The sequence below is a fragment of the Camellia sinensis genome, chromosome 5 (assembly GCF_055761805.1).
Source record: "Camellia sinensis isolate YWXY chromosome 5, ASM5576180v1, whole genome shotgun sequence".
In the NCBI taxonomy this organism is placed as follows: domain Eukaryota; kingdom Viridiplantae; phylum Streptophyta; class Magnoliopsida; order Ericales; family Theaceae; genus Camellia; species Camellia sinensis.
In genome coordinates this window covers 70195693-70267781 of record NC_138965.1, presented here as the reverse complement: position 1 = coordinate 70267781, position 72089 = coordinate 70195693, and the positions used below count along the sequence as shown (strand labels likewise).

Genomic DNA, 72089 nt, shown 5'->3' with positions numbered 1-72089 from the left:
TGAACATGTAATACTCGTCGAATATTTTATGTTTATAAAAAATCATATTGATCGGATATCGATAATTCTTTGATTGGAACACATTTTTTTGTCAATGATAAATATTATTTTTAAAATAAATTATTAACAAATTATGGCATAAAAGTGGGATTGGGTTGTTGGAATTTTTTTGTTTTTGAATAAAAGTGGGATATGATGATAATGATGGAGGTGCTCTGAGAGTGGAAAAAAATATTGTTTGAAAAATAAGAAAAAATTTTAATGATAGATTTTGCAAATTATTATTAGTATTGAAAAAGTATTTAAAAAGTGTATTAAAATAATTTAAAATATTTTAAAATATGTAAAACAAATTATTAAAATTATAAATATTTTGACAGAGGTTTGTTGACAGCCATAACAATAATATGAGAAAAAAAAAGTCAAAATAAGAAAGAGATGAAAAGTCTTGAAATTTAGGGCCATTTGGGAACATGCCAAAAAAGTTAAAAATCAGCATTTGATTCATTTTGAATTATATCATTTCTCACATAAAAAAATTTAAAAAATCAAAAAAATAAGTTTTTAATTATCTTCCCAAACACGCCTCTTAATGGAATGAATGAAATTGATAGTAAATGAGTGAGGGATAAGGATAATATGTAGTCGCCAATTAGATGGCGCCACATGGAAGCACAAGATTTCTTTACAGATAGGTTTGGTCCAAGTAAATCAATTTTAAAGAAGTAAAATGTTTGGGTGCACTAATTAAGTATTATTAATTTATTTTTAATGATATGAGATGGACCATATAAAGGGGTAGACTCACACTCTTTTTTTTATCTATCTCTATTCTCTATTCTCTCTCTCTTACACGCGCGCGCGACATTAGGATAGATTAAGAGTGCTATATTGGTAGGATATAACACGGTTATTTAAAAAAAAATGATATACAAACCAATTTTGTAGACTTGTTTTTTAGATTTAATAATGCATAAATGATATAATTAGTTGATAATTAGAAAAAAATATTAGAGATTGTAACGCCCTCAAAATGATAGATAAAACCCATCTCATTAGACATGCATTGATATAAAATAAGCTAACCATTTCTATTTATCAGAGTAATTCTACAACTGTATTACATGTTAACAACAAAAGCAAATGCCCTAAGGGCTTACAGCTTTCCAAGTTAACACTTGGTTACAAAAAGAAGAGTACTAACTCAATACATATTAAGCCCTTGGCTTGAATTTACATGTAATATATCAAAATAAATAAAAGAAGAGTCTTCAACTCTCATCAACATCCAAGCTATGTCCTTGGAGGTGGCATACTACCTGTACCTGAAAATAATGTCCCATAAAGGGTGAGCCAACGCCCAGTAGAGATATGCTAAACATAGTATGAGCAATAACTAAGACATTAGCAATTGATAAATGTTCAGTTTCCATAAACCAATTCATAACTCAGTCTCATTTCATTTCAGTTTCCATTTCTTATCAATTTCACAATTCACATCAACGGCTCAGAACCTGGCCAATCCTTTATATGAGACAATGACTCATATTAAACATTTCCCATTTTTCAATAGATGAACATATTAGTTGTATCAACATTTCAACAGATAAGCATACAAGCTGTATCCACATTTCAACAGATATGCATATTAGCTATATCAACACTTCCAATGACAAGCATATGAGCTGTATCAACACTTCCAATGACAAGCATATGAGTTGTATCAACACATTATCTGACAAGCATATGAGCTGTATCAGTGGAGTCCATCCCCTATCTCCTCCGAAACAACATCCGGTTTAGAGGTCCATCCCCTATCTTCCCCTAAACCGTGGAGTACATCCCCTATCTCCTCCCAAACAACATCCGGTTTAGAGGTCCATCCCCTATCTTTCCCTAAACCGTGGAGTACATCCCCTATCTCCTCCCACACACACAATGTATATACATAAAGGTCATATACACAATCAATCAATACATAACGTTAATGTATTCTATCAACCGTCATACTCTATGACATAACCAATTGATTAGTTTTAGTTTGCCTAATCATCATACATTGTCTACAACAATCAAAACTACCCTCCACCGGTAGCCCAAGCAATTATTTCTAAACAGATAATAAAAGCTTCAACAGATAAAAATATCAATGTTTTCAAAAGTGAGCGATTTATAAATCCAACTCCATCATTTCACAACATAATGAGCCAATTTCATTATTTCCAACTCAATTCCGTAAGTCCACAAATTTCCCCAAATTAATTATACTAATTAATTTATTCAACCAAATTAGGGTTTTCTACCCCATTTCTCAATATTGACCCAATGGTCTAAATATCAACAACCAACATCAATAACACCATTTGAAATCCAAAATACATATTATGAGCCCAAAATCACAAAACCCTCTTTAACACATTTTGAAACCCTAAGTTCCAAAATTTCCCAAATTCAATACTTTATCAAAACAACTAAAAATCTAGGTCAAAGACCATAAGAGTGAGTAGGAACCCCAACCTCAAAGATGAGACCCAAAGATGAAGATGGTGAAAACGAAGTTGCTCCAAACCACGAGTTCCTCAGATCAAAAGATAGCCCTCGATAATCAACAACCTTTTTGTAAAGACCAAAGTTGAGGAAAACACCCTAGCTAGATCAATATCTAGAGAGAAGGTAAGGTTTTAGAGAGAGAGGCTCTCAAATGGCCTTTTCGGAACAGTAAGAGAGAGAAAGGGTGAGAAAAAGTGATTTAAAACTACCCCACAGTCAACTGATATACGACATTCCCGCTCGAGCGGAAAACACAACGCTCGAGCGTCAAGAACAAAAACTAGGTCCGCTCGAGCGCAAAAAGGCCCGCTCGAGCGCCAAGACACAAGAATAAAGTAAATCCACTCGAGCGCGAAGACCAGTCCGCTCGAGCGTAGATTTCCCCCTCCCAGAACTTACACCCAAAGGTACTACCCGCTCGAGCGTGAAAAACACACCTGCAGAAGTTTTGCAGGGACACGAAAAATTGGGAGTGTGCAATCTCCGCTCGAGCGTAAGAAGACCCGCTCGAGCGGACCTCCTAAAATCTGGGCAACAAAGAATTGAAACCAAAGCCAAACCAACTTGTAACAACTCTGCCCAATACATCTTAAAACTCAATCAAGTGGAATTAAAGGATGACAACAAGGTGTACCACTACCAACATCACGGAACCGAGTCCGGAATACAACAAAATAGTAAAGGGACAACCGGGATCGCTATAGAGATGTTGCCTTTAATATCATAATTGATTGTCATATTATTAAACTTGAAAAGAGAATTTAATTTTTGATGTTGAATAATAATATTTTAATTTTAATGTTATTATTTAGAAGAATTCCATATCTTTTTTTGTATGTTACATTAGAGTGTTATATCAATGAGTTTTTTTTAGTGTTATGTTTGAATGTTATGTTTGGATAAAGTAAACTAACGAGTTTTTTTGCGTATTAAATTAGAGTGAGTGTTATATTAGAGTGTTACGTTTGGAAAAGTACACTAAGAATTTTTTTTGGATTATAGTTTGAAATTATATATTTGCCCAAAGCTTACTAAAGAGTTTTTGTACTCCTTTTGAAATATTTAAAGAATCCCACATCCTTTTCGAATATTTGAAGAATCCCATATTTTAAGTCATTTTTGTACTCATTTTGAAATATTTTCCAAATAAAAAAGATTATCATATAAAAATTCATCTCAAATTTGATTCACATACATTGTGTACCTTACCTTTCTAGCACAAAAGAAAAAAAAAAAAGAGAAGAAAATATATTAGAAATAAGGGCATAACTGTAAATTTAATTTTTAAATAATATATTAAAAGGAAAATTACACTAACAGTCCTTATAGTTTGGGGCTTGTGTCACTTTAGTCCCTGACTTTTCAATTGTGACACATTTGACTATGAATTTTGAATCTTATTCCAAATAAGGACAATTAACATACCATTGCTTAATTTCAAGGGCAAAATCGTTAATTTGATAAAATATAAACTAATTTGACAAAAATAAATGTAAAAAAAAAAATTAAAATTTTTAAAAATTATTTCTACCCACCAAAAATAAAATTATGTAAAATTGAAAAAAATTAATAAAAATTACATGATTAATTTTTAAAAATTAATTTTACATGATCATCATCCAAATACGTAATAAAAATTAATTTTCTAAAAAAAGAAATAAATTGCTAAAAGATTTATCAATTTTATATAATTTTATCTTTAGTAGGTAGAAATAATTTTTAAAATTTTAAAATTAATTTTTTACCATTTATTTTTGTCAAATTAATTTGTATTTTATCAAATTGACAATTTTGCCCTTGAAAAATCCAATAGTATATTCAATTGTCCTTATTTGGAACAATATTCAAAATTCAGGGTCAATTGTGTTACAATTGAAAAGTAAGTAACCAAAATGACACAAACCCCAAACTATAGGGACCGTTAGTATAATTCACCCTATATTAAATATACCGTTTCAAAATCAATGGAACTAATTGGTCTATAAAAAAATCTTTAGGATTAAATGAATCACCATTTCTCAATATGGAATTTATAGGTAAATTTTCCTATATTTTGTCCCCTCAACTATAGTTTTCTATTAATTTATCCTCCTGGATTAAAAATTACAACATTAACTCATTTTCTATATAGTTGCCATTTGGCAATTGACTTTTTTAGTTTGTTTTTTGACTTTTTAGTTATTTTAGTTCAAGTTAAAAAGTTTGTTTGGACTGATTTTTTGATTTTTGTGAGAAAAAAATGAAATAATTATGATTTAGATGTAACATTTTATTTTATTGACTTTTTAACTTATTTTATCTTTTTGTGTCTAAGGCCTCGTTTGGGAAGGCTATTTTAGTATTTTTTTGGTTTTTGAGCTAAAATATGAGATAAAAAAACTAGTATGTTTGGAATACTTTTTAATCTTTTACAAAAAGATATGCAAAAAGTAGAGAGAAAAGGGAATCTTTAACTTTTTGATATAGATTATAGGTTTTTTGATTTTTTTTAGTAACTTTTTGACTTTTAGATTAAAATAAGCATGTTCCAAACGAGACATAATTTAACCAAAAAGCCTATTGCCAAACGAAACTTAATTGTTTTTTAATTTAGACTTTAATAATGAAAATGCCCTTTTAAAAGCCTATTGTCAAATAAAACTTAGTTGTTTTTTTTTTTTGTTAATTTAGTCTGTTGTAACTATCACTATATCTATCCTATTTGGTCAAACCATATTAAATTTGGTGTCTTTTAATGGTAATATTGTTCTGGCTCTATTTTTTTATTTTTGCCCTTTATTTATTTTTGGATAAATTATATCGATAGTCCTTACATTTTGTCCTTTTATGTTATTTTGGTCTTTGCCATTTAAGTTAGCTCAATTTTGACCATTAATGTAAGAACCCACATTTTTCATCTTGATCATGTTCATGAGCATTTGTATGATTGTGACTTGTTTAGCTTGCATGTGTGTGTTGCGATTGTTTCGTTGAGTTAATGTGATCCATGTCTTGATTTGGTACCTTTGTGATTTGTCTAAGTGTTATGTGCTTGTCTGAGTTATGTTTAGCCGACGTTGTTCCTATGCCGAGGTCATCCTTAGTCTGGCATTAGTATCTTGGAACCCCTTGTTGACCTCCGTCATTGCCTTGAACACATTAGCCAAGATGTTACCCTGCACCCCAGTGAACTCGTCCTGGAGTGGTATGACCTAGACCGAGGTGTGGCGCATCTAGGCCAAGATGTGGCACAGCTTAGTCAAGCGTTGTCCTTCCTAGCCGAGGTCATTGTCACCATAGTCGCCGAAGTCTTTTGTTAGCCGATGTCACCCCCTTGCCGGCGTGCCATTCCGTATAGCATGTTAGAAACGCCTTGTTGTTAGCCGATGTCATGGTCTGTCAGAAAGCCCATACCGCTTTGCTTGTTGAACACCCTTCCACCATGCTTTGTCTGGCCTGTCAGCCACCTTTTCAGGATGAACCCAACCAGTCGCCGCCACGTGTCTCAGCAGAGGGTTAACCCCAGAACCGGGTATAGAAAACTATCATTTGGTGTCATAACCTTGTCTTGTAGAGAGAGAAGCTCTAGGAAGAAGAAAGAGTTTTAGAGTGAGGAAGTAGATCTTCAAGCTTGATTTCTAGAGATCCAACCGTTAGATCCGCGTTCTAAGGACTTGGGCTTGTCTCGACCCCGACGTGTGGAGAAACGATGTGAGTGGTATTTTTAATAAAGCTATGTTACACTTGTTTTGATAAATCTTGTTTTGCCTTGTTTTGAAAAGTACTCGATCTAGCATGAATGACTATCCCTATTTTGTATATCAAATGCTATCTTGTTTTGATGACTCGTCTTGACAGTCCTTAGTGCTAGAGGACTCTAAACTTTCGCAGCACAGCTTGTCTTGACAGTCCTTAGTGCTAGAGGACTCTAAACTTTCGCAGCACAGCTTGTCTTGACAGTCCTTAGTGCTAGAGGACTCTAAACTTTCGCAGCACAGCTTGTCTTGACAGTCCTTAGTGCTAGAGGACTCTAAACTTTCGCAGCACAGCTTGTCTTGACAGTCCTTAGTGCTAGAGGACTCTAAACTTTCGCAGCACAGCTTGTCTTGACAGTCCTTAGTGCTAGAGGACTCTAAACTTTCGCAGCACAGCTTGTCTTGACAGTCCTTAGTGCTAGAGGACTCTAAACTTTCGCAGCACAGCTTGTCTTGACAGTCCTTAGTGCTAGAGGACTCTAAACTTTCGCAGCACAGCTTGTCTTGACAGTCCTTAGTGCTAGAGGACTCTAAACTTTCGCAGCACAGCTTGTCTTGACAGTCCTTAGTGCTGGAGGACTCTAAACTTTCGCAGCACAGCTTGTCTTGAAGCTCTTGTCTTGATATGTCATCACCCCTTGAAGTAGGTAGATGTTATTAACATCCAAGGAACTTGAAAGCCGGCAAATGAACTTGATTTCCCTCTTGATCGAAAAGTATGCTATGTATAGTTTTGAAAGAAATCTTGGATATCAATCATGCAAAACCTTTATTTCTAGTATCATTCACTGAGTATCCAAGCTCACCCTCTCTATATATATGTAGGTGATGAACAAGAAGGCATTGAGGCCTAGACGTGATTGCCGATGTGTTTTGGGTGCCTTGCCGACATGTTTTGGATTTGCGTTTTGCATCGTCTTGAAGATTATGCTTCTCGGCTTATGTTTTCTTTGTTTGTTTTGGCATATGTCGGCTTGAGAAGCCTTTTGGTCAGGATGTATTTTGTGTTCCATTTTGTTGTATCTAAAATTGTAAGACTTGTAAAGATGTTTGATGTATGGCATTCCATTGGACTTATGCACGGCTCTCATGGACTACTCAGTTTATATATGTATATTTTGCTTCCGCAACTTGTAAGCCCCATATTCTATACTCTGATTGTGTGTGATTTTTGTAAGACGGCCTTCGGTAACCTCGGGTTACTGGCCATCACGGCACCAAACTACTAGGGGCGGTTTGGGGGCGTGACAGATTGGTATCAGAGCCCAAGATCCTTGTAGTACGTTAATCACACACCTTGAGTTCTAGAGAGCCTAGGATTTCCCTTAGAAGAAAGTTAAGATTGCATCATATTGCTTGCTACTTGACTATGTGTGCATCGTTTTGGCTTAGACACTCGTTACTTGCATATGTGTTAATTTGTTTAGTTGTTTTAAAGTCTCATCTTGCATTCCCCCCTAGCATCATGAGGAGAGGTAGACCCCCGGTTGGCCGAGATCGATCGGAAGACAGGTTGGAGAGATTGGAAAGGTTAGTCGAAGGCTTGGTTCGTGAGCAGAGGCAATCTAGGCCGCAGGATACTGGTACCACTTCTATGCAAGCCGAACAGACGAATGGCCGATATGCAGCTCCACCCCCTCCGGTGCCACAAGTGCCTCCGCAGCAGGCTTTGTATGGGAACGACACGATAACTCTAATCAGAGAGTTCAAGAAGATGAAACCGCCGAGATTTCAGGGAGGCATAGAACCAATGAAAGCCGAGGCATGGGTTTTAGAGATGGAGAAGTTGTTTGAAGTTTTCCCCAGTACAGACGCTCAGAAGGTATCTCTGGCAGCATTCACGTTAGACGACGATGCTCGTAGGTGGTGGATGATGGTCCGAGAAAGCAATCCGGGTTTGACTTGGGCAAAATTTTTGGAGTTGTTCTACAACAAGCATTTCCCCCTCAGCGTCCGAGACCGAAAGACCACGGAGTTTCAGAATCTGGCCCAAGGGAACAAGACGGTCGCAGAATACGATCGTGCCTTTACTGAACTAGCGAGATATGCGCCTCATATGGTTGATGACGAGTATCGAAAGGCGAGGAAGTTCGAAAGTGGGTTGCGTGGGCCGATACAAGATCGGGTCAATATGCTCAATATGCCGACGTACGCCGGAGTACTGGACAAGGCCATCCTGGCTGAAGCTAATTTAAACCGATACCAGAGTTCAAGTGAGGGTCAGAGGAAGAGACAGAATTATGATAGTCGCCGAGTTCCGTTCAATGCCAAGAAGAGAATGAGCACAGACAGTTTCAGCAACTCAAATCAGGAGGGTAACGCCAAGCCGATGTGCGCGAGTTGTGGAAAGCAACATTTCGGGGTTTGTCGTTGGGCAACAGGAGCTTGTTATGAGTGCGGCGAGATAGGCCATCGCGTGAAGGACTGCCCGAAAGCAAGGACCGATGATGGGAAGAGGACTGGAAGCACCTCGGGCTCTGCACAGAAGAATAACATCGGGGGAGTACAGGCGAGGCAGGGCAGAGTTTTCGCATTGTTGCCAGGAGACGCCCAGAATGCTGAAACAGTGGTGTCAGGTACCCTCTCAATTTGTTCTCAAGATGCATACGTACTGATTGATTCGGGTTCTACGCATTCATTTGTGTCCACTATATTCGCCGAGAAGTTGGATAGAGAATTAGAACCCCTTGATTATGTATTATCTGTGTCCACCCCATCTGGGAGGAATATGATTGTTACATCCATTTATAGGGCGTGTATTGCTATGATTGAGAGTGTAGAATTGTTAGTTGATTTGATGCCATTAAACATAACTCACTTCGATGTTATATTGGGAATGGACTGGTTAGCGGCGAATCATGCATCCATTAATTGTGTTACTAAGAACGTCACATTGAAGACCCCAAGTCAAGCCGAGGTCATTTTCCAGGGTAAAGGAGTTGTACCCCCACCTTACTTAATCTCATCCATGAAGGCCTACAAGTTGATCCAAAAAGGATGTAAGGGTTACTTATGCAGTATACTAAGTGATCTGAATGGAAATGTTGAGTTAGCCGACATACCCGTTGTGGAGGAATTCTCCGACGTCTTTCCGACTGAGTTGCCTGGCCACCTTGTCGATAGAGAAATAGAGTTTACGGTGGACGTCTTGCCAGGAACACAACCTATCTCCAAAACACCCTACAGAATGGCTCCAGCTGAACTTAGAGAACTGAAATCGCAATTACAAGAATTGTTGGATAAGGGATTCGTCAGGCCGAGCACTTCACCGTGGGGAGCACCCGTTTTATTTGTTAAGAAAAAGGACGGCACACTTCGTCTTTGCATTGACTACAGAGAACTTAATAAGGTGACCATCAAGAACAAGTACCCATTGCCTAGAATCGACGATTTGCTTGATCAACTACGAGGAGCACGAGTCTTTTCCAAGATTGACCTTAGGTCGGGCTATCACCAGTTGAGGGTTAAAGCTGAGGACATTGAGAAAACTGCTTTTCGGACAAGATATGGCCACTACGAATTCTTGGTAATGCCCTTCGGAGTAACCAATGCCCCAGCAGCATTCATGGACCTGATGAACAGAGTCTTTAAGCCGTACCTAGATGAATTCGTCATTATTTTTATCGACGACATATTGATTTATTCCGGGAGTGCGAGCGAGCACGAGAATCATCTGAGACTTGCCCTACAGACCTTGAGAGATAAGAAGTTGTACGCCAAGTTAAGTAAATGCGAGTTTTGGCTTCCCAGCATTTCATTTCTAGGACATGTGATTAATGAAGACGGTATATCAGTTGACCCCAGTAAGATTGAAGCCGTTGTGAATTGGCCGACGCCGACCAACGTGTCCGAGGTTCGTAGTTTCCTGGGTTTGGCAGGTTATTACAGAAAGTTTGTGAAGGACTTCTCGAGGATTGCAGTGCCATTGACACAACTAACCAAGAAGGGAGCAGCTTATGAATGGACCAATGAAAGGGAATCAGCTTTCCAGGAATTGAAGACGAGGTTAGTCACAGCACCAGTTCTAGTACTACCATCAGCTAATGAGGAATTTCAGATTTACAGTGATGCTTCACATAAAGGTTTGGGTTGCGTGTTAATGCAAGAGGGTAAAGTCATAGCGTACGCGTCTCGTCAATTGAAGCCCAATGAAAAGAATTATCCTACCCATGACCTGGAGTTAGCTGCCGTGGTTTTTGCTCTGAAGATCTGGCGTCATTACCTGTACGGAACATCTTGCCAAGTTTTCACCGACCACAAGAGTCTGAAGTACTTGTTCACTCAGAAAGAGTTAAATATGAGGCAGAGAAGATGGCTCGAGCTACTGAAAGATTATGACATGCAGATTCAGTACCACCCAGGTAAGGCAAATTCCGTAGCCGACGCATTGAGCAGGAAGTTAGTTGGAAGTTTGGCGTGCCTGACAACGGTTTCGGTGGAACCAACCATTATTGAGGAAGCGAAGACCAGACAGAGGGAGGATAAATTCCTCGAGAAGGTAATTGATGAATTCGTCACCAAGCCGAGGCCGGGATACACTATGGAGAATCAAGTGCTTAAGTTTGAAGGAAGATTGTGCGTGGCCGACGTACCAGAGTTAAAAAGGAAGATTTTGCAAGAGGCCCATAGTTCCAAGTTTGCCATTCATCCAGGGAGCACCAAGATGTATCGGGACGTAAAGCGGACCTTTTGGTGGCCAAACATGAAAAGGGAGATAGCCGAGTTTGTATCTCAGTGTCTGAGTTGTCAGCGAGTGAAAGCAGAACACCAGAGACCAGCAGGACTTCTTCAACCCTTGTCAATTCCTGAGTGGAAATGGGAGCACATCTCCATGGATTTCGTAGTGGGTTTGCCGAGGACGCAAAGAAGTATGGATTCCATTTGGGTTATAGTCGACAGGCTTACTAAGTCAGCTCACTTCTTGCCTGTCAAGACCACATTCAATGCCGACCGACTTGCCGAATTGTACGTGAATGAGATCGTTAGACTTCATGGTGTGCCGATGTCCATTGTGTCAGACCGAGATCCGAAGTTCGTTTCTAGATTTTGGCAGAGTCTACAAGGAGCCTTGGGAACAGAGTTGAGATTTAGCACAGCCTTTCACCCCCAGACCGACGGGCAGACAGAAAGAATGATTCAGACACTCGAAGACATGCTCAGATTGTGCGTGCTAGATTTTCAAGGAAGCTGGGAATCGCATTTGCCATTAGTGGAGTTCGCGTACAACAACAGTTATCAAGCCAGCATAGGCATGGCGCCGTATGAAGCTTTGTATGGAAGGGAGTGCAGATCGCCGATATGTTGGACTGAAGTGGGAGACGAAGCTCTAATTGGCCCCGAATTGGTTCGGATGACAACGGAAAAGATCAAACTCATTCAGCAGAGGATTAAGACTGCACAGAGTCGACAGAAGTGCTATGCCGACCGAAGAAGGAGGGAGTTAGAATTTGAAATTGGGGATCATGTATTTTTGAAGGTCTCGCCGATGACAGGAGTTACGAGATTTGGGAAAAAGGGCAAACTTGCACCCCGATACGTTGGGCCATTTGAAATTCTTGAGAGGATTAACACCGTTGCTTACAGGCTTGCTTTGCCACCAGATTTGAGTCGAGTCCACAGTGTGTTCCATGTTTCGATGCTGAGAAAATATATCCGAGACCCACTGCATGTAATAGATCACTCCGGGGTTGTAGTTAATGAAGACTTGGGCTACGAAGAGAAACCGATGAGGATTATTGACAGACAAGTGAGACAGTTGAGAAACAAGTCGATATCGATGGTAAAGATCGAATGGGAGAAGCATTATGGCAGGGAGGCCACGTGGGAAAAGGAAGAGGAAATGAAAATCTGTTACCCGGAGTTATTCGTAGGTCAAGGTAACTTAAGTTTGGGGACCAAACTTCCTTAAGGAGGGTAGACTGTAAGAACCCACATTTTTCATCTTGATCATGTTCATGAGCATTTGTATGATTGTGACTTGTTTAGCTTGCATGTGTGTGTTGCGATTGTTTCGTTGAGTTAATGTGATCCATGTCTTGATTTGGTACCTTTGTGATTTGTCTAAGTGTTATGTGCTTGTCTGAGTTATGTTTAGCCGACGTTGTTCCTATGCCGAGGTCATCCTTAGTCTGGCATTAGTATCTTGGAACCCCTTGTTGACCTCCGTCATTGCCTTGAACACATTAGCCAAGATGTTACCCTGCACCCCAGTGAACTCGTCCTGGAGTGGTATGACCTAGACCGAGGTGTGGCGCATCTAGGCCAAGATGTGGCACAGCTTAGTCAAGCGTTGTCCTTCCTAGCCGAGGTCATTGTCACCATAGTCGCCGAAGTCTTTTGTTAGCCGATGTCACCCCCTTGCCGGCGTGCCATTCCGTATAGCGTGTTAGAAACGCCTTGTTGTTAGCCGATGTCATGGTCTGTCAGAAAGCCCATACCGCTTTGCTTGTTGAACACCCTTCCACCATGCTTTGTCTGGCCTGTCAGCCACCTTTTCAGGATGAACCCAACCAGTCGCCGCCACGTGTCTCAGCAGAGGGTTAACCCCAGAACCGGGTATAGAAAACTATCATTTGGTGTCATAACCTTGTCTTGTAGAGAGAGAAGCTCTAGGAAGAAGAAAGAGTTTTAGAGTGAGGAAGTAGATCTTCAAGCTTGATTTCTAGAGATCCAACCGTTAGATCCGCGTTCTAAGGACTTGGGCTTGTCTCGACCCCGACGTGTGGAGAAACGATGTGAGTGGTATTTTTAATAAAGCTATGTTACACTTGTTTTGATAAATCTTGTTTTGCCTTGTTTTGAAAAGTACTCGATCTAGCATGAATGACTATCCCTATTTTGTATATCAAATGCTATCTTGTTTTGATGACTCGTCTTGACAGTCCTTAGTGCTAGAGGACTCTAAACTTTCGCAGCACAGCTTGTCTTGACAGTCCTTAGTGCTAGAGGACTCTAAACTTTCGCAGCACAGCTTGTCTTGACAGTCCTTAGTGCTAGAGGACTCTAAACTTTCGCAGCACAGCTTGTCTTGACAGTCCTTAGTGCTAGAGGACTCTAAACTTTCGCAGCACAGCTTGTCTTGACAGTCCTTAGTGCTAGAGGACTCTAAACTTTCGCAGCACAGCTTGTCTTGACAGTCCTTAGTGCTAGAGGACTCTAAACTTTCGCAGCACAGCTTGTCTTGACAGTCCTTAGTGCTAGAGGACTCTAAACTTTCGCAGCACAGCTTGTCATGACAGTCCTTAGTGCTAGAGGACTCTAAACTTTCGCAGCACAGCTTGTCTTGACAGTCCTTAGTGCTAGAGGACTCTAAACTTTCGCAGCACAGCTTGTCTTGACAGTCCTTAGTGCTAGAGGACTCTAAACTTTCGCAGCACAGCTTGTCTTGACAGTCCTTAGTGCTGGAGGACTCTAAACTTTCGCAGCACAGCTTGTCTTGAAGCTCTTGTCTTGATATGTCATCACCCCTTGAAGTAGGTAGATGTTATTAACATCCAAGGAACTTGAAAGCCGGCAAATGAACTTGATTTCCCTCTTGATCGAAAAGTATGCTATGTATAGTTTTGAAAGAAATCTTGGATATCAATCATGCAAAACCTTTATTTCTAGTATCATTCACTGAGTATCCAAGCTCACCCTCTCTATATATATGTAGGTGATGAACAAGAAGGCATTGAGGCCTAGACGTGATTGCCGATGTGTTTTGGGTGCCTTGCCGACATGTTTTGGATTTGCGTTTTGCATCGTCTTGAAGATTATGCTTCTCGGCTTATGTTTTCTTTGTTTGTTTTGGCATATGTCGGCTTGAGAAGCCTTTTGGTCAGGATGTATTTTGTGTTCCATTTTGTTGTATCTAAAATTGTAAGACTTGTAAAGATGTTTGATGTATGGCATTCCATTGGACTTATGCACGGCTCTCATGGACTACTCAGTTTATATATGTATATTTTGCTTCCGCAACTTGTAAGCCCCATATTCTATACTCTGATTGTGTGTGATTTTTGTAAGACGGCCTTCGGTAACCTCGGGTTACTGGCCATCACGGCACCAAACTACTAGGGGCGGTTTGGGGGCGTGACAATTAATCTTAAATGTTATATCAATTCGATCTAGTTAATAATGTTAATTAGAATTTTTGAAAAAAAATAGTTACAAATTAGTTGAAGATAACTTGTTAAGTTTAAGAAATTACAATTTTGTTTATAAAAACATAGTTACATATGATTTATGAGTGAATTTTTCATTAAAAAAATTAAAAAAGCTTGCTTTAGCCCTCCCTCTCTGCAAGTGTCAATGAAAAGCTTGCTCGAGGCTTTTCATATGACCCATCAGGTCGTTGCATTAGCCATAGCTCTTTCCTTATACCCATATCTTCCAAGTCTAACCGTGCCTTGTTTGTGTCCTTGTTCTTTCCATCAATGCCTAACATAGTTCCGAAAACATTTTCACTAAATTTTTTCTCCATATGCATGACATCAATGTTGTGTCAAAGTTTTCGCTTCTTCTAATAGGGTAGCTCATACAAGATGCTTACCTTTGTCCAATTAGGGGCTTGACGTGGCCTTTTCTATTACTTGGATGCTTTCCATATATGACACTTGTTATGTTGTCCAATTGGTCTTATATTTTTTCCACCGACAACTCCAAAGATCTCTTCCGTTTCTCAATCTTACCATTGTAAGCCCTACTTTTTCGCCTTTCTGGGTGGTCCTCAGGCAAGTAACATTGATGGTTAGTGTACCCCGTCTTACTTCTCAAAGATTCAAAATATGGTTCATCATTGCAAGTGTAACAAGAATAATGACCCTTTGTTCTCCACCCAGATATGTCACCAAATGTAGGCCAATAGTGTATTGTCCATAACAAAGCTGCATGCATTCGAAAAGTCTCATTGGTGAAGGCATCGTAAGTTAGTGCACCATTTGTCCATAACTCATTCAAGTCATCCACCAATGGTCGCATGTAGATGTCAATGTCAATCTCTGTTTGGGATTCTCCAGGAATAAGTAATGACATCAAACAAAATGGATCCTTCATAACCAACCAAGGTGGGAAGTTGTATGGAATGAGTATGACGGGCCACAAACTGTAAGAGTTGTTCATGTTCCCAAAAGGGTTAAACCCATTAACGGCCAACCCTAGCCTCACATTTTGAGGCGCCAAGGCAAACTCGAGATGTTGTGCATCGAATTCCTTCCACTCATCACTGTCAGTGGGATGCCTCAATATCTCGTCGTCCACTCATTTGTCTTTGTACCATCTTATGTCCTTAGCCCTCTTCCTTGACATGTACAATCTTTTCAACTTTGGTGTCAAAGAAAAGTATTGCAATACTTTATGGGGGATCTTTTTACCCCTTCCACGATTGATCTTGTATCTAGATGTCTTACAAGTCAGACATTTATCTAGTGTTGCATTCTCCTTCCAAAATAATACACAATCATTTATGCAAGCATCAATGAGCTCATATGACAAGCCCAAGTCATGTAGTATTTTCTTAGCTTCATAAGTTGACTTTGGAACCAAATTTTCTTTCGGTAAAAGTCTACTTAAAAACTTTAGCATCATGTCAACTGACTTATTGCTCCAATGATTTGTTACTTCATATTAAGCACCTCGATCACAAACTTCAACAAAGTATAATTTGTACAATTTGGAAACATTTCAAGCTTGGCATCAGCCAACAACTGATCAAAAGTTCTCACTTCCTCCCATTGGATTGTATCAGTCGATTCCCATCTTATTCGATCTTCCACTAAGGCTTCAATACCACCTAAAATTTCATCACCATCAAGTCGCATCTCAACATCATGATAAGCCTCGTTTGAAACAATGGGTTCCCCGTGCTGGTGCCATATAGTGTAAAATTTCCACATTTTGAAGATTTTGTCTATAAACATTCACACACTTTATACATAGACACAAAATATTACCATTCTGGTCTAAAATCTCCACTGCAAATTGAAAAAATAACTTGACCCCATCATTATATGGTTTACTCATCCTTCCATCAGCCGTCCTACCTAGGGCAATCCAACTTTTATCCATGTCTGATCACAAATGAAATATTAGAAACAATATAGTATAATGTAGACTTGTGTATTTATGAACTAATTAAATTGAAAAATTCAATAAGAGCTTCACCAAATATATGTCCAGATCTTTAATAAAGATTCTTATACAAGTTCTAAGGTTATATGCAAGCAAGGAATAAAAACTAACAAAAATGGTATAGCGATCCCGGGTTTACCCTTGTTGTACAGTGATCCGGACATGTGTCCGTGGATGTTGGATGTTGTTTATTATCTTGTTTACATCCTTTCTTACTTTGTATTTGAGTTATAGGATGTGTTGAGCGGGTTTGTTACAGGTTGGTTGAGTTTAGAAACCAAAACTTGTTGCCCAGATTTTTGGCCTGTACGCTCGAGCGGAGGTGTTGGCGCTCGAGCGTAGATTACATCCATCCAGTATCTTGTTGTGCAATGTTGTGAGCTCGAGCGTAGGGTTGGGAGCTCGAGCGGAGGCCTGGTTCTGCAAAAGTGCTGGGTGAGTGCATTCTGCGCTCGAGCGGGAGGTTGGCCGCTCGAGCGGAAGTCTGTGAGTGGCCGCTCGAGCGGGGTGTTTTACGCTCGAGCGGAAGACTGGGTTTAAATCCCGAAATTGTGACTTTTCAAATCACTTTTTCATTTTCTCTTCTCTCTCTTACTTTTCCAAAATCACCATTGTTGAGCCTCTCACTCTAGACTCTACCTTCTCTCTAGGTTTTGATCTAGTAGGAGTGATTTACTCACCTTTGGCCTTTACAAAAAGGTTGTTGATCGTCGAGGGCTTCATTTTAATCTGAAAATCTCGGGTTTTGGAGCACGTTGGGTTTTGTCGTCTTCTCCTTTGGGACTTCGAAATTGAGGTAGGGATATCCTACTCCTCTCTATGGGTTTTGTCTTTAAATTTTGGTATTTTGAGATGTTGGGCTTGGTTTGGTAATTTTGTGAAAGTTTGGGGCTTTTGTGTAATTTTACAAAAGTTGGGGTTTTATTCATAATAAACCTAGATGCATGTTTGGCATAGAAAAATAGAATGATTGTTGAATCATTGATGAAAATGGGACCTAAGGGTTGAAATGGTAATTATGGAAAATGGCCTAATTACATTGTTTAATTAATTGGGATAATTAATTGGTGAGAAATGAGGAAAAGAAATGTTGATTGAATATCCATTTGTGCATTTATTTTCTGTTTTAGAAATAACTGCTTTGGGCTATCGGTGGAGGATAGTCGAGATTGTTGTAGACAATGCATGATGATTAGGTAAACGGAAACTAATCAATGGAATGTGTCATGGAACTTGACGGTTGATAGAATACATTAATTGTGTGTATTGTGTGATTGTATATAGAACCAATGTGTTTATATACGTTATGTGTAGAGGAGGAGATAGGGGATGTACTCCGCGGTTTAGGGGAAGATAGGGGATGTACCTCTAAACCGGATAGGTATTGGGAGGAGATAGGGGATGAACTCCGTAGACAGAGCTCATATGCTTGTCTAGAGAAGTGAAGATAGAGCTCATATGCTTATCTTTGTGAAGTGAAGTGTGGATACAGCTTGTATGCTTATCTGTGGATATTGTTGATATACATATCTGTTGAGAATGTGGATATAGCTTTTATGCTTATCTGAATGTGAGATATAGTTTTTATACATATCTGTGGAAATGATGATAGAGCTAGCATGCTTATCTGTTGAAAAAGGGAAAATGAAAAGTAATTGGGACTTGTAAGTCATTGACATAAATATGTAATTTATGTGATTGTATCAGTGTTGACCAACTATCAATTGCTAATGTTTTAGTCATTGTCCATGGTTGGTTTAGTGTATTTTTACTGGGCTGTGGCTCACCCTATATGGGAATATCATTTTCAGGTGCAGGAAGCATGCCACCTCCAAGGACATAGCTGGGAGGCTAGTGGCGGACATAGTTTTGTCGTTTTACTGTTGATGTATTACATGTAATTTCAAGCCAAGGGCTTAATGTGTAAACGAGTTAGAACTCTTTGTTGTAACCAAGTGTTAACTTGGAAAGCTGTAAGCCCGTAGGGCATTTTGTTATGAGGTTAACATGTAATACTTATGTCTTGGAATTCTAATGAATGAAAGGAATGCAGTTAGTTTAAATGTAAATGCATGTCTTACCTGATGGGTTTATTGTTATTATTTTGAGGGCGTTACAAATGGTCATTAATAATTTTAACACATTTTTACCAAAAAAGATCATTAAAAATCAACAAAAATCACATGTCTACACATTTTTATTGCAATTTCAATGAGAGCCAAGCAGGATCTATATAGAACTTCAAACGGAACATAATTCAAGTATTTGGGTTTTGAGGAACATAGTTACCCAACTACTCTCCATCCAATTTGCAGATAAATTGACAAAATACCATTGGAAAAAAAAAAAGAAAGGAGAACAACATTATAGGTTTAAATATTAGGTCCTATTTAAAGTGTAATACACAAAAATAAAACAAGGTCACTGCCACATTGATTCATTTTGTTCTTGATTTCTGTCTCTAGCTAATTTCCTTCTGTAGTTAAAATTCTTCTAAGTGTAACTTCCTCCATCAGCTCAGTGTTATATAAGAAACTGATTCAATCACTACTTCACAGAACCATACAATATCTTAAAAAACAATAAAAGAATAAGAATTGTACAAGAAGTACATAAAAGGTAAAAAAAATGTTTATGTAAAAAAAATGAAACCAAACACGTAGCAACATTACCATTTTTTCATAAAATAGTTAAACTGCTCTATAAATTTGTTGTCAATCACCCCTACATCATCAACCAGAAGAGAATTTACATGCACCCACTTGTCTTCTTTAGGATTCACTTGTAAGTCGTAACTTAAACTATTTTAAGGCCTTAATATTTGTAATGCCCTAAAAAAAATACATAAAACCCATCATTTTTTACATGCAATAATATAAGAGAAATCAACACCTTTCTATTCATCAGAGTAGTTCTTACAACAATATTACATGTTAACAACAAAAGCAAATGCCCTACGGGCTTACAGCTTTCCAAGTCAACACTTGGTTACAAAAAGAAGAGTATTAACTCTATACAAAATAAGCCCTTGGCTTGATATACATGTAATACCAACAAAATAATCAAAGAAAAGAGTCTTGAACTCCCATAACCATCCAGGATATGTCCTTGGAGGTGGCATGCTACCTGTACCTGAAAATAATGTCCCATATAGGGTGAGCCAACGCCTAGTAGAGATATGCTAAACACAATATGAACAGTAACTAAGACATTAACAATTGATAAATGTTTGACTCACATAAACCAATTCATATACCACTTTCATTACATGACCACAGTGTCCATATTTCATTTCATTTTCCATTTCCTATCAAATTCACAATTCACAACAACAGCTCAGAACCTGGCCAACAATTTACATGAGGTAGTGACTCATATTAAACATTTCCCATTTCATAATAGATAAGCATACTAGCTATATCAACACTTCCATAGATAAGCATATGAGTTGTATCAACACATTAACTAATAAGCATATGAACTGTATCAACGGAGTCCATCCCCTATCTCCTCCCAAACAACATCCGGTTTAGAGGTCCATCCCCTATCTTTCCCTAAACCGTGGAGTACATTCCCTATCTCCTTCCACACACACAACGTATATACACATAGGTCATATACATAATCAATCAATACATACAGTTAATGTATTCTGTCAACTGTCATACTCTATGACACATCCAATTGATTAGTTTTAGTTTGCCTAATCATCATGCATTGTCTACAACAATCATAGCTACCCTCCACCGGTAGCCCAAGGCAATTATTTCTAAACAGATAATAAAAGCACCAACAGATAAAATATCCATATTTCCAAAAGTGAGCGATTAATAAATCCAACTTCACTAATCCATCTCATAATGAGCCAATTTCATTATATTCAACTCAATTCCATATTTTCTCAACAAATGTCATTAATTACATTAGTGACCCAAATATACCCAAACATGGCATAATTCCCCTTATTCTCAATGTTGACTCCAAGAGTCCATATATTACCAACAACATCAATATACTCATTTTAAAACCCAAATGCATATTTATGGTCCAAAATAAACAAAACCCTCTTTTCAAAATTATACATTTGAAACCCTAGTTTCCAAAGCCCAACACCATTTATACAAAATACTCAATATCTAGGTCAAAACCCATAAGAGTGAGTACGAATCCCTACCTCAAATTCGGAGCTCAAAGGGAGAAGATGAAGAAATCCAAAGTGCTCCAAAACCCAAACTTTTCAGATCAAAACGAAGCCCTCGACGATCAACACAACTTTTACAAAGGCCGAAGGAAAGGGAAGCACTCTAACTAGATCAAACCCTAGAGAGAAGGGAGTTTCTAGAGAGAGAGACTCTCAAAATCGGTTTTGGGAAAGTAAGAGAGAGAGAGTGAATGTAAAAAGTGATTTAAAAAAAAACCTAACTGTCTTTTGACATACGACATTCCTACTCGAGCGGAGAATAGAACGCTCGAGCGTCAAGCACAAAAATCTGAACACGCTCAAGTGCAAGGAGACCCGCTCGAGCGCCAAGAAACAAAAATAAAGTACATCCGCTCGAGCGCGAAAACCAGTCCGCTCAAGCGTAGATTTCTCCCTCCTAGAACTTTCATAGACTAAGCACTACCCGCTCGAGCGCTAACATACCCGCTCGAGCGCTACTGCTTGAGCGTAAATAAACCTGCTTGAGCGTGAAAAACATGCTTGCAGAAGTTTTGCAGAGCACAAAAATACTGGGAGTGTGCAATCTTCGTTCGAGCGCTAGACGACCCGCTTGAGCAGAACGACCAAAAACCTGGCAACAAGATTTCAAACCAAGGCTCAACCCACCTGCTCGAAACATGCCCAACATATCCTAAAACCCAAACAAATGGAATCAAAGAACGACAATAAGATAGATACAACTACCAACTCCACGGAACTAAAGTTCGGAATACAACAGATACAGAAACGGAAAACCGGGATTGCTATAATATTTAATTACCAACTTGAAAGAATATGGAGAACATATTATGTAGATAACGTTGAACAATTAAATTTACCCTTATCACCCAATTTCCTATAATTATAAATAATAATAATAGTAATAATAATAAACACAAAAAAAGGGTAGAAATTTGCAGCACACTAACAGTTGTTCATAAACTTCAATATAAACAACATAATGAAGAGCATGCTTAGGAGCATAGAGATCAAAAAATTCAATTGGTTCACTTATGGTTCATATGTAATTTTCTTTCTCAAACCATCTCCTCAACTGGATCCGTTACAGGAATAGCAGCCATAATCAACAAAATGATACTTTCAGTTTAAATTGTTCATTATTTTAGGTGATAAAATTGATCCAATACAATATATATATATATATATATATATTGATAATGGCCACAACGTACATATACATAGACATTCTCAATCAAAATCGTACTAGTAAAGTGTGCTACAAATACATTTAAAATATTCTATTTTCATAGCAGATGAAAGTGTGCAATCAATTTGAAACTATATTTCCATCATGTGAGCTAAACAACACCAAAAGTGACATGGACCCAGTCCCCACAAAGTCAACAATAAGAAGCAAAGTTAAGTCAAGAGATCCCTTTCAACCTTAGCTTCTCATAGACATGAAAAATTACAAATATGACATGTAGTTTTAGATTGCTATTTCCAATTTCACGCTATCATTCATCATGTAGTTCAACTGTTATTAATATTTATAAAAAAATAAAGATTCCATTAAACTAAAATGTGGGATCAAAATGATCAAAAACAGCACCCAAACCAACCATACATAAATACAATAGAAATCCTTATCTACCAAATTAACCCTTTTTCGGATCCAAATTTGCCATCAGTTAGACTGTCACAATAGAAATCCTTGTCTATGGCCACTTTGTTTATTTTGGTAAAAAATATTTTTTACTAATGAGTGAAGACCCCCCAGAAGAAGGTTTTTCAATACAATAGATTAGGGCTTTCAATACATACACAATGAGGGACCAAATATACATGCAAATACATATATAATCAATGGATTAGGGCTTTGAAACTAATGAGAGAGAAAGGAAAAAGAGGGAAAAATGTATGAAACCACTAAAATCAAACCCATTTAGGACATCAAATCCACAAAACTTTACAAATCAAACCACTTCAACCAAACCCATTTTTCGAAATCAACACCAAATTAAATTGAAGAAATCATAACAACCCTAGAGCACGATTGAGAAAGGGGGAAATAGAGAAAGGGGAATAGAGAGAGAGAGAGATTGACCAAGGTAGACAGAGCGAAAAACAGACTGCGAGTGAGAGAATACCTATAAGGATGTGGCGATGGTGATCTGCGGGCAGTGGTGGTGGGGGTGGCGAGCGGCGTTGGTGGTGTGCACTGAGGTGAGGTGATGTAGGGTAAGGTTTGGTGGTCAAATCTGTGTATGAGAAGAAGAACTGATATATTTAAAGTGCCAATATATTCATTTCCCCCTGAAACCTTTAGCAACTAAACCATTTATTTGGTGACAAAATTATTTCCTCACCAAAAGATAAAATTATTGGTCACAAAAATAGTTTTCTCACTAAATGATATTAAAATATTAAAAATTATTGGTGACGATAATATATTCGTCATTAATAATTTTATAATTGGTGACCAATTTTTTCCTTACCAAAAGTTTGAAAATTTTGGCACCATCCAAAAAATTAGCGAGAAAATCTTCGGTGACAAAAAAATATAAATAATAACGAAAAATAATTTCGTCACTTAATTTTTTTATTATGTATGCAAATTGGTAATGAAATTTTATTTTTGTTTCTAAAAATGGTACATTTGGAGATGAAATGTTAATTTCTTTACTAAAAGGTACGTCTTTCGTGACAAAATTTATTTTCGTCATTAGTTTTCGTCTCCAAAGATACTTTTTGTTGTAGTGACGCCCACGGCGTAGCTCATGTCATAAAATTCAGATATAACAAAGAATGGAAGTTGGTTTTCAAGTAACATCAAGTCATTGCAGATCTGTATACCCTTCTACGATACTTTGACTTCATCACCTACATGTGATTGTTGATGTTCATCCTTAACAACATCAAGCTCAAACCTACCACGAAGAAACTCAATAACAAAGCAAGCATCATATAGCATCATTTTCACAAATTCATCACTATCAAGGTGGTCAACTAGATTGGCATAATACTTTCGAGCTTTTCCTTTTAATTTCTTCATAGAGTCTAAATAATCCTTCTTATGCAGATTGTTGTTACGTTGAAGGAGCAATTCCAAATAATGCTCTTTGCGTTTTTCCATAGCAAGTAGTTTTGGGTTGACCACGGTGGTAAGGCCCCATTGAAATTAGGATAGGTGTGTATGCCTTTTCATTTGCATTACGCAATCCTTCATGCACCCTAAAGATACAAGCTGCTTCATCGACCAAAGCTTTTGTTTTTTCCATGTCGATGGTATGTTGTTCCATATTATTATCTATTAAATTCAAAGGAAAACATGAAATCACCTACCTAAAACATTTATTTATTATTATTATTTGCATATGTAGATTTTACATAGTGATTTCCATTGTATACAAAAATTTAATACATGTAGAAATTTATATTTATTAATTAGAAGTTTAAAAAAAAGAGAGTCTATTTTTATTATGGATAAATTGCAAATACACCTCTGAGATTTATTTAAATACGGATTGTCTCAAGTGGTTTTAAAAATTAGATCACGCCCCTTTAAGTTGCTAATTGGATAACAAATGACTTAGTTTATTAATAAATCATCAAGTCAATTAACAGTTTTTACCAATGTCAGAAATATATTTTAATTAACAATTTAGATAATTTTATAGTTTTCAAGAAGAGTTGTTAGAAATAGTTTTTTAATCTTTTACTAGTATCACTTTGTTTGGTTTTGATTTTTTAAAAACTGTTTTTTAAGTTTTCAATTTGTATTTTTTTATTGATTTTTTAACGTTTCAATCAATTTTTTTACTATTTAGATACACTTAAAAAGTATAAAATTTGTGTAAAAATCTTTCAAAAATTCATTAAATATAAAAAAATATATATATTCCGTACATTTTCGCATTTTTTTTTTCATATTCGATGATTTTTTTTTATAAAAAAAAGTGCACAAATTATATATTTTTTAAGTGTATCTAAATTAAGTAGATGTAAAAAGCTAAAAAAATTGATTAAAATGTTTAAAAAAATTCAATGGAAGCAAAAAAATATGGATTGAAAACTTAAAAAACTATCTTTAAAAAATCAAAACCAAAAATCTATTTCATAATTAAATAATATAAAAATTAAAATTAATATTTTGTAAAGATTTAGGCTGAACCGGCCGAATCAAGATAAAATTTTTTATCTCAAGCCTAACTCGAAAATTAAATAAGTTCAAAACATTAACTCAACTAAACTTAACTTTATAGCTTAAACAAAAAAATAGTTAGACCGGACTAACGTTTGTTTTGAAAATGGGCTAAAATAATAAAAAAATCAATATTTTTTTTTTCATGTCCTTTCATTAACTTTAATTTTTCAATTTGTATTTTTTTATTGATTTTTTAACATTTCAATCAATTTTTTTACTATTTAGACACACTTAAAAAGTATAAAATTTGTGTAAAAATCTTTCAAAAATTCATTAAATATAAATATATATATATATATATATTCCGTACATTTTCGTATTTTTTTTCTTCATATTCAATGATTTTTTTTTTTATAAAAAAGTGCACAAATTATATATTTTTTAAGTGTATCTAGATTAATTAGATTTAAAAAGCTAAAAAAATTGATTAAAATGTTTAAAAAAATTCAATGGAAGCAAAAAAATATGGATTGAAAACTTAAAAAACTATCTTTAAAAAATCAAAACCAAAAATCTATTTCATAATTAAATAATATAAAAATTAAAATTAATATTTTGTAAAGATTTAGGCTGAACCGGCCGAATCAAGATAAAATTTTTTATCTCAAGCCTAGCTCGAAAATTAAATAAGTTCAAAATATTAACTCAACTAAATTTAACTTTATAGCTTAAACAAAAAAATAGTTAGACCGGACTAACGTTTGTTTTGAAAATGGGCTAAAATAATAAAAAAGTCAAATTTTTTTTTTTCATGTCCTTTCATTAACTTTAATTTTTCAATTTGTATTTTTTTATTGATTTTTTAACATTTCAATCAATTTTTTTACTATTTAGATACACTTAAAAAGTATAAAATTTGTGTAAAAATCTTTCAAAAATTCATTAAATATAAATATATATATATATATTCCGTACATTTTCGTATTTTTTTTTCATATTCAATGATTTTTTTTACAAAAAAAAAAATTGCACAAATTATATATTTTTTAAGTGTATCTAGATTAATTAGATGTAAAAAGCTAAAAAAATTGATTAAAATGTTTAAAAAACTTCAATGGAAGCAAAAAAAATATGGATTGAAAACTTAAAAAACTATCTTTAAAAAATCAAAACCAAAAATCTATTTCATAATTAAATAATATAAAATTAAAATCAATATTTTGTAAAGATTTAGGCTGAACCGGCCGAATCAAGATAAAATTTTTTATCTCAAGCCTAACTCGAAAATTAAATAAGTTCAAAATATTAACTCAACTAAACTTAACTTTATAGTTTAAACAAAAAAATAGTTAGACCGGACTAACGTTTGTTTTGAAAATGGGCTAAAATAATAAAAAAGTCAATTTTTTTTTTTTCATGTCCTTTCATTAACTTTAATTTTTCAATTTGTATTTTTTTATTGATTTTTTAACATTTCAATCAATTTTTTTACTATTTAGTTACACTTAAAAAGTATAAAATTTGTGTAAAAATCTTTCAAAAATTCATTAAATATAAAAATGTATATATATTCCGTACATTTTCGTATTTTTTTTTTCATATTCAATGATTTTTTTTTTTATAAAAAAAGTGCACAAATTATATATTTTTTAAGTGTGTCTAGATTAATTAGATGTAAAAAGCTAAAACAATTGATTAAAATGTTTTAAAAAATTCAATGGAAGCAAAAAAATATGGATTGAAAACTTAAAAAACTATCTTTAAAAAATCAAAACCAAAAATCTATTTCATAATTAAATAATATAAAAATTAAAATTAATATTTTGTAAAGATTTAGGCTGAATCAGCCGAATGAAGATAAAATTTTTTATCTCAAGCCTAACTCGAAAATTAAATAAGTTCAAAATATTAACTCAACTAAACTTAACTTTCTAGCTTAAACAAAAAAATAGTTAGACCGGACTAACGTTTGTTTTGAAAATGGGCTAAAATAATAAAAAAGTCAATTTTTTTTTTCATGTCCTTTCATTAAAAAAAAAAAATCAATTTTTAAAATAACCTTAACACTGTATTTGGTTCATGAAGTTGGAGAGAGATTTAGAAAATAAAAGAAAAAAATAGGTAAAATATGAATGAAATAAAATTACATTTCACCTAAATTTTAAGCTCATTTTCCTTTTCTTTTCGAATTCCTTCCCGAAATCCATGAACCAAAGGAAATGAAAATGCAATATCACTTTTTGTTTGGTTGGAGGATTTGATGAGAGAAATGAAAAAAGAAATAAAAATACATTCTCACTTTTTGTTTGGTTATAATAAAAATATATGGAAAAAGAAAATGAGAGCAAAATGCAATCCTACTTTTTGGATTTACTTAGACTATTTTCTTTCTCTATTTCCCAATTTAACCAACCATAGCTTGAAATTTGAATCTTATCAATTGTTTCTTCTTCTTATTTATTTATTTATCTTTATCTTTTCCTTTTTATTTTCATTATCAAATCTTTCAACCAAACACAAAATAAATATATTGGACACCCATCGAGACCAATAGCCATCCTACCTACCCTGGTCGAAACCCACCCCAGCCCAGACATGGATAGTGACTTTCATTTATTTTTATGATTTTCTTTTTTCTTATATCTATCAATATAAAAACTCTTCGGTTGAAATGGTGTGTTTTTATTTTACCAAAATTATTCTCAACAAATTATTATATTCTTTTCAAAAATTATATATCATATACGCTTTATAATTAAAGAATAAAATGATATGACTCTATACTTTTTAAGATATAATTAAAAAAAAAAATCATAACCAAATACTATATGAGACATAAGCAAACATATCAAAATAATATCATAACTAAAGAAAAAAATAATATAACTAAGAATATATATGGTAAGAAGTGTGTATTGTAGAATTCTTCTACATATATAATTACATGTAGCACCCTCAAAATAATAACATTAAACCCATCAAATAAGACATTCATTGACATATGAAATAACCACATTCTTCTATTCATCAGAGTTTCATTACAAAAGTATTACATGTTAACAACAAAAGCAAAATGCCCTACGGGCTTACAGCTTTCCAAGTTAACACTTGGTTACAACAAAAGAGTACTAACTCACTTACACATTAAGCCCTTGGCTTGAATTTACATGTAATACATCAAAAATAAAACGACAAAAGTATGTCCGCCTCTAGCCTCCCAAGCTATGTCCTTGGAGGTGGCATGCTACCTGTACCTGAAAATGATACTCCCATATAGGGTGAGCCACAGCCCAGTAGAAATACACTAAACTAACCATGAACAATGATTAAAAGATTAGCAATTGATAGATGGCCAACACTGATACATTCACATAAATCACATATTTATGTCATACGACTTATGAGTCCAAGTTACTTTTCATTTTCCCTTTTTCAACAGATAAGCATGTTAGCTCTATCATCATTTCAACAGATATGTATAAAAACTATATCCCACATTCACAGATAAGCATATAAGCTATATCCACATTCTCAACAGATATGTATAACGACAATATCCCACATTCACAGATAAGCATATAAGCTGTATCCACACTCCACAAAGATAAGCATATGAGCTCTATCTTCACTTCTCTAGACAAGCATATGAGCTGTATCTACGGAGTTCATCCCCTATCTTCTCCCAACACTATCCGGTTTAGAGGTACATCCCCTATCTTCCCCTAAACCGCGGAGTACATCCCCCATCTCCTCCTCTACACATAACGTATACAAACACATTGGTTCTATATACTATCACTCAATACATACAGTTAATGTATTCTATCAACCGTCAAATTCCATGACACATTCCATTGATTAGTTTTCGTTTGCCTAATCATCATGCATTGTCTACAACAATCACGACTATCCTCCACCGATAGCCCAAGCAGTTATCTCTATACAGAAAATAAATGCACAATAGATATTCAATCAACATTTCAATTCGGTGAGTGATAAATAATTCAACTACACCCCTTTAACCCCATACATTCCCAATCTCGACAATTCCATTTCATTTCCTCATTTCTCACAATTAATTATCCCAATTAATCAGATAATGTAATTAGGTCATTTTTCATAATTACCATTTCAACCCTTAGGTCCCATTTTCATCAATGATTCAACATTAATTCCATTTCTCTATACCAAACATGCATCTAGGTTTATTATAAATAAAACCCCAACCTTTGTAAAATAACACAAAAGCCCCAAATTTTCACAAGATTTCCAAACCAACCCCAACGTCTCAAAATACCAAAATTTAAAGACAAAATCCATAGAGAGGAGTAGGATATCCCTACCTCAAATTCGGAGCTCCAAGGGAGAAGATGACAAAACCCAACGTGCTCCAAATCCCGAAATTTTCAGATTAAAATGTAGCCCTCGACGATCAACAACTTTTTTGTAAAGGCCAAAGATGAGCAAATCACTCCTACTAGATCAAAACCTAGAGAGAAGGTAGAGTTCTAGAGTGAGAGGCTCAACAATGGTGTTTTTGGAAAAGTAGGAGAGAGAAGAGAAAGTGAAAAAGTGATTTGAAAGGTCCAAACACGGAACTTAAACCCAGTCGCCCCGCTCGAGCGTCAAACACCCTGCTCGAGCGTCAGTCACAGACTCCCGCTCGAGCGTCAACAATCCCGCTCGAGCGGCGGATACACACTCCCAGAACTTTTACAGAACCAGGTCTCCGCTCGAGCTTCCAACTCCCCGCTCGAGCGGTAATCACACAACCCCGCTTGAGCGGTCAACTCCACGCTCGAGCGTCCAACCCTGCACAGGAAATACTGGATGGGTGCAATTCCCGCTCGAGCACCAGAACCCCCGCTCGAGCGGACAGGTCAAAATCTGGGCAGCTAGTTTTGGTTTCTAAACTCAACCAACCTGTAACAAACCTGTCCAACACATCCTACAACTCAAATACGAAGTAAAAAAAATGATGTAAACAAGATAATAATCAACTACCAACATCCACGGACACATGTCTGGATCACTGTACAATAAGGGTAAATCTGGGATAGCTATAAATTACAAAACAATAATAATAAAAATATATAGAACCAAAAATTAACTATAAATACCTGACAATGTTGGTTGGATGACAGCGAAGATGATGTGGAGATAATATTATTGAAATCAAATTGGACCAACTACTATTGACTGATAAAAAGGAGTAGATCTTTTATTAAGGGCTGGTTTGGCATGTTTTAAAAAAGTTAAAAAGTTAAAAAGTCATTATCCTATTTAAGTCACATCATCTTATTTAAATCACATCATCTCTCTAACACATCACTTCAAACTCAACCCAAACCCAACCCATATTTCATAAAAAGTCAAAAAGTATATTTATTTAGATCATCCCCAACAATCCCTAAATCTGAAGCAATAAAATAATGATTGAGACCCCATCCTCACAAGATCTTTATAAGACTTTCATAAATCTAGATTATTTATGATGTTGACCCCACATATATATAAATGGACCCCATACATATATAGAGGACCAAAATCACTTTAAAGGTTTGGGGGCCATCCCAAAGGGGATCCCAAACATTTCCCCAAGTAATAATACTGTTTCTTTGCAACTAAAAAATATGAATGATGACTAGTTAAATAGACCTTTCAAATTCTTTACTTACTAAAGAGATTGAGGGAAGTTCCATAATCAAAGTAAATAATAAATTTTGAAAGTTAAAGATGCTTTAAATCAGGTCACAAGTAATATATCGATTATGTTTCTTGGAAATTACTTCAAAGTGTCTTTTAACTTTTCAAAATTTATTACTTGCTTTTCTTGTTGGACTTATCTTTTTATTCTAGACTTCCTATAAGTTATTTTTAAGTCATATTTGAATGACAAAAGTTTTTAGGGGAATGAGAATCTCATTGCTAGTAATGGAATTACTAGTGATAAAATCCATGTATCAAAGTTATTTAGGCATTGAACCAAAAGAAAACAAAAAAAGTCATTTAAGCATTTGGTTTTATTAGGAATCTGAAAGTGATATAATTTTAAATGTTGTGGTCCAAATTATTACTTTTTTACACTTAAATAGTTAAAAAAAAATATGATATATTTATTATTAAAGTCAGAGAAGACTAACTAAGGCACTTTGTTGTCTATATGTATGAGTATGAGGTTATAGGTATTGTATACAAAAGGGTGTCTTCAAAGCAATATAATTACTTTAAGGGAGAAATGAAGGGATTTAGTTGAAAAAAGCAAAAGAGAAAGAAGGGGGCAATTTGAATTTATTTCCTAACTTTTTGAGTAACAATAGAAAATTTCAAATTTTGAGGAGGGGCAGCTACCTTTTGTGTAGATCCGCCACTAAATTCACTGGAGAAGCTATAATTCTAATAGAATGGATAGAGAAAGTAAAAATCATAGTTTATTTTAATAGAATTTCTATTAGTAACATAGAAACCGAACGTAGAAAGAAATCACAAACACTCTTATGATAACTCATTTAATAGTTAAGTTTATGGGTTAAATTAATAATCACTACACTTATTTTGAAGACACATTCACTCTAACTTAGATTAACACAAACATAGAAACTGTCTACATATGCAGATGTAAAATCTTTTGTTGAAATAAAAATAGTGGATGATATGGTGGTGGCCTAAGAAAACAACACCAAATCAATATTATAACGAGGGAAAAATAATAAACGTAATTAGGGAAATGACAGTCTGTATGATAGTGAGAATGAGGAGAAAAGCGGCTGCAATAGTGGCAACAATGACCCATATATTTGTAAAGTAATCACACTTCAATGAAGGTACTACTTTGTTCCACCATCTCTTGCAATGAGCATTCACTTTGTTGCACTGTTCAACATAGTAGAATTGCTTCGAAACTATTCTTCCTTTACTAGATTGTTCAACAAAAGTACTACCTCTTCGTCATCACCAAGCTAGTTGTCAAGAACTTCATGGCGTCGAAGTTGGCTCACGTCTTCTTTGGTGCTGATAAGTTGATCCATAAAAGATGTATAATCGGTGAAATATTTGGGTTTGTCTTGTGAGGAATGTTGTTCATAGGCAAAGATGTTACAGAAGAATGTTTTTGTCGAATCAGAGAATTTAAACTTTGGTATTTTAAAATGACCATGTTTGAAGCATATATCAAACATGCTGAGGTCGGGCTCCTCTTTAGCCTCGAACTTGACACCTGCGTCCATGAGCTCTATCACACACATGGGATTTTAAAGCAAGTTATTCTCTGATTCTTGTTTTGGCAATCACTTGACTTATCTTTGGAGGAGGGAAGACAAATATTATGCACCAAGTCAAGGAAATGCTCGCTTTGAGATACACTTTCATAATCAATTCTGGAAATGTCAATCATTTTTAACTTTTTATTGAGAGGCAACAAAGCCAGCTTCTTGAGGGTGAGGGTGGGGATGAGGGTGCGGGTGTGTAGACACCCCATTTTTGACCATCCTCAAGACTTGGACATCGTCGTTTGAACACTCGATGATCATCTATGTTTGTGTTTGTTTTGAGTTCTCGAAGGACTCGGCTGCACGCCTTGCCTCAAGATCTCTTAACTTGACTGCTTAGTGCTTGGTTTTGAACCAAGGACTTGTGTTTTGTGCTTCTGAGGGCGGAAAGAAGCTTTTTAGCCATCCCTGAAACCCACCGACTGTGGCATGAGACCACCGGCCATGTGTTTTTGCCATCGGCCAAATATTTGGCCGATCGGCCCCTTTGATGGTCGACCGGCCTTTGTGTTGGTCAATCGGCCATATTTTCTGGCCAGGACTTCTTTTTTGTCCTTTTTGGGCATTATGCATGCCAGCTTTGCCAGCTGGAGTGCACAAACTTGTCCTGTGTATGGAGGATTTGCACCCTTTTGCTCTAGCTTTTTGAGGAAGCTTGGACCTTCTTAGCTTCCTCAAGAAGTTTGACCCTTTGCCTTAGCTTCCTCAAGAAGCTTGAACCTTTGGCCTAGCTTCTTGAGGAAGCTTGACCCCTTTTGCTTTAGCTTCTCTTAGAAGACTTGAGCCCTTGCCTTGTCTATAAAAAGAGAGCTTCTCCTTTCATTTCAAAGGTTGAAAAAACTCAGAGATACAGCTGATATATCACTCTCTCTCTATATCTCCCTCTCTCTCTCTCTCTCTACATTTGTGTGTGTTAGAGAGCCTTAAAGTAAGTTTTGTTCTTAGTTTTGCACTAAGGCACCTAGTGTTACACCATGCTTGGGTTGTTGAGGTGTTGAGAAGTTGTTCTTGGAGCTTTTGAGTTGGTTTTGATCAGAAAAAGGGGCTGGAGTTGTTGTTTTTGAAGTGTTCTTCAAGGGTGAGCACTATTGCTTTATATTCCCCATTCTTGCACTAGCTTTTAACCTATCTTGCATGCAGTTTTAAGCTTGGTGTATAACTAATAAAAGTTCTATTTTTTTTTTTTTTTTGTTTAAGATGTTTCATTAAGGTCATTTCGGTGTTGGAGGTCGACCTCCCCATCTTAGGCCTTGTTTGGCCTCTTTTGTGTCTCCTTTGTTGAGCATTGGGAGCTTTCGTGTATTGGCCTTCTCACCACTTAAATCTAGAGGATTTTCAGTGGTGGTGAAGGGGTTTTGAGGTCTTGCATAGGGGAGGGACACCCCTCTCCCTTTGTGTTTCATTTGCTTGTGTTTTTGGCTCATAAAGGTAGCATGTTTGCTTGAATTTACTTGGTTCCATTTCAGAGTTTTTTTTGGTGTTATTTAGTCATATTATACCTCTTTTTTTGGTCGGATTGATAGTCCATTGCATGCATCATACACTTGCTTTGTAATCTCTTTTATTGTCATAGCATGCATCTTGCATTTGGACCACCATGCTTGCATGTTTTGGCTTAGCTTTGTGAAGTTTTTAGTCATGTTTTTCCATGCTTAAAGTCTGACTTTGGTTGTCTTAGCCATGTTTGCCATTCTTTGTATAGCCTCTTTGCATTTCGGCTTGTTAGCCTTGAGTGTGTGAGTCATAAGCATGCTTTAGTTGAGTTGTTTTAGTGATTTGGAATTATTTTCCATGCTATTTCAGTCCATAATCCATGCTTGTATGCTTGCATTCATCATCCTTTCCATGCTTTGAAGAGGTGTCCTTTTGTGCCTTAAAATGAGTCATTGTATATGCCTCTTGGTTTGAGTCCTTTAGTTGCCATATCAGTGGGTTTTGGGGCTCCTCTTTGCATGTTAAAACTCTGTTTTGCATTGAATAATCCATGTCATGATTGGTTATGGTAGGTGTAGAGCAATGCTCTCTTTGTGGCCTCAAATGTCCTTTGTTTTGTGCTCATTTTCTAGCATGTGTTTGGCCTCACCTCATGCATGTTCTAGCCTTATTTTGACCTGCCCTAGGACTGTCCTATGTCATTTTGGCTCTTTGGGGCTTGGTTGATATAGCCATGGTTCAAGTACTGTAGCTAGCTTTGAGTTTTAACTCCATTGGCATGCCATGTTTGCATTGTGTAGTCGATTTGGCATCGTTCTTCATGTGATTTCAGAGCTCATTGTAATGCTATATCTTCATATTTATCACATCTTGCTCACATTTGAGAATTGTGCATTGTGGCCTAGCGTATGGACCTACATGTGTGCATGTATGCCTTCACTTTTGGCACCTTGGTTTGTTTGTTTTGGCCACTGTTTTGGGATGGCCTGAGGTCTTCCCATTTCGGTATAAGTCCATCTTTGTATATAGTTGCATGCTTGACATGTTGCTTTACTTTGGTTGCATGCTTGCATTATATCATGATTGCATGTTTGCATGTTGTTTAGCTAGTTGCATTACATATCCTTGTTGCATATTTGGCATGTTCATGTGACATTAACTTAGTTTGCATGATAGGTTGCATTGCATTGCATCTTACATGTTTGGCACATTGCACATTTGCATATTTAGGTTGCATTGCATTTGGCATGCTTTGCTAACTTAGCCTCATATTGCATACTTGAGCTATTTTGTATACTTGAGCCATATTGCATACATGCATTGCATTATGTTTGGTTTGGGGTGTCAAACCAAACATGAGGAATGAGATGTGTTCGTACTTAAGGTGACGAAACACGTCTCAATCCTCGGTCGCCGACGCCCTTGATCTCAACATGATAGGGCGTGAAGCATTCATTTGTTTTGTCGCATTCATTTACATTGATTTGCAAACATGGTACCTTTGTCCATTACGCATCGAAATGCGTGATTGATGGCCCAAGGACCGAGAGCCATGCTTCCTTGAGTCCATAGCATGATAGGGAGAGTGGCTATGCACACATTGCCTTGCAAATTCTATGCCATGCACTGTCTGCCCTCTGCTGCTGTCAAAACAGGATTCTGCAGGAAGATTTGGCCGACCGACTACATTCAGTGCCGATCGGCCACATAAGTCCAGCCGGTGGCCCAATTTATGGTCGATGATCCCATTTCCATGGTCGGTGGTGCTTTGTATTGGCCGGTGGCATCCCAAAATGATCAGGGAGTAGTTCAGAGGTGCCTCAAGAATTTTCACATCCCTCAGAGGTGCAGAACAGTGTAAATAGAGGCAACAGTGGCATGGTAACGGGTTTCCGGGCGACGCGAATCGAGCATGCATCATCCCATCATTCCGAGGCAGGGCTGCGGCCACCTTCCTTCTGTAATTAATGTGTTAATTAATTAGAAGTTTTGCAATATTTAATTAGCTAGAGTAGTTAATTATTTATTTAGTTTGTATTATTTATTCGGACCCTCCGAGCAAGGGCAATTGTGTAATAAGTGTGTGTGAGTGTGTGTATGTCTTCCAACCCCACATCTTTCTCTCTTTTGTTTACCAGCTTTCAGTGGTTAGATTAGGGCATGTTTTAATTAGCATACTTATGTTCGCATGTTTGCATTCATTCATCTGTTTTGCATGCACCGGGCTCGGCGCATCATACTAACTGCATTGTATCTCAATTCCAAGTTGAATACGTGTTAGCTGTAGCATCATCATATGCCATCTTAGAATAGTCGAGCCTATTATAGTTGTATTCCTGGATGTGTTGCATTAGGCATATCTGTATAGTTAGGATTCATGCATGTTTTCTAATTAGCTTCTTTCTTTGGCTCGGAGTACTCGGTAAGTGTTTATGTTTTAGCATCCTTGCACGTGTGTGAGTGTCTGCCATGATAGCATGCTTACCATGAGGCTATGTGCTTATGTGATATAACTGCCTGAATGCCTGTGGGTAAAGGTTGGATTATTTAAATTGGAACAATTCTTCGATTGTGAGTTTTAAGCCCACTTGAGAGTAGCAAATCACCGTGTTTTCTAAAGCCCACTTGAGGGTGGCAAAATCTGTACTTTAGCATACTTACGAGTAGCAAAAATTTTCGAAACAAACATGAGATGGTTTGTTCCAACTTAGGCGATCCAGTCTATACTTGTATGCTGTGTGCATCACATAGTAATTCTAGGCTAATAACCGAAATAAGAGCACATAATGTTTTCAAAACTCGATATCATGGTTAGTAGAGGCCGATCTTCGATCGGGTGAGCGGGGGTGCTCATAGCTGACATTCCCCAATCATACCCAAGTTCCCGAGCCGAGGCAACTTTGGTGATGACGGACACGTGGCCTTAGGCAACGAGTCAGGGTTTCCTAAATTTTCCCAAAATAAAATATTTAGGTGGTGACTCTGCATCTGGAAAAGCAGTCCATGTTTGGCACTTCTTTACAAAAATCAGCTTTCCAAAGCGATTTGCCGGATTTGGACTCTTTGGTGATTTATCGGCCTCGCATTGCACTTTGCGGGATCAGATTCAGAACCGCGACATTTGAGTCCGAACTGTAGTAGGCCCCAAGTGAACAAAACAAGGATTCACCCCCGGGACATTCGGGGACATCCACAAGGTGGAGGTAGGATCAGGATGATTTTGGTTTGGAGTTTGGGTCATTGTCATGTCATAGCTCATGGAATAAAATTCAGATATAACAAATAATGGAAGTTGGTTTTCAAAGAGTATCTATTTGTTTTCTCATCCATGACACTTTGACTTCATCACCCACATCTTGTGGTTTATGTCTGACCTCAAACATACCAAGAGGGAACTTGTAACAAGGCAAGCTTCATATAACATCATTTTCACGAATTCATCACTGTTGAGGTGGCCAACTGGTCTCTATAATACTTGCGAGCACGTTTTTCTAACTTTTTCATTCAATCTAAGTTAAGGCTCCACACTCTGATTGTTGTTATGTTGAAGGAGCGACTCCAAATAACGCTCTTTATGTTTTTGCATAGCAAGTAGTTTGGGTTGACCATGGTGATGAGGCCCTATTGAAACTAGCTTAGTTGCATATGCCTTTTCATTTGCATGACGCAGTCCTTCATGCACCCTAAAGATACAAGCTACTTCATGGGCCAAAGATTCTCTTTCTTCAATGTAGATTATATGTTTTTCCATATTATTATCTGTTAAATTTGAAAGAAAACGTAATATCACTGACCTAAAACATTTATTTATTTATTATTATTATTATTATTATTATTATTATTATTTTGCATATGTAGAAGAAAACATTTTGTTTCACCATACTGATTTTCGTACGTCATACAAATGTATACAAAAATTTAATACATCCAGACATTTGTATTTATTAATTAGAAGTTTAAAAAAAATCTATTTTATCACTAATAATTAATATAAAAATATCATTATCACATCATTTTGTATAAGTGTTTTTTTTTCATAAAAAGAGTATGTGTTTTAGCATTTGTCACATAATTAAAAAGATAATAAACTAAAAATGTTATATGCTTCCAATCCAATGAGAGGTGGTATTTAAATCTAATCTCATAAGATTAGAAGGGAAAAGACTACTTTGTCCATCACTTTACAAAAATAACAAAATCACCTTTTATGTAACAAGAGTAATTACGTAATTCACAAATATAATTCTAACTTCCTAATGAAAAATTACTACACAAACAAAAACAATTTTTCTCATATCTCCAACCTAATACTATCATCTTAGTAATCTCCTTCACTCAATCCACTCATAATAATTGCTTCACCCAAACAATGGGACCTTAAAAGTGAAAAGGGGGCAAAGTGTAATTTACGCTATATTTTACTACTCTTTTTAAGTCCACAGCTTTGTCTTGAGATTATAGCCAAAATATACAAGGAATGTTGGGGCAATCGGGAAGGGAGGCGGAGAGAGGGAGAGAGAGTTCATGCCGTCGCCGGTTACGGTGGCTATTCACCGTGAAGCTAGGGCTCGTACGTAAGGCTCTGTTTTGTTTTTAGAGGTAGAATGGAGGGGATTCATAGTGAGAGGATTAATAGTGAGCGAATTGTTAATGAATGGATTGATAGTAAAGGGATTAAGTAAAACTATGTTTGTTTTGATGATAGTTGTTGGTGTAGAGATTGTTAAATTATTTTTAAATAAAATAAATATAAAATAATAAAACAAATTAAAAAATGCAAAAACATTAAACATTAATATTCAAAAAAAAAATGCCCAACATGTAAAAAATAAAATTAAAAAAAAATTCCAGAAAAAAGTAAAATAAATAAAACAATGATTTTTGCTTAACAAAAAATACAAAAAAGTAGACATTAATGTTCAAAAAAAATGCCCAACATGTAAAAAATAATAGTCTAGCGAACTAAATTCTAATACTACCTCCACCTTCTCCATCCTAAGCCCCTTCTAAGGCCTATCCTAATACCAAGGGATCAGAAGTCCCCTCCTCATCTCTCGAAACAAACATGACATCTTGTGAGTCTTATCTCACTATCAATCCCAATTCTCTCTCTATAACCCCAAACAAACGAGCCTAAGGGTTCAGATGAGAGAGGGGTCTAGGCCATTTTCCTTGGGTAAATCTTCAATCGCCATTCGCCATCGACAGGTCTATTTTTCTCTTTTTGTGTTGCTTTGTTTTGCTCTTCAACTCCTTTTCATATTGTGGGTTTGTGTTCTATTTCGTGTTGCAATTGCTTAATTAATTGATTTTAATTGTTTATTTAAACTCATTTTGTGACTCTAGAGCGAGATTTCACACACACACCAAAAAAAAAAAAAAAAAAAGTCAATCAACAATGACAGCGTTAGGTGGGTGGGAATAAAATAAATTGTGCATCTACATCAAACTCTCTGTCTCAAGGAAAATTAACTCACATGTTTAGAAAAGCAATGGCAAGTAGATTGCACAAAAACAAATACTATAACTAAAACACTTTTAATGATTTAAAAGAAATATACAATCAATTATAATCAAGTCCCTCTTCAAGTATAATCAAAAATATTTTTGATAATAATCAAAATGGATCGTCACCAACACCAAAATGGTCATAATTAAAACCTCTAGTTATTATTAAGTGATAACAAATATCACAATTCCTCATAATTAAAACCACAAAAATTATAACTAGCAAATGATACACCTCTTTATTGGGAGTTTGCATTATAGAATTTGCCACGGCAATGTGATATCCAGCTACAATACCTAGCCAAGTGCATCGGCTCTACCAAACCCTCTCATCCAAAATCATGTGCATCACACTAGGCACTTGAAGCTTCACTTCTATATTTGGTACTCTTTCTATCTATCTGTATCTTACACAATGTGCTTTATCTTTACACTTTTACAAAATTAGAAGAAATTTTTTTTTTTTAAGAAATTAAGGTTTGGGTTTTGTTCTTGCATATAGTTTGATAGATTTTGACAATTTTGTTTTTTTGGAGGTCTTGGTTTGAGAGAAGTCTCCGATGCTTTGTTTTCTTCAAATGAGTTTTTGGTGCTTGTTTCAAATTTCTGCTCAATTTTTGTCTTTTATATGTTTGACAAAATGTCAAAACCAAACATCATATACATGTTCCTCTTGTCCCTACACTCAACAAAGATAATAGAGGGGTGTTACTTGTAACCCAATTTGTGAAAGTAATGATACAATATTATTTATTGGGGGCTTTCCATTTTCTGAAAAGATGATGTGCTCTATGATTATAGGTGATTCTTACAATCATGGAGAAAGAATAGACACTTCTTAATTTTGGGGCTGATCCGAACTTGCCATCAGAAGAGGTCTCTATGAGGTAGGAACATCTAGGAATAGAGGAATAGTTTCTAGTCCTGCATATCATTGCTAGAAATGCCAAAGAGTTGTTGCATTGCAAGAGAATATTGTGGATCATGTTTCAGGAGAATCACAAATCCTTTGGGTGGCATAAGAAGAAAAGCAGCAATCTTTTCAACAAGTGTGATGAGATTGAGTGCTCATCCATCTTTTGTTGAGGTTTGATGATAACAGGTACAAAACTTTAGACCATTCCCTTCTGTTTTGTCAAGAATAAAGATGAATAAATAAAAAATTATGACAAGTGGCCAAAGATTTGGAGTCTTTGGGCCCACATTTGTTGGGTATAATCACATTGATCAGTGGTGCAGCTTGTAAATGATGGTGCTTATGGTTTTGCTAATAGAACATCATTCCTTTTATCCTACTTTCATTATCAATACTATTCATAGTTGTTCAAATGAGAGCCCCATTTTCGGTTCATCTATTACTGCAGCACAAAGTCCCTATCTTTTTATTGGTGTTTTTTATGTCATCTCTATACTATAAATTGCATGCACATGATTTTAAGTTTTAGCTTTTGATTCTTGTTACCCCTTGGCACCAGTTGAAGAAGGTGCATTAGAGGGGAAGCTTTTATATGTCCATTACGAAGCTCACTTGGATTACTTCAATCATTGGTCAGGCATCCAATGCAGTTGTTGTGGCATCTGGATCACCCCAGACTTTCAGCTCTATAAAAGCTGAGTTGACATCAGCAGTGTCTGATATTTTTGAGGCAGAAGAGGTATGCCTATCACTTTTGCTAGAAGATAAAAGACAGTAACAGGGGGCTTATATGAACCCAACATCTACCTAGTAATAAACCTAAATTGTGGTACCAATAATATGAGAGCACAATTTTTGAGTTGAAGTTTGGATGTTCGAGAACTTGTTTATGTTTGCTTACATTTTGTATGATGTCTTTCACAATCACCAACTGGGTAGTGATGTTGTAAGTGTCTGGCCTTCTGTTCATAGTATGAGGTTTAAGTCATGTGTTTTTTTTGTTTCCATATTCAAATTTATAGGCTTCAACACTTTGAATTCATTTTTGTCATCCCAATTGTTTATATGGAATATAGAGTAATTCTTATCATTAAAATTATAAAGAAATGTTAGGAACTTATAAACCAAATGCAGAAACAAATCACAAACACTTGCATGATAACACATTTAATATTTAAGTTAATGGTTTAACTTAACAAGAACTGCACTTATTCTGAAAACACATTCACTCTTACTCAAAGTAACACAAGCATAGAAACTGTCTACATATACAGATGCAGAATATTTTGTTGAAATAAAAATAGTGGATGATAGAGTGGTATCAGTGTTGGGATAGTGGTGAAATAATAATTGTAATTAGGGCAATGACAGTATGTGTGATGGTGAGGAGGAGCAGAAAAGCAGCTGAAATAGTTGCAACAGTGACCCATGTATTTGAGAAGTAATCATGCTTCAATGAATCAACTCCTCTGTTCGACCATGTCTTGTCACTTTGCTGCATTGTTCACCGTAGTAGAACTGCTCTGAAATTAGCATTCCTTTACCCAGGTTGTTGAACATAAGTGCTACCTCTTCGTCATCACCAAGCCAGTTGTTAGGAACTTCATCATGACAAAGTTTGTTCACATCTTCCTTGGTGTTGATGAGTAGGTCCATGAAGAATGTATAGTCACTGAAATATGTGTTTGTCATCTTCTAAGGAATGTTGTTCGTAGGCAATGATGTTATGGAAGAATGATCTTGTTTTATCATCGATTTGGTATTTTAAATAACCATGTTCGAATTGTGTATTGAACATGCTGAGGTTGAACTCATCATCATAATCATCCTCTATAGCCTCAAACTTGACACCAGCGTCCTTAAGCTCCATTACACATGACATCATCTGTGATCGGTGATGATCCTCAGAAAATTGTCTATAGTGGCTCACCCAACAAATGGGCGAGCTCCAAGGAGGGAGGAGAGAGGGGGGCAAGAACCATGCTTTCAGGGAAGTGGTGGTCTGAATCTTATTTGAACTATGAGAATAACTAACTAAGCCATGCCAAAAGGGTTCTCCAAACGAGACGGAGCCAAGCTTGACTGATCGGCCAGAGGTGGCACATGGAAGTTATTGGCGGCAGTAAAAAGGTAGCAGCAACTAATGTATTGAATAATATTCTTAAACTAGTAAAGTTTTTGTAGTTTTCAAAACTGTTGACTAAGAATCTAGATAATAAAATTATAATATATGATTGAGATCTACAAACAATATTTAAAATAAATTTAAAACATGAGAAGTACTTTTTATACAATTTTTTTCCTTCTTTATTTTAAGTTTTGTGTACTTTATTTGATTGAATGACCATGCTCTCTATTTGGTTCCTCAGAAAATGCAGCTGAACCTAAAACATAATGCTTAAAGTTGATGATTTTCAGTGTTTCTTTAAATGGTTTATTTTACTAAAATTTCGGATATATGCAAAATTTGAGTGGAATTTATAATAGGATTTCCTTTTTTTAAAATGGATTGCAAAATCTTTGATTTAACTCCGTCGAGGTTGTTAACAACGCCGTCGGTCCCAAGCCCGGGTTAAGGAGGAGGGTTGTGTGTTAAGTAGCCGACAGCCAACACGTAAAAAAGCCGTTCGGATCCCTTATGAAAATGAATCCTAGTTTGAATCGTTTAAATGCTAGGTCGTTACCCTCAAGTAACGCGTTGCGCCTACCTCCGGGTGTTTCGAAAAGTGAGCAAGGGGAGCCGCATCGACGGCTGGGTGCGGTGAAAAATGGGCAAAGGTTCCCGTGTTTTCCTGGACGAGTGCGGGTAAAGAAGCTAGTTCAAGAATACAGGTTTAGGGTAGCCACTTGGAATATAGGAACCTTAACTGGTAAGACGATGGAATTGGTAGATGTTATGATTAGGAGGAGAGTTAGTATAGCTTGCGTACAAGAAACTAAGTGGACGGGTGAGAAAGCTAGGGAAATTGAGGATACCGGTTTTAAACTGTATTATAGTGGTAAGGACAAACGCAGGAATGGGGTAGGAATCATAATTGCCAAGGGTCTGGTGGAGAATGTAGCGGCGGTCATTAGGAAAGGGGATAGGATTATGTTAGTTAAACTAGTTATTAGAGGGAATATAGTGAACGTTATTAGTGCATATGCCCCTCAAGTAGGATTAGATGATCAAACTAAGAGGGATTTTTGGGAGCAAATTGATGAGATCTTACAAGAGATACCCATAGGAGAGAACTTGGTTATAGGTGGAGATTTTAATGGCCATGTAGGCATAGATAAACTAGGCTATGAAAGGGTGCATGGTGGATACGATTTTGGTGACAGAAATGAGGCTAGAGAGAGTATCTTAGATTTTGCGTTGGCTTCTGACCTAGTGGTGGCCAATACTATGTATAAGAAGTGGGAGGAGCATTTGATAACTTTTAAGAGTGGGTTAGTTAGGAGCCAAATAGATTATTTCTTAGTGAGAAAAGTGGATCGCCTAAAATGCAATGATTGTAAGGTGATTCTTGGAGAGAGCCTGACCTCTCAACATAGGATTTTGGTACTAGATTTATGTTTTAGAGGGCAATACCAAGCTAGGAAGGATGGTGGGTGTCGTAGGACGAGATGGTGGGACCTAAAAGGGGATAAACTAGAAATATTTAAGAATAGAATGGATAAGGAAGGTACTTGGGACTTGGAAGATGATGCTAACACTATGTGGAACTCGATGGCAAATTGTATGAGGAGAATCTCAAGGGATGTGCTTGGAGAGTTGAAAGGGACGGGACCCAGCTCTAGGGAAACTTGGTGGTGGAGGGATGAGGTTCAAGCGGTAGTTAAGACAAAAAAAGAGTGCTTTAAAAAGTGGCAGAAGGATAGAACTGAGGAAAACCTTAAGAGCTATAGATTGGCTAATAAGGAGGTCAAAAAAGTAATGAGAGAGGCGAAGTTGAAAGCTTATGATGACCTATACACTAGACTGGATAGTAAAGAGTGAGAGCAGAGGGTATACAAAATTGCTAAGATACGAGAGAGGAAAACAAGAGATTTTAATCAAGTTAAGTGCATCAAGAGCGAGGATTCTAAGGTATTGGTGAAGGATGAAGAGATTAAGGAAAGATGGATGAACTATTTTGAGAAACTATTAAATGAGGAACATGGAGGTACGATAATAGGGGAAGAAATGACCAACAATACGATAAACCAAGACTATAGGTTTTATTGTAGGATTAGGAACTTTGAAGTGGAGATTGCATTTAAAAAGATGAAATCAAATAAGGCTTTAGGACCCGATGATATCCCTATTGAAGCTTGGAAATGTTTGGGTAAAAAGGGGGTTGCTTGGTTGACTAGGTTGTTTAGAAAAATTCTGTTGACTAGGAACATGCCAGATGAGTGGAGGAAGAGTATTTTAGTGCCAATATATAAGAATAAAGGAGATGTCCAGAATTGCAACAACTATAGAGGAATCAAGCTAATGTGTCATATAATGAAAGTGTGGGAGAGAGTGATGGAACGCCGATTGCGAGATATAACAGAGGAGTCAGAGAAACAATTTGGGTTTATGCCTGGCAGGTCAACAGTGGAAGCGATTTATCTTTTGGGAAGAGTAATAAAAAAGTATAGAGAAAAGAAAAGAGACATTCAGATGGTATTTATCGACCTTGAGAAAGCATATGATAGAGTGCCCCGAGATATAATATGGTGGGTGTTAGAGAAGAAAGGGGTGACAAAATGTTATATTGATGTGATTAGGGCTATGTATGAATGGGTGGTGATCAGTATTAGATCGCCTGCTAGAGAGACAAATGAATTTCCTATCACTGTTGGGTTACACCAAGGATCTACCTTAAGCCCTCATCTTTTTGCTTTAGTTATGGATGAGTTGACGATAAATATTTAGGATGACGTGCCATGATGTATGCTTTTTGCAGACGATATCGTGCTAATGGATGAGACTAGAGAAGAAGTTAACACAAAGTTGGAGATTTGGAGAAAAACTCTTGAATTGAAAGGATTTCGGATAAGCAGACTAAGATAGAGTACATGGAGTGTAAATTTAGTAACAGTAACAATGAAAGCGGAGGAGAAGTGAAGATTGAGAACCAAGAACTGCCTAAGAGTGAACATTTTTGTTATTTAGGGTCGATTATCACAACAGCGGGGGAGATTGATGCAGATGTGGCCCATAGGATTAAGGCGGGATGGTGTAAGTGGAGAAGTGCATCTGGAGTACTATGCGATAAACGAATACCCACTAGACTAAAAGGTAAGTTTTTATAGAATAGCTATTAGACCAACGATGTTGTATGAGACGGAGTGTTGGGCAACCAAAAAACAACATGTAGATAAGATGAGTGTGGCTGAGATGAGGATGCTAAGGTGGATGTGTAGCTAGACTAGACAAGACAGAATTAGGAATGAGTGAATTCGGAAATGGGTAGGAGTAGCACCGATAGAAGATAAGTTGAGAGAGAATCGATTGAGATGGTTTGGTCACATTCAACGGAGACCAACAGAGGCAGTAGTGAAAAGATGCGATGCTGTAATGGTAGAGGGGAGTGTTAGGGGACGGGGTAGGCCTAGATTAACGTTGGCTAACGTTGTAAATAGAGATATGGATTTACTTAATTTGACTAACGAAATAGCCTTTGATAGGGCCGAGTGGAAAAGAAGGATTTATGTAGCCGACCCCATTTGATGGGACTCAAGGCTTGGTTTGGTTTGCAAAATCTTTGATTTTTAGATTCAGTTTTGATGTAAAATTTGATTCAAAATTGTACTATAATAGTGAGAAAAAGATTTATACTTGAAGTTTTGACAGGAAAAGATAATCTAGGGTTTGGGTTAGAACTGTATTGATTGTGATATGCTGCATCTGGCATGGGAGCACTTATTTATCAGCAACATTAGTGATGCTACAGAGGTTCTTCAAAACGGTAGCGAGGAAATCACTCATATACTGTCAACCCTTAGTTCTGCATCGATATCATTTTTCTCTGACTGGCATAGTGGTCTATCGATCCCTACTAAAGAGATTCGCAAGGTCTATGCCGGGGACTCAGAGCTTGAGGATGTTTTGGGGACAGTTCAAAGAGTTCCTTGTCACCAGAAAAGCTTCTGTACTCGTTGGAGTATGCAAGCAACGATTTGAAATTGGTGATGATGGTGGTACCGCTGAGCAGTGTTATTAAAGGCGATAGGCGCACCATGGTGCCAAGGTCTCTTGAGGCCTAGGCTCAAGGTGCAAGGCGACGCGCAGGCTTCACCAAAGTGAGGCGCACCTTGTACGGAAAAAAAAAATATAATTTAATATAAGTAAATAATTTAGGGTTTAATATAAACAAAATGAAATATTAACATTTAGTGTCTTTTGGAGATTAAGAATTAGGGCTAATTTTTCTTTTATGATTGATTTGGGGTTGAATACCCAATGTATTGGCATCTGTAATAAGAGTAGAGATCTTTTGTAACTGCACCATATTAAATCAATGGTCAGATTTTAAACAAAACCAATTAAAGCAACAATAAAAAAAACCTTCAAGACACAAGCCTTAGGCCAGTCAGGCGCCTTATCATAGTTGCATGGCCTGGAACACCACAAGGTGTAAACCTTGGGCCTGAATGGGACTTGAGCCTAGGCGCACACCTACGCGCACCTTATTGAAGTTGCTTGGCCTTGAATGCTACAAGGTGCAAACCTTAGGCCTGGATGGGACTTGGGCCTAGGCGCGCCTTTAATAACACTACCGCTTAGAGATACTAAGAATGAGAATTTGTTGGATTATTTGGACGTGTGTTTGGATTTCGTCGATAAGAGTCGAAAAAAGGGGTTTGTGTTGGTGCATTGCTTTGCTGGTGTATCAAGAAGGTACATTTATGTATTAATGCATTTGTAGATTTTGGTTGTATGTTGTTGAGGCATGTTGCAAATTTGGAATTGGTGCTTTTGACTAATTGAAAATTTTGTCTCTTTGTTGTTAATGATTAGGCATGCTTTATTTTCAACGCATTGTCTATTTCCACATAATGTGCACTGTAATAGTATTATGTTCACAGCATAGGAGCAGCCCTTGAAAATCTTATTCCCAAAATTATGTTCAATCAATTCGTAACCAATCCTAAACCTTGTTACACTACATTTTAATTTGACTAGCCTTGTTTGATTTCCCTAAACCCTGGTTCTATACGTCAATGCATCAATGCTATATTTTACATGCACAAAATTATAGCTTTCTCATATTCAGAGGCACTTCCACATCTTAGTCAGATATCTTCTTCTGTGAATAAGTGCTTCCAAGTCCATGGAAACCTCTTTTCTCTCATGTCAGTCTTCTGATGAATGTGAAGATAGTATCTATTGAAGGCATATATTCTAATAGCTTTAGTTTTTTGTTTTGTCAAGTTCTGACATTTTACACCCTTGTCTATGTGTATTGATTGTAGTGCAGCTATCATTACAGCATACCTGATGAGAACTGAACAACTATCTCAAGAAGGTTTGACAAAATTAGTATTGTGGTTCTATATGTTAGTATTTGCTTATGGGCTTCCATTTTTTTTTTTTTTTTTTTTTTTTGCGTTTTGAAAATCTGAATGGTGGTGATAAGATTGATAATAAGCTCATCTGTGTTTTATCATTTGCACACCTTTGCAGATGCACTTGAATCTTTACAGAAAAGCTGTGAATTTGTTTGCCCCAATGATGGTTTTCTAGAACAGGTGATGCAAAGCAATTTTTTATGAAATTATGTTTTATAAGCAACTTTGCAAAGTGCTTTTAAGTTTTACCTTTCAATGTGTTTAGCTTATCATGGACTCTAGATGTTTCCTGATTTCCCTTGCAGCTAAAAATGTTTGAAGAAATGGGTTTCAAGGTTAATCGTGCTAGCCCTATATACAAACGCTTTCATTTGAAAGTATTAGGTCTGAGTTCTTATATACTTGTTGTTTCTATTCTTTTTACTCCCTTTTTTTTTAAATTTATTTATTTATATATATATATATATATTTGGTTTTTTTATTTCAATAAAAAAAATATATTTGTAACTTTGTAGATATATTTGCTTTGCTTTGTTTTGTTTCTCCTTCTAAAGATTTTTATAGGTAATCTGTGTTAACTTATGTTTATTTGTGATCTGCCATAGTCAACTAAAGCATTTTATTCCCCTTGTATATTATAAATTTATATGCACATTCATAGTTAAGTGAATGTTGCACAGTCAAATCAAGAAAGAGAAAAAGGAAATAAGAAAAAAGAAAAATGTCTACTTGTATATGTTTAATTAACGTTATATGAACATTTATGATGAGAAGCAAAGTATACTCTATTATTGGGCTTTCCGTTTTCTGAAAAGATATTTTGACCCATGATGATAGGCGATTCTTACAATCGTAGAGAAGGAATAGATACTTGTAAATTTAGGGCTGATCCTGGCTTACCAACAGAAGAGGCCTCATCCAATGTGGGTATATCTGGGAATAGCGGAAGAGTTTCTAGTCATGCATATCGTTGCAAGAAATGCCAGAGAGTTGTTGCATTGCAAGAGAATATTGTGGATCATGTTCCAGGAGAGGGGGAGACATCCTTTGGGTGGCATAAGAGGAAAGGCGGTAACCCTTTCAACAAGTGTGATGAGGTTGAGTGCTCATCCATCTTTGTTGAACCTCTACGGTGGATGACAACAGGTACAAAACATCAGCCTACTCCCTTCTATTTTGTCTAGAATTTCTGATATCTTGGCATAGTGCTGAATAAAGCTGCTGAAATAGATAAATAGGCTATGAAAAGTGGCCAAACATTGAAGTCTTTGGGCCCACATTTGATGGGTACATCCAATCAAATAGTTTTGTCGGATTTTCAATGTAAATCCCACATTTGGAATAAATGAACAGAGATGGTAGGCATGTTCTATGAACATCTCCCCTCCTAACATTTTTTTGCAAAATGTATAGTATTGATCATTTATTTTGTAATATTAAAAAAATTAGATTATAAAAAGTATTTCAATATAATATCTCGGTTGGTATTTTTTTTTAAAACCAAAACAGATCGTACCTTTTGAAAAACAGATCGGAAACCAAAATTTCGGTCATTCTCGGGTGGTCAGTTGGTTCGGTTCGGTTCGGTTCCATCTTCTTCTTTTTTTTTCTTTTTTTTTTTCCGGCCCTAGTGTTTATGGTTTAATTGGGGAGTTGCTAATAGGTCATCATTCAATTGATCCTACTTGCAAATGTCCAAGCCTTGTTGTCTTTCTTTCATTCTCAAGGTTATTCATGTATGCTCAAATGACAAAGTCCCCACCTTTTATTGGTATCTTTTGTGACATTTACACTATAATTTGCATGAAGATGATTTGAAATTTTAGTTTTTGATTCTTGTTACCCCTGGCACCAGTTGAAGAAGGTGCATTAGAGGGCAAGCTTTTATGTGTCCATTGTGAAGCTCGCTTGGGTACTTCAATTGGTCAGGCATCCAATGCAGTTGTGGTAGCTAGATCATCCCAGCCTTTTAGCTCCATAAAAACCAAGTCGACATCAGCACTGTCTGATGTTTTTCAAGGCAGAAGAGGTATGTGCCTATATCACCGTGCTAGAATATGGAATACAGTAAAGAGGTACCTAGTAATAAAATCTTGAATTGTGGTATACCAATCATATGAGAGCACAATTTTTGAGTCAAGGGTTGGATGTTTGAGAACTTGTTTATATTTGCTTTATTTTTGCATGGTGTCTTTGATAACCAGCAGCAGCAAGGGAGTGATATTTTAAGTGCCTGGCCTTCTGTTCATAGTATATGGTTGAAGTCATAGTATGATTTTTGTATTTCCATATCCAAATTTATAAGCTTCTAACACTTAGGTTTCGATGTTGTCATCCTAGTTCTCTATATATTAGATGCAGGGAAAACTCAACAGTATGCATCCCCTTAAATGTGTATACTATATGCATCTTTTTACATATTATTTTGGTAATTGTTATGAATCTTTTTATGGTAAATGTTATGCAATCTCAAGTAGGGTCATGACAATTTATGGTTTTCAAGTGAAGATATTGCATGTTACTATATTATATGATACAACTATGTATTTTATGGTTAGTGTCAAGCTTTTTTTTATTTGTTTATTGAAATGTTACTCAACAACAATAGATTATATTATATTTCAAATTGTTGAGTAACATTTCGATGAAAAAAGTGTAACACCTACAATAAAAATACATAGTGTATCACAAATTATTTTTTATTACAAAACTAAAATGCATTTGTATTAAAAGAAAAGTAAGTATCATACAAGCAAAAGTTAGAGAGAGAGAGAGAGAGAGGGAAAAAAAACAGTTGCCAGAAAAAAAAAAAAGAGTTACGATAACTATAAACTACAAAAGCTGCCAAAAAAACAGTTGTGGTTCTAGAAAAACTACCAATTTTCTCAAGGTGGGATTTGGAAAATAAGATTTGCATCAAACTAAAGGCCAAACCCACCATCGTTGTCTCAAACTTCAGTCACCTCTAGAAGCCAGAGTTGAAGAACACCTACAACAATAAGGGGGAGGATTGATAGAAACGAGGACCATTGTGGGTGTTAGAAATTGAAAATTCTATGTAGAAAATCGGAGGAGAAGCTCTCAAACCCCTCTTCCGAAACATAAAAAACCAAGATCTACAATATAGAAGTTTTTTTTGACCGCTAGAAATTCAGAAATAAAAAATTGTCGTAACACTATCAAAAGATTATGTAACATTTAGCACACAAATTTGCAACATCTAACAAAAAAAAGTATTTAACAATGCACTCATACAGTTGCATTTCCTTACAGATACAGAGATTCTTATCATTACAGCTATAAAGCATCACTAGAGAAGCTTAAATTCTATTAGAATACGTGAAGTTATTTGGTGGTTTGGAGTTTTTCTTGACACCATTCATGTTTTGCTTCACACCACCAAATGGACTTCGATTAATGAGCACTACATAATTTTCCTTAGAGAAAAGGAAAACCATAGTTGAAACCAAACACAGAAGAAAGCACACAAACAGTTCAAATGATTGTTCACAAGTTTAACTAACACATTCAAAAATTTTAAGATTATGGGTGAATAGAACAACACTTGTTTTAAAGATACATTCACTCTCCAGATTAAACACAGACATATATGTAGGAATATTAATAAAATAGTAGGTGATAGGGTGGTGAGCTAAGAAAACATTATCAGATTATATCAGCAATGGGATGGGGATAGAGTAATAGTAGTAATTTGGGAAATGAGAGTCTGCGATAGTGAGGAGTAGGAGAAAAACGGCTGCAATAGTGGCAACGGTGACCCATACATTTGTGGAGTTATCATGATTCAATGAATCTACTCTTCTTCCTCCATGTCTTGTAATGAACGTTCACTTTGCTCCACAGTTCAGCGTAGTAAAACTACTTCGAAACAAGCATTCCTTTACTCAGGTTGTTGAACATAAGTGCTAGCTCCTTGTCATCATCAAGCAAGTTGTCAAGAACTTCAGGGCGACGAAGTTGGTTCATATCTTCTTTGGAGTTGATAAGTTTATCCATGAGGTATGCATAATCGGAGCAATATTTTGGTTCATCGTCTAAGGAATGTTGCTCGTAGGCAATGATGTTACACAAAAATGTTGTTGTCCTATCATTAACTTTAAACTTTGGTATTTTAAGATGACCATGTTCAAAGCGTCTATTGAACATGCCAAGATGGAGCTCATTATCATCTTCTACAACCTCTAACTTGACACCACCATCCTAAAGCTCTATAACACACGGCATTTTACAGTAAGTTCTCTGATTCTTGTTTTGGTAGTCATTTGACTCATCTCTGTAGGAGGGAAGACAACTAATATGCACAAAATCAAGAAAATGATTGCTTTCATATACAGGTATACTTTCAAATTCGGTTATGGACATGTAATGCTTTCTAGTCGCTTGTCAATGAGAAGCAATGAAGCCATCCTCGTAAGGAGTTCATTGGAGGTAGTAGCCGGATTCTAGTTTGGATTTTGGGTTAGGGTGTAGCTCATGTCAAAAAATGTAGATATAACAAAGAATGGAAGTTGGTTTTCAAGCAGCATTAGGTCGTGCTAATTTGCGCTTTCACTGATGATTCTTTGAGAATAGATATTTGTTAGGTTTTTATTCTTGGCAATCCCATTTGATAAAACTCCTTTCAGTTGTATTTGTTTTCGCACTCTTTATTTCAGTGAGGCTATGAGTTTTTAGATGCGAATCCAACCCAAATTGTGCCTTCCAGAGAAGTTTGTAATGTTAATTCTTTCAAGATTGCCACTTCGCTGATTATGACGGGGATCAAGCTGCATGTCCGCACACTTTCGCACTCTTTATTGCATTCGAAGTTGCATGTCTGCCCCTGCTCACTCGAGCGAAGGCTGCGTCAGGCAAAAAACTTGAGAAGGATGAATGTACGCTCGAGCACAGGTTTCGTGGCTCAAGCGAAGCCACTTATGGAAAACACGCGTTTTTGGTTCCTCGCTCGAGCGAGCGAGTCTTCACTCGAGCGAGCTTCGCAGTCCCAGATTTCTATAAGTATCTGTTTTAGTCCAAAACTAGGATTACTCCTCCAGATCTTCTTCTTGGATATTAAAATTTATATCTGGGGATATTTTGCTAGTTTTCTTTGATGTTTTGATTGAGTATTCAACTCATGGTTTAAAGGGCATACATCAAAGGATTATTTGTTTATTCTACACAAAAGAGAGACTTGTTCTTTGGTGGATTCTGAAGAATTCGAGCCTGAAGCTTTGGTGGATTCTGGAGTGGCTCATCGTCAAGACAATTTCGAGGTGAAGACGGGGTTGGAAGAGGCACATAGGGGTTGGTTCAATTTGGGCGTGGATTCGCTAGGTAATTGAGAGTATACCTGTATAATTCCTTTATATCTTCTTAGTGGATTGTTTTGTGGCTATTGCCCTTGATTTTTTTATCACAATTGGAGGTGCTCCAATTGTTTTTCCACATTAAAATCGTTGTGTCGATTTGTCTTGATTGTTTGATTGGAATTGTTTTATTGCTTTAAATTGATACATAATCACAAATCAATATCTAGCGAATTTCTAGATTTTTCAATATTTGTCATCGTACTTCTTCTCGTAGTTGGTCAGCTCAACCAAGAAGAAACTGAGAAACGAATCAAGCATTGTCACTGTCAAGATGGTCAATGGGGTCTACATAAGACTTGCGAGCTCTTTCTTCCAACTTTTTCATCAAATCCAATCAATCCTCATTTCTCTGATTGTCACATTGAAGATGCAATTCTAGAAAACACTCTTTGTGTTTTTCCATGGCAAGTAGTTTGGGTCGACCGTGGTGGTAAGGCCCTATTGAAACTAGCACAGGTGTGCATGCCCTTTCATTTACACGACACATTCCTTTATGCACTCTGAAGATACAAGGTTATGAATCCCCAATATTCTCACTGCTATGTTGTTCCATCCTCTCTCTATCACTCAACGCTAATTGAAAAGGGGTAAGTTTAGTAGGTGTGTATGTAAAAAAAAAGAAGGAAAATGATATGTCTCATTTTCGTTTGTTTAGACAAAATATTTTTTATATTTGGTAGTGGTAGTGGTAGTGTGTGGGGTGAAGGTGAAGGTGGAGGTGGAGGTGGAGGTGGGGTGGTAGCGGTGGTGACGGTGGTATGGTAAGGTGGTGGAGGTGAGAATGGTAGTGGTAGTGTGGTGACATTGATAAGATTTTAATTTGGAAAACGTTTTTTGCCTTTAAAAAGTGAAAATTATTTTTTACCCAAATAATATTGTTTTTCGTTGACTTTCGTTTTTCATTGTATCAAACACTAGAAAATGTTTTCCGCTTAAACAAACGGAGCGTTAGATTAGAAGAACAAGAAAAAAAGAAAAAGAAAAGTGTACTCCTATTCTAAATCAGTCATGCTATAATGCACACCTTTTTTAAAAGAGTATGTGTAACACGTAAATTATGACATTTGTAGTGTTGATCATCAACTAAATATGTTTTAGTTATAACTTAAAAAAATTAACGAGTTATAATTAAACACCACATAAAGTATAACTAATAATTTTTTTGATTATAATCAAAATAATAATTACAACAGATCATAATTAATATCATAATAAATCATAACTATTACCACAATAAGTCATATGACAATTTGGAGATGACGTTTATAAAAACAAATTTTGCCATCTAATTGTGCTCCACCCGAACATTCAAAAGCAAGATGTCAATATGACATGACTTAGCAATGTCAAATTTGCCATACAACAAGAAGACGTCAAATATTTTTGTTTTCATTATTTTAATAGTGAGCATCAATAAAAGAGTTTCAAAAATATTAGAATAAAAAAAAAAGATTAAAGTTAATGTAAGAAAATAATAAGTTTGGCACATGGGTAGAGAAAAATTATTGGATATTCTAAGAATATCACTTATTCATACTCTTTCATTAATCATTATTGATTATGCCTCCTCATATTCCTCAATCATTCAATGCAAAATTATAAACCCCACCCTCTTGCCAATTATAATATCTTGGAGTACCATATGACCGTACTCCACGAGTATCCAATAACTTCCCATGGGTGGAGTATGTATTTAGATATTTCAAGTTTGTATATGCTAATTTGACACCTAAATATTCAAAAAAAATTGGTATACAAATTTTTGAAGGTTTAAGTGGATAGAGATACTATAAATATCACAAATGCCATAAGTAACTAAGACATATGGTACACATCTTAAATTTGGGTGTGTATTGTAGAATTTCTCATCCCTTATAATTGCAGAATTGTCGTTACTATACAAATTATATGGAGAAATCTACCGCATGCACTCCTAAAAAGGTGCATATTAATGATAAAATTATGGCACTTTATAATTTTTGTTATGAAGTTTTGTGATGAGAAAAATTATGAACATTTTCAAAAAGATAAATATAATAAAATTATGTATTATAATTTTTAAATTAATTTATCTTTTTTTTTCAAGAATGATACATAAGATAAAATTGATAAAAAGGACTTCATTCATTGGAATGGGACCTTGATGTCATTTATGCATTTGACATATTCAAGCATACATACAAATACAAAACAATAAAAAAATATCAATAATGCTAGAAATACATAGACTAAATATAAAATAAGACACAGATATTTTATAAAAAATAAATCTTACATCATGTAAATTATGTTTATGTTTAATCCTACATGTACATAATTATTGAAAAAAAATATATGAAATCAAAACTAACTATATATAAAGGGAATGGCTTCCCTCTAGTCCAATCATGAACTGAAGGGTACTGTTGGGCCCGTAGGGACTCATCACGGGTCCCGTTTCGATAATCCGAACCATTCAATGTGTAGAACTCACGGAGTACTATATGCTTGTAAAAAATCACGTTGATCGAATATCGATAGCTATGTGATCAAATCAATTTTGTATGAAAAAAATACACAGTAAAAAATAAACGGGATTCGTAATAGGCCCCTACAGGCCCAACAACACCCTCCAATCTGATCATGGACTGGAGGAAAGCCATTTCCCTATATATACCTGACAATGTTGGTTGACAAAAGAGATGATGTGAGGACCAGATACTATTATTGAATGACAAAAAGGAATAGATCTTTGTGAAATCTGAAGAAATAATGTTTCTTTGTAATAAAAATAAATAAATAAATAATGCAAGGGGTTGTGGCACTTTAATAAGATTTTGGGTATAAATCCTGAGGTTCCTGGTTCAACACTTCCTGGGACTAACTCCCAGGAATTTGGTGCAATGGTCCTAAGATGGCCCTTTAAGTGCTGGACGAACCGTATTCAAAATTTAGGTGTGGGGTCGAATCCTGGCAGCTGCACTCCTTGACTTAAATGGTGTGTGTCTTATAGAGTCAGTGTACACACCTAAGATTTGCTTCTCGTCTTGCTCCGATTAAACCAACATTAAGTAATTGATTCTAAAGTAAGCGAACGACAAGTTTGGAGAATTTACTCATTAACTAAAAAAAAAATTGATGATAACTCCCTTAACAATGAGTTAAATAGACCTTTCAAATTCTTTACTTACTAAAGAATTCAAGAGTAATTAATCTACAAGCATCCTGAAATAAAGAAGGGAAGCCCCAAGATGCCTTAAACCAGTTCATAAGTACATACTGGTTGACGGGTCTAGTCTAGATTATATTTCTTGAGAATTATGTTAAGGCATCTTTTAATTTTTATTACTCCCTTTTGTTGTTGGATTTTCGATTTCTTGTAAGTTATTTTTGGACGGGCCAAATTATTACATTTTTACACTTGAATGGTCAACATTCTTCAAAAATATGAGATTGCTATGGGGAAAAAATATGAGTAATCAGATTCACCCTTAGTTTTTTTTTTTTTTGAAAAAAAAAAGATAGTAAGATTCATCCTTAGTTTGAGAATGTAATTCCTGTTAAAATAAATAACAAAAAAAATTATTTTTCTATTTCAATTTATTCAAAATATTAGAATCATTGAGACTTGGGTCAACTAAAAAAATATTAGAATCATTCAAAATATTAGAGTCATTTTTCTATTCCAATTTATTCCAATGTAATTCCTCTCAAACTCTCAAACACTATAAAAGTGTTTTTAAAACTCGTTGAAAACTCATCAGAAAGGCGTTAAAAATCGCTACAGAGAGAAGTTCTAAGTGCCCCTCTTTGGGTCAACTAGAAAAACTCTTAAAGATAACACGTTATAAAGACTAGTATATGGAAGTTCCCAGGATAACAAGAATATGAAATCATCTTCATTACTTAACTGATACAACTATTACAGATATGTATACATTCTGTGGGAACATAAACTCGATGGCACTGTACACTGTAAGGTGTTCCCCTTGTCCTTTAGGGAGATTGCATCGGACTGGTTTCACAAATTACCGAGGAGAAGTGTGAAGACCTGGGAAAGCCTAGCCGAGATGTTCGTGGCCAAGTTCGTGACAAACAAACTGCAGCGATTAAGGGTGGACGCCCTGATGGCTCTGAGGATCAGTGAGAATGAAGGCCTTAGAGCCTACGCAAAAAGGTACTATGAGGTGTTTAACCGAATACCCAATGCAACCAAGAGGTGGCAGTAGTGTCTTTCAAGAACAGCCTGAAAGATGATTGCACACTACGAAAGTCGTTGGCAAAGACATTGCCAAAAAGCATGGAGGAGCTCATGGCCAGAATTGAGAAATACGCCAGAGCCGAGGAAGACATGGCAGGGATTAAGGCGACAAAGCAGGAGAAAGCAAACGGCTCACCCAAGCGAGGCCGAGGTAACAACGGATCCAACAAACAAGAGATAGGACTGAGAATCGCTCAGGCAGTCACGACTGTGTTCTGAATCCCAATTCACAAAGTCCTGGATAAAATCCGAACCCAACCCTACTTCAGACCACCAGCCAGGGTACAAGGAGAGTTTATGGGAAGGAGACTTGGAAAGCATTGTGCTTACCATAATGAAGATGTGCATCTAACTCAGGGTTGTAGAGCCCTAAAGTCACACCTAGAAGACCTGGTAAGGCAAGGCCATTTGAGGGACCTTATAGATGAGGCCAGGACAAGGGAAGAACAAGCAAGACTTCCTCAGGCACCAGCAGCTCCACCTCCCACAGCACAGCAGCCACAGGCAGCCGAACCTCGGGTAATTAATGTAATTCACTCAAAGGTCAACGAAAATGAAATACGGGGGGAGACCCAGAAGGTAAAACACTTGCAGCACGTGTACCAAGTCAGGTAGAAAATACCTCAGTCTGAGGAGTGCCAGCGACCAATGGTGACCTTTACTAAAGCCGACCTAGAGATGGTCCAGCATCCACCTAATGATGCCTTGGTAGTATCCCTCTAGGTTGGGGACTGCCAAGTGAAGTGCATCCTAATTGACCATGGCAGCTCTTGTGACATCATGTATGTCAGATGTTACAAGGAGCTGGGCCTTCACCCTGACCATATGGAGCAATCCAATGGCCCAATGGTCGGGTTCAATGGAACGCCGACATGGCTGCTGGGTGTAACAAGCTTGGAAGTGCAGGCTGGTACCAAGAAGATAAAGACGGAGTTCACCATAATCGACACACCTTCCCCTTACAATATCATCTTGGGAAGGCCATGGTTGCATGCAATGGGCGCTATTCCCTCAACATTGCATCAACTATTGCGGTTTCCAACAGAGCATGGGATAGAGGAGGTCAGAGGAGATCAGCTGTAAGCAAAAAAATTGCTCTATGACAGCAATGAAATCCACCTGCAGCATTCGAGAGCCAGAAAGGGCAGAGATCGAAGACGAGGACGTAGAAGTCCTAGAGGACGTCGACAAGAAACCAGCTGAGAAGAGTGAAGAAGCACTGAAGAAAATCCTCGTTAAGGAGTGGGATGAAGAACGCTTCTTCCTTCTCGGCTCGGGCTTAGCCGAAGAAGAGGAGAAAGAGCTGGAGGCTTTCTTGAGAACAAACATTGAGGTGTTTTCCTGGACGCCTTACGAAATGTCTGGCATTGACCCCGAGGTCACTTGCCACAAACTGAACGTTGATAGGTCGGCCAAACCTATAATCCAACAAGCAAGAAGACCGACATTGATGCACGTCGAAGCGGTGGAAGAAGAAGTAGACAGACTACTGGAGGCCAGAGCCATTCGAGAGGTTAATTACCCGACATGACGATCGAACACAATAGTGGTGAAGAAAAAGAATGGTAAATGGAGGGTCTGCGTAGACTTTACCAGTCTAAACAAGGCCTGTCCCAAAGACAGTTTTTCTCTACCCAAGATTGACCAACTGGTGGATGCCACTTCAGGGTATAGAAGGATGAGCTTCCTGGATGCCTATAGGGGGTACCATCAGATAGCCATGTACCTCCCAGATGAGGAGAAGACCGCGTTTATCACCCCAAAAGGGCTGTATTGCTACAGAGTGATGCCTTTTGGGTTGAAAAACGCAGGAGCAACCTACCAAAGATTGGTAACCAAGATGTTCAGACACCTGATTGGCCAGACAGTGGAAGTCTACATCGATGACATGGTCGTGAAGACCAAAGAAACTGAGGGTCATCTGGCCGACCTAAAAGCAGTCTTTGATATCCTTAAAACATATCGGCTTCAACTCACCAACATCGGCGAAACAGGTGCAGATGTTGACTGGAAGGGCTGCAGCCCTAAATAGGTTCATAAGCAGAAGTTCTGACAAATGCAAACCCTTCTTCAACTTAGTAAAGAAGGCCACAGACTTCTTATGGACAGAAGAATGTGAAGAAGCCTTGGCCGACTTGAAGAAGTATCTGACCACGGCTCCAGTTCTCTCAAATCCAGAAACAGGAGAGGAGCTGTTTTTATACTTAGCAGTTTCGGAACATGCGGTAAGCACAGTGGTAGTCCGAGAAGAAAAAGGTGAACAAAGGGCTGTTTACTATATAAGCAAAACCCTGGCTAAGGCAGAAACCATGTATTTACCTCTAGAGAAGTTGACACTGGCTTTGGTAATGGCTTCAAAAAAGCTGAACCATCACTTTCAAGCCTGAGAAGTTGACACTGGCTTTGGTAATGGCTTCAAAAAAACTGAACCATCACTTTCAAGCCCATAAAATCGTGGTGCTAACAGAACACCCTTTGAAGTCCCTGTTGCAGCAAGGGGATCTATCAAGCAGAATAGCCAGATGGGCAGTGGCCTTGGGCCAGTATGACCTGGAATACAAACCTAGAACAGTAATAAAAGGCCAAGTCTTAGCCGACTTCGTGGCTGAATTCACTCCAGGAGCCATCACACATCGGGCTCCGTTGAGCCGAGGTGAACGATGTCCAAGTGAGCAAAGAGGAGCCCAGTCGAAGGCAACAGAACAAAGAAAGGAAGAAAAACTCAAGCCCTGCAGCATTTACATTGGCGACTCCTTTCGACTGTTTGTTGATGGGAGTTCAAACCGACAAGGAGTGGAGGCAGGAGTAGTACTGGTATCTCTAGATGGGCAGATACTAGAACAATCGATTCATTTGGGGTTCAAGGCCTCAAACAATGAAGCAGAGTATGAAGCACTCATTGCAGGACTGAAACTGGCAGCAACAGTAGAAGTAGATGAGGTAATAGTCTTTTGTGACTCCTAGCTTATAGTCAACCAGACAACGGGCGAGTTTGCTGTCTGAGATGAAAGGATGTCGGCCTACGCGAAGGAAGTCAACAGGTTGGCGACCTTGTTTCAGAACTGCCGACTACATCAGGTTAGCCGAGATGATAACAGTCACGCTGATGCACTGGCCAACTTGGCAAGTGCAATATAACCTGAAAAAACAAGGATGATAATGATTGGCTACTTGTCGGGCTCGAGCATCGAACCACTGACCACAGAGCACGAAGTAATATGTGTGGACATGGGACCAAGCTAGATGGATGCAATAGTAGCATTCCTAAAAGAAGGAAAACTACCAGATGATCACAAAGAGGCACATAAGATCAGATTGAAGTCGGCAAGATTCAGTCTGATAGCAGAGGGGCATCTCTACAGAAGATCCTTCACTGGACCCTTTTGAGGTGTGTACATCCTTCTCAAGTTGAAGATTTTTTATATGAAATACATGAAGGAATATGTGAAAGCCACGCTGGGGGCAAATCACTTGCCCATAGGGCCATTACCTAAGGGTATTGGTGGCCCTACATGCAGAAAGATGCAGAAGCCTATGTCAAGAAGTGTGAAAAGTGCCAAAGGTTTGCACCTCTGATACACAAACCAGTAGCAGACCTGAACCCTATATCCAGTCCTTGGCCATTTGCCTAATGGGGCATGGATCTCATTGGACAACTGCCCCAAGCAACTAGACAAAGGAAGTATCTGCTGGTGGCAACAGATTACTTCACCAAGTGGATAGAAGCTGAACCCCTTGCCAAGATCCGAGACGTGGATGTGAAGAGCTTCATATGGAAGAACATCATCACCCGGTTTGGGATTCCAAGAGCAATAGTAGCCGACAATGGAACACAATTTGACAGTAAGCTAATTAAGAGCTTTTGTGCAAAGTTCAAAATCAAGAATTACTTTTCAACCCCAATGTCATGACCCGAACCCGCCCCTATGGGTTAAGGACATAACCGGCCAGCAATCTTGAGATTACCTACGGCCTCAGACCAAAACAGACATAACTTGTCAGAGTAAAGGGGCCAAACGGAAGCAATAAATAAAAACTTTGTCCATAGAGTCGTGCTTATATGCACATTAACAGACCATATTCAGTTACGTTAATAACCCACATCAAAAGTACAGTTCCACAAAATTCATTACAGACAGGATCATCCAAAACGAGTCAACCTATGACAGACTATTTACCGATATACATAAAGTCCTTGCCGGCAAGACAAAATATAATTACATAGCAAAAAGGCAAGGGTAGGTCTCAAGAGTGAGACGCAAGGCTGACTTCCGCAAAACTCGGATTTTTCTCCTAGCAGACTTCACTGGGGCTGGGTTTGGACTTCCCTTGGCTCACCTACAAACACATGAATGAGCGTGAGCGATAGCCCAGTGAATAATATCAAATAAGACAGTTACATAACAATGTAGAACAACATGTTCCAAACGGCCTTTGGCCCAATTCACATTTCTACTTAACATGTATATTATATATATACTTATACAAAATTTAGATCAAGTGACTGTAGTTCCAACGTGCTGGCCTTTGGCCCATTCAGGTTTTTGTTATTGTCAAAACGGCCTCCGGCCCATTCATTTATGTCAAACGGCCTTCGGCCCATCCATTTATGTCAAAATGGCTTTTAGCCCATTCATTTACGTCAAAACGGCCTTCGGCCCATTCATTCATGACAGAACAACCTTCGGTCCATTCATATTCATCTAAACGACCTTTGGTCCATTCATATACATCAAAACGACCTTCGGTCCATTCATTCTTATCAAAACGACCTTCGGTCCATTCATATTCATCTAAACGATGTTTGGTCCATTCATATACATCCAAACGACCTTCGGTCCATTCATTCTTATCAAAACAACCTTTGGTCCATTCATTGATCCCTGTGAAACTTTTGTCCACAATCCCAATTAACAACCCATAAAGTTTATAAGGGAATAACAATTGGACATTGACAAGCTTTCAAATATTGATATTACTCACAGTGATCGGCTTGTGGATTCGCCCTGGAGCTTGACCCTACACATTCCATGCACACAAAAGGGTCATTAACCATTCAATCCGTTCCTTAATTCACATATTCCTCTTTAGGCTTTATTCTTATCTCATTAACTCATTTATAATGTTTAACACACGCCGAAGAGTGATTACAAGTGAAAGAGAACGGAAAACAAAACACAGAACGCATGAACAGAATTCCAGAAATTAGGGTCCCTGCTCGAGCGTCAATTTACCCGCTCGAGCGGACCCTCAAGGCCTGCAAAAGTACTGGTTGCATGAAAAATACACTCGAGCGTTAAATAGGGCGCTCGAGCGGAAGGCCTGACAAAATAGCTCCCACGCTCGAGCGTCAACTTCCCCGCTCGAGCGGGAACCATGTCTGCAAAAACTGCTGGGAGCTCGATTTCTCCGCTCGAGCGTCACTTCACCCGCTCGAGCGGACATCGAAAATATGGGTTTTCCAGATTGAGTTCTTGAGCTTCATCTTGACATTCAAAGGCTCTAAATGCATGATTTCGGTCCAAACTTCACATAATCATATACTAACATGGTACAAACATAGAATTATAACATATTGAAGCTCAATTTCATAATTTATCTACATGCATGTCCCAAAATATGTCAAACTCAATCATTAACATAACCAATTCATGCATTCAAGCTCATGTCTTCTCAATTTGTACATGCATGTGATGGATTAGCCACATTCTCAACGTAGATAACACAAATGGTGATCAAAACATGAGTTTCCTTTTTAACATTTCACATGGGTTATACACATTTGTGCTTAAACATGCAAATTTCAAGGTATTTCTTACATGCATGCACATATTTGTAGACACCCCATTTTTGACCGTCCTCAAGACTTGGACGTCACCGTTTGAACACTCGGTGATCATCCATGATTGTGTTCGTTTGGAGTTCCCGGAGGTCTCGGCTCGCGCGCCTTGCCTCAGGATCCCCGAACTCGACTGCTTAGTGTCTGGTTTTGCACCAAACACTTTTGTTTTGCCTTAGAGGGGCAGGGAATGCCTTGTGAGATATCCCCATACACCACCGGCAGTGGCTGGAGGCCACCGGCTGGTCTTTTTCTTCCATCGGCAATTTTGTTTGCCGGTCGGCACACTTTATTGCCGGTCGGCATAATATGTTGCCGGTCGGCACTGTTTTTTGCCGGAATAGCCTTTTTGGGCAGCCGACCACTGTTCCTCCACTTTATGGAGATATTTTGTGCCAGCTGTGATAGCTGGCACCAACTCCTTTCCCCTCCATACACGTGTATGGAGGGATTTCCCTCTAGCCAAGCTTGTTGAAGAAGCTTTGCAAGAGGGATCCTTATAAGAGGGAGGCTTTCCTCTTGGTTCTAGGTTAGAAAAACAGAAGCAAAATCAGCCTTTAGAGATATAGATACATATTATCTCTATACCTCTCTCCCTCTCCCTTCTTGTGTGTGTTTCTTGGCCCAAAAGGTGTGTTTTACCTTACTTTTGCACCATTACACACACCATTACACCTTAGTCCGAGATTGAGGGGCTTAGGGGAGTTGTTTCTTGAGTTTTGGACTGGTTTTGATCCAAAGAAGGAGGTTAGGCCATTTGTTCTTCAAGGGTTCTTCAAGGGTGAGCATCTTCCCTTTTATTCCCCAAACTTGCATTGATTTTCTACCTATTTTGTTTATTGTTTTGGCTCTTGTGTATAACACAAAAAAGGCTCATATTTTCCTGCTCTAACACTTTCATTAAGGTCACTTTGTGGTTAGATTGCAAACTCACCCTCATAGGCCTTGTTTGGCCTATTTTGGTGCCTTTTTGATAAGGTTTCGTTCACTTCAGCATTTTGATCTTTTGATCACCAAAAATCAGTGTATTTCAGTGTCAAAAAAGTTGGTTTGAAGTCTTGCATAGGGGAGGGACACCCCTCTCCCTTTATGGTTTTGTTTCCTTGCTTTTTGGGCTCAAAAGGATAGCATGTGTGCTTGTTGTTTCTTGGCTTCATTTCAACACTTTTTTTAGGCATCTTAGGTCTTACATAACCTCTGTTTTTGGCCGGATTTGGCCCTCTTGTATGCTTGTGATATTTGCTTTGTATTGCTCCATCTTGCTTAAAAATACATCCCATGATTAGGCCATGATTTTTGTGTGTGTTGGCTTGGTTCTATGGAGCATTTAGCATTGTTTTTCCATGCTTAACATCTGTTGGTTATCAACTTGGTCATGTTTAGCATGTTTGTTAGAGTTGCTTTGTATTTTGGCTTGGAAGCTTTGAGCATTTTGACCTCTAGCATGCATGGTTGTGTTTACCCTCTTGATTTGGCATCATCTAGGGTCATGTTTTAGTCCAAGAATCATGCTTACATGTGTGCATGCATGGTCTTTTTCATGTCTTGAGGGTGTGTCCTCTTATGCCTAAGAATGAGCCTTAGTGTATTTGCTTCATGGGGGATATCTTAGTTGCCATATTAGGAGCCTTTGGGGTCCTATTTTGCATGCATAGATTCTGTTTTTTTACTTGTCTTGATCATGCCATGAGTGGTCATGTCATTGAAGGTAAGTTGTCTCCTTGTGTGCCTTAGCTTTGGGACCATGAATTTGCTTGTTAACATGAGTTGATTGTCTATCATTTTGAGCACTCTTGGCCACCGTTTTGAGGAGGGTAAGGGTCTGCCCTTTTGCCATTTTTAAGCCCTCTTGCATGCTTACTCCATGTTTGTTGCATAGTTGTTCCATTAAGCTTTGTAGCACATCAATCCCATAGTCAATTTGGTCCATGTTTGCACCATTTTTGTACCTTGTATGCTTAGCATTGTACATTTGTCATGTTGGTTGCATAATGTTTGTTGTGCTTTATATCTTGGTGGCATGATGTATTTGAGCCTTGTTGAGCATTACATGCATTGCATTTACTTGGTTTGGGGTGTCAAACTAAGTTCGGGAATCAAGGACCATTCATACTTCAAGTGATGCAACGTGCCTTGATTCCCGGTCATCGGGACCTTTGACTCTAACTTGATAAGGCCTCGGTTTTTCATGTTGTTTGTTGCATGCATTTTCATATCAATTGGCAAATTCGATCCTTTGACTCATCATGTACCATTGATGATTCAAGGATCGAAAGTCATGCTTCTTTGAGTCTAAAATATGATAAGAAGTAGGACCATGCTTACATGTGTCCAAAAACTCCATACTATGCACTGCCTGTCCTCTGTTTGCTGTCAAACTGTCTATTGCAGGAAGTTTCTGCCGACCGGCAGAATTTAGTGCCGACCGGCACTATCTGGAGTGCCGATGAATCTGATAAAGTGCCGACGGGAATTTCGGAGTGCCGGTGGCAATTCTGTCTGGCCGGTGGTGCTCTGCAGGATGCAGAGAGCTTGTTCCAGCACTTTGGAAATTTTCAGAAAGACAAGGCAGTACAAACAGAGGCGACAAGAGCATAGTACGGGTTTTCCGGGCAGGACGGATTCGAGCATGCATCATCTGCGCGCCCTGAGGCAGAGGCTGTGGCCACCCTCTTCATTCTTTTGCTTCCTTTTTTTTAATTAATTAGGAAATTTTGTAATAATTTTATTTGTTCATTATTTTGGGACTGTAATATTAATTCGAACCCTCTGAGTGAGGGTAAACATGTAATAAGTGTGGGTGAGTGTGTGTATGTCTTCCAATCCCCGTTTCTTTCTTCCCTTTTATTTACCAGCTTATGATGGTAGATTAGGGCATTTTTGAAATTAGCATACCTTATGATATGCATGCGTGCATTCATGCATCTGTTAACATGCACCGGGCTCGGTACATCATGCTAACCGCATTCGTATTTTCAAAATCCAAAATTGAATACATGAATTAGTTGGTTGCATATCGTATGCCATATTTAGGTTAACCGAGCCTAACTAGAATTGCACCTTGTATGTGTTGCATTAGGCAAAATAACATGAACTAGGACACGCACATTTGCTAACTAGTTTATTGTTTTGGCACGGAGTACAATGTAAGTGGTTATGCTTTAGCATCCAACATGCGTGTGAATGTTGCCATAAGAGTATGCTTGCCATGCGGCTAAGTGTTTACATGAGATATATTGCCTGAATGCCTGTGGATGGAGGTCAAAATGCTTAAATTGGGATAATGCGTTAAAACCATATTTGTTAAAGCCCACTAGATAGTGGCAAAACCGTCTTTTCTAAAAAGCCTACTTGAGGGTGGCAAAATCTGTATTTTAGCCTACTCGCGAGTAGCAAACCATTTTCAAAACAAACATGAAATGTTTTGTTCCAATTTGGGTGATTTGGTCTATACTTGTTTGTTGTGCGCATAACATAGTAATTCTAGGCTAATAAATGGAATAAGAACACGTAAAGTTTTCAAAAACGGATATCACGGTTAGTAGAGGCCGGTCTTCGGACCGGGCGAAAGGGGGTGCTCATAGCTGACCTTCCCCGATCGTACCCAAGCTCCCGAGCCGAGACAACTCCGGTGATGACGGACATGTGGCCTTCGGCACCGAGTCAGGGTTTCCTAAATTTCCCCATTTTAAAAATATTTAGGTGGCGACTCTGTATCTGGCAAAGCAGTCCATGTTTGGCACTACTTTTTCAAAAAAATCTGTTTTCTCAAACGATTTGCCAGATTTGGACTCTTTGGTTCAGATTAAGAACCGTGACACAAATCGAGAGTCCGAACTGTAGTAGCATCGAGGTCCCCCCCGCGGGCGCCGTCTACAGTTTCTGGCGACTCTGCTGGGGAGTTTTAGAGAGTTTGACTCAAATTCATGATATCCTGTTTTGATTTCATTTATGTGTTTCTTTGCATTGCATGTGCATTGGTGCGCCTAGGAACACAGTGTTTGCCATCTGCCATTCCTGAACGGTTTGCCGGAGGCTTGTCTTGTCAAGGCATGTCCATAAGGCTGACCGGCTATGGGCTCTGACAGTATGGGAACACAAACCCCGGTTTTACCGGGGCACCCTTTCTGACCATTCGACCTAGTGCATATTCGGAACCATAGTGACCATTCCAAGCTAGGACAGGTTGCTTACCCGATGCTAAGTTGTTTGAAACCGCTGCGTGCGTAGTGAAACCCTAGCTCCTGACAAAATAGGACAGGGAAACCCTACCCCAACATAGGGGTGTTTTGGCTCTCTTTACTTGTTATGTGCTGTTAGAATGTATTTCTGCAGGGAAATGAACACACCAGTTTGTAAGTATGGGCATCTGGCCTGAGGGCATCGGTATCAGTTTTAAGAAGAATCGGTTATCTGCGGGAATCAGGGCTCAGTATTGGGAATAGAAATTTTGAGAACAGTGGTCGGTATCGGGGAACCGTGTGCTCGGCTTATCGACTATGTGTTTTGAAAATCCAACTGTATATTATTTGTTTATTTTATGCTGTTGTGCTGTCCGGTTGTTGGTTTATTTATTGCTTTATTTATCTTTTTACTAGGTAGTTTAGCATCATTGCGTCTAAGCCAGTAGACATTCCCCAAGCACTCTGGATCAGAGGTCGCCGGCTCCATCGATCTGAGGATCTGATAGAAGGACAACCAGTGTACCATTCTCTACCCCCGGTTACTAAACGGAAAGCAACTAGGCAGAGGATATCGGTTCAGCAATCGGTACAAAGGGCTTCGTCTACCCCACCTGTGTACAGTAGGGATCAGGATCCCGTTTCACCCACAGAGAGGGAACGCATACCAGCAATTCAACCAGAGCAGAACAATATGGCTAGCTTAGAGGAGATGGTGCGCCAACTTCAGGAAAGCATGAAAATGATGCAGCAAGATGCTGCCCGACAGGCAGAATTTGCCAGGCAACAGGCTACAGTGATGAGTGAGCAAGCGGATTTAATTGGGAGATTGCAACAGCAAACCGGGGCATCACCTTCGCAGCAAATCCCTCCTCCATTAAGGGTTCCAATACCCGAAGAAACACCAAACGCCCGGAATGTCCAAGAAGATACAGACATCCCAACGGGGCCGGCTCCACCCCCGATTCCGCCTCAACAATCCAAGGCAACCACTCCCATTAACGTATCGGATTCTCCCTTTGAGTCTGAGATAGACCCCATGACATTAAAAATGCACAAGCTTGAAAAGCTGTTCAAGAAATCTCAAGGTGCGAAGTCCATTCCGGACATTGGAGATGGGTACATCGACACAGCCGTGACGCTGCCAGATCGATTTAAGATGCCCCAAATTGATCGTTTTGACGGGTCTGAGGATCCCATGGTACACCTGTGACTGTTTTCAGACGTCCTAAGGCCAATGGGCCTCACCAGATTGCAGAAACTATCTTTATTCGGCCGGACCTTGTCAGGTGTGGCGTCCACATGGTATGCCAAGTTGGGGGACGACGTCAAGAGAAACTGGGACGAGATGGCTGAGGCCTTTATCCTGCAGTACTCGTATAACACACAAATCGAGATCACGACCCGGGATCTCGAGACAACGAGGCAAGAACCCAAGGAAAGCTTCTCAGAGTTTGTAACTAGATGGCGGGCTAAAGCTTCAATGATGACCTTGAGACCCACAGACAAAGACCAGATTCGGATGATTGTGCGCAATCTTCAGCCGAAGCTAATGCAAAAGATGATTGTAGTCCCCTTTCCCACCTTTGCTGATTTACATGAAATGGGGGTGCAGATCGAGGATGCCTTGAGACAAGGTTGGATTGATAATGATCGGGACCAACCCCGCAGAAATTTCAATCGTAGTACTAATACAGGCCCGAGTGGCGCTGCGACTGCCAGGACCTCCGAAGTAAGTATGGTCACCACTAACCCTTCCCCGAGAAATACAGCAGCCACACCATTCTCCGGCGCGTCCGGGAGCAATTCGCAAACAGCCAAATACCCTCCCAGAAACACCAGAACCTTTGCTCCACTTTATATGCCCCTGTCCAAAGCTCTGGGGGTTTTAATCAGGAAAGGGCATCTGAAGCCCCTAGAGCCGCGGCCCTTACCAGAAAGACTACCCGCCACCCACAACCCAGCCAAATATTGTGCGTTCCACCAGCAGCATGGTCATGACACTGACCTATGCTTTCGTTTACGTCATGAGATTCAAGATCTCATTGATAATGGGGTGATTCTTCCCCCTGAGAAACCTAATGTTACCACAAATCCTCTCCCCGCACATAACCAAGTTCCACCACCCAAAAGAGTCAACTTCATCCACACTGGGGTCGCATCCTACGATCCCAGTATCTACATCACACCCTCCTACCTACCTAAACCTAAAGTTTTCCTCCCCGATTGCACCGATTTGTGCATGACGGACATCTCCATAACCCAACCCAAGCCAGTGGTGGTGACCATCGAGAACAAGAAAGGGGTTGTCAAACCAGGGTCCGTGGAGCCTGAGAATGATGTTGGGAATGCTTACAATCCGAATGACTACATTTCACCCGTGGGCCAGAATAGACCAAATGTCGAATTTCCAGTCGGGGGAGAGCTGTGTGTAATCCGAGGGGACAATTCAGGACAGGAAATGGATGATTTGACAGCCGTGGAAAAGGACGTTGTCAAGTCCCAATTTCATGATGACCAAGACTCAGCCATCAACTGGTATGATAATGAAGAATCAGCAGAGGCCACGGGGTGGTTAGATGATCAGCCGGATGTAATAGGGGAGTTCCAGTCAGAACAAGGCCCGGCAGGGGCAGGAATGTCAACAACGCCCGGGAGTGTCGAAAAGCAGAATACATCGCCGGAGAGCGCCGGCGTCGAGAGTTTCGCTCGGGAATGGAGCATTTTAAGTACAGGGATCAGTGAGCAATCTACTGCATTGACAAAGCCAGAACAAGAAAGATTCGAGGATTCTGAGAGGATTAGAAAAGCAAAAGGCCATGTAGGGGTCGAAACCGCCGCAAGTACGGAAATGGAGGATGCTGTGAACATAGGGGTAAGAGGTACTGTGAGTATCGAGACAGTTGTGCCAGAACCAGACAGATGCTTGTCAGTTGCAGATGGTATGTGGTGGGAAGACGACGATCTATGTCTTGCCCACACGGACGAGGATTGGAAAGGTAACCAACCAGATGATACCTGGTATATCGGCGAAGTCGATCACATGACTAGGAGTGGACGGTATTTCAAGCCTCCACACCTAGATCAACCAGAGGCGTCTGGGAAAGATAATGAAGCAGAGAAACAAAAGGAGAAGCAACTCGAAGATGAGGCCGTATTGAGACAATTGAAAAAGATACAAGCAGACATCTCCATCTGGGGACTGCTTATGGCTTCTCGAGTACATAGACAAGCTGTCCTTACAGCCATGGACAAGGCCAAGCTGTCCATAGACACCACGCCCGAGCAGCTGGTGGGATTAGTCTTTTCAGGAGGGAATTCCCCAACATTGAATTTTTCTGACAAAGAGCTGCCACCCGAGGGTGCAAACCATAACAAGCCGCTCTACATCTCTGTCGAGTGCAGAGATAAATGGATACCTGTGGTACTTGTCGACACGGGATCCGCTATCAATGTCTGCCCGGCAAGGACAGCTTATGCGATTGGTTTGAAAGTCGCGGATTTTATACCAACGGCCCAGGTAATTCGGGCGTATGATAACACAAGCCGGGAGGTAATGGGGACAGTTAAGATTCAAACAAAGGTTGGGCCCGGACAGCATGAGATAGATTTCCATGTCTTGGAGGTTCCTGCAACGTTCAACTTGCTTTTGGGACGGCCGTGGCTGCATCAGGTAAAGGCGGTCTCCTCTACCTTACATCAAGTGGTGAAATACCCCTATGGGAAGGGAGTATCCATTGTTTTTGGAAATTCATCAATTCATCCACCACCAGAGGTGTCTACGCCTGTTCTAGAAATTGAGCATGGCATAGAAGATGTGTTCATATCAGGTTTTACCTTGGCCGAGGCTCGGGTTGTACAGAACATCATGGCAGCTAACGAAGGGGTGTATGTCAGCGCCCAAGCAGTTTATCTCATGAACAAACTCCAGCATATCCCCGGGATGGGATTAGGCAAGAGCGGTAGGAAAGGTGCCGCAGCATCGACCGAGGTGCCACATAACCCCCATACCTTTGGTTTGGGCTACCTGCCCACCAAAGAGGATTGGATAAGGAAAGGAAAGGAAATGGCCAGAAGGGCCAGGGCGAAACAGATAGGGAAGCCCTTTGACTTGATGCACCAACCCATTCGGGGGACCCTGAACGGACGTTTCGTCCGGGAGGGGGAGGACTTTCCGTTCTGTGGCTTCCCGGAGCCGTGGCTCAATGCGGAGAAGAAGCGCGTACCGGGATTTGAAATTTTCTTTGATTTACAGTTACTTGAGGATGACATCGCCGAAGGGCAGGCAGATCTATCGGCTGAGGCCAAACAAAGTAAGGAGGTACAGTCCGAGGACGCTGAAAATGAAATGGGGGCAGCGCTGGCATGTCTGCTGTCAGATCCTCCGATCGAACAGAGGTGCTTGGGGGATAGCTCCTCGGTATGTGTGATTGGGAATGAAGCGGCTGCGGGTCTACCATCAGCTATTTTGGATGCATCCATCGCACCTTCTCTCATCTGGCAATATGAAGAAGGCTTTCTATCAAGCAGCACCGGGTCAGGTAGTGAGCCGGAATCTGATTCTACCGAATCTTGTACGTCGGAATCAGATTCCAGCTCAACTGAGTCTGAGTCCGGTATTCCCGGGGGTGATAACCCGGATACCACAGTCCTGTCTAGATCGTCTTTTTCATTTTCTTTTGAGTCTGTTGTAACGGAAGAATCCGACGGCTCGGAAATATTTAATGAGAACGACGTGGGTGTGGTTTCGGAGTATTTTTCTGTGCCTTTGATTTATTGCTTAAATCAGGATTTTCAAAATTTTGATGAAAACGACGAGGAAGAAATTCCTCCGATTTTGCAACGGTTAATTGATCAAGAGCAGGAAAGATTTGTTAAACCTTTAATGGATGAAATCACCACTGTGAATGTTGGTACTAAGAAGGACCCGCGGCTGGTCCAGATCGGGTCCACGTTGTCTTCTGAGGAACGCGAGCGCTTAGTCGCTTTGTTAAAAGATTTCAAAGATGTTTTCGCGTGGTCCTACGAAGACATGCCTGGAATCGATCCTGAGATTGTACAGCACCGGATCCCTCTTGATCCCGAGGCCCGACCTGTCAAA

General features: G+C 38.1%; 1 long non-coding RNA gene across 1 annotated transcript; it reads left to right on the top strand.

The window, feature by feature from the left end:
- The first annotated feature begins 47030 nt into the window (after window positions 1-47030).
- Window positions 47031-47723, top strand: LOC145790125 (uncharacterized). The gene is made up of 3 exons (XR_014328776.1): window positions 47031-47313; window positions 47472-47536; window positions 47662-47723. It is a non-coding gene; the product is annotated as an uncharacterized LOC145790125 (long non-coding RNA).
- The last annotated feature ends 24366 nt before the right edge of the window (window positions 47724-72089 follow it).